The sequence below is a fragment of the Macaca mulatta genome, chromosome 4 (assembly GCF_049350105.2).
Source record: "Macaca mulatta isolate MMU2019108-1 chromosome 4, T2T-MMU8v2.0, whole genome shotgun sequence".
Lineage (NCBI taxonomy): Eukaryota > Metazoa > Chordata > Mammalia > Primates > Cercopithecidae > Macaca > Macaca mulatta.
The window spans coordinates 84,496,550-84,568,638 of NC_133409.1; the positions used below are offsets into that span (position 1 = coordinate 84,496,550).

Below are 72,089 nucleotides of genomic sequence, written 5' to 3' on the forward strand. Positions count from 1 at the left end.
GATTTAACATAGAAGAAACTAAAATAAAACCTTGTGATACAATCAGCAAATCACTTGCTTTGCATTTATTAGCTGCTTTTCTATAATACAATTTACTATCATTTTCTATGTTCTCTAATTCCACTTTCCTAAACTTGATTTCCTAATGAGTATTAATATAAAATCACTGTGAAGTGGCATATTATTCATAGGAAACATAGTTGCCAGATAAACAATGTATCAAAATTCAAGTTTGATTTTTAAAAATTTCATGTTTTTATTTATTGCTCCTGAGAAATGCTTGTGTGCCTCTGAAACCCTAGGAAAATGTAGGGGCCTGTGCTTTTCTTAATCAACAAATATTTATGTGGTAAATAGAATGCCTTTGGCCAAGAACTCACATGTCGACTTGCATCCTGATGAAAATTTAAATAGCTGATTAAACTCCTCAAACACAGGATTTATAATGAATGCCACTATCATTTTGCAAAGTAATTTAATGCATATTTAGTGCAATTATTATCTGCTCTCTTTTCATAAGGAGACCCAGCTGTGATTTTGCAAGTTCAAGAAAGAGAGCAATTGGTATAAGGGCAGCAGTTTGTTGAGATCTGTGTGAAGAAGGTCTTCTGAGCCTCACTTCACTAGAGATATATAATCGTAGATTTGGAAAAACTTCATGGTGTTGCTACTATATATTTTGTGCATGGTGAGTAAAGTAGATAAACAAATGTAATAGCCAACACTCAAGAACTGAAAAAAAATATTTAGAAGTTACTGTCGATAATTAGATAAACACATATAAATGAGCACACTCATATGGTATATTACTTATTATGTAATGGAAGGCCAAGTAAGCTAAATACATAGGGAGATAACAGAGTATTGCCTTATAAGGTGCGCACGCACACACACACACACACACACACACAGAGAAAGAACAAATACAGACTGAAGTCAATCTTTCTCCACTATGTGAATAAACCATAAACACTTAAAATCGATCTTAATTAAGCCAATAAAAATTCTTCCAATTTCCAAAGATCTCAATTTCCTCAGAAATTGTTCCTGGACTCTCCCAAGTTGAGAACTATTTTTTAAAATTATTATTATGAACTCTCAATTCATATTCTTCTAAAGTAGTGGAATGTTCTTTGTAGAGAGCCTTTCAAATCAATTTTTGCGGGGGAACTATAGAAAACATGGTGCTTCATAGATAGGGAAAAGGAAGACAGTGAGAAACCAAGGAAATGATGAGAAATGTATCTTCAGATGAGAATTAAAATGAACCCAGCCAATGTACTCTTAAAATTTATTTCCAAGTTAAGTTTGTAGCATGTACCACTAGCATATTCTCATTTTATAGCCTTTTATGAGGGGAAAATAGGCTTATTCAGTGTATCATATTTTGCATATTTTCTTTCTGCTACTTTTAATAAAAATGTTATTAAATATTTCCAGTGCATTTTGGCTTAATTTACTAACAGTGCTCATCAGTATGTGCATGTCAAAGCAGCCTTCTTCCCATAGGCTCCTGAAATCTTATCAGCACAATTTCCCCTCCCAAAAAGCATAATTTAAAAAACCTTGGTATCTGAACCCTATGTAAATTGACATGTTTAGACTATTAACTAAAAATATGTCAATTCTTGCCTCTCTTTAAATGAAATTCAGGATTATCTATAGACATTGAAAATAATTGGAAAAAATAGTCTAAAAATAGTATTCTTTAACAGATAAGACACATGAGTATTTTCTATAAAGGGAATGTAATAAAGGTGCCATGTGCTATCTTTAGCATTCAAGGGCATTAATCACACCCCCTTCCCTTCAACCTGGTGCCCTCTGGAGGGAAGACACAGCTGAGAGGGAAGAGAGTCTCCCACCTTTTTTAAAATGGGGAAATAGACAGAAAAAAGCACTGACAGATTTTTGTTTTTTAAGGTTGGTTACATTAGTATAAAAAAATGCACCAGGGCCTTTGGAGTCTCCACAAGAGTTAAACAAGAGTTGATTGCAACCCTCTCGACCTAGTGCTTAAAACCAAAAGGTAACCAGGGGGAGCCGAGAAAAAGATGTTAGTCCCGAGCATCAGTTATCATGACTTCTAACTAAATTTTCTGGGGTACCCAATTTCATGTAAATATAGACGTTGCAGTCTGTATTTTATAACCACTGTTGACTTCTTCAGTGGATGTTTATTTAGTTGCTTTATGCATTTCGGCAGGAGCTGAAAAAGAAGGAAAGCAGTCTTTCCGAAATCCTCAGAAGAATCCAAGCTCTAATAAAAAAGAGTGGTGACGCAGTGGGGAAAATAGAGGAGGGACAGATTTCTGTGTCTTTCCTCACAGAAAGATCAGCTAATCAGATGGAATTTAGATAGTGTTGATCAAATTACACTAGCTCCAGCTTTAGAGATCTTTTTTCCTCAGCACTGAAAGGAAACGAGAGAGGGTAAATCCTCTTAAAAGCACTGAGGGTAAGAAATGGATGTAGTTCTGTTTGTTTGTTTGTTTGTTTGTTTTCAAATTCATTTGAATTGTGTTTTCACAGAAAAATTCAATATCCATTCTTAAAATGTATGTGTCATGGAAGTGCGAGATACATTCATGTTCGAAACCAAAATAACATTACTTGGGAGTCAGTATTTGTGATCTACTTTACAAGCTTCATTGTTTCATTTCACCAGCCGACTCCAGCATACAGTTTAACAAATATCGCTTAAAGCTCTGTCGTACAATTAACCTCTCTAGCTATGACTGTAGGGGACGCATTTAAAAAATTGTGACCTGTGAGATGACTGCCTACCCTAAAAAAACTTACAGATTAGTTGAGGTGTTTAAACTTAGAGTTAGTCTGCTGATTGTAAGGATTGTCCCCTGCTCTGGGTGGACAGGAAGTAGAGCTTAGTCAAAGGGATTTTGTATGAAGAGTGCAATTCAGTGGCAGGCTGGATCAGTTCAATTGACTTTTCTAGTTCTGAATACATGTTAATAAAAAGGGTTTTTATAGTCAGTGAAAAATAGAGTGGCAGATTGTTCCGTGCTCTCTTGAACTATGGACTTAGCCAGTGAACTCTCTATGGTCTATCCTACATAGAGTGAGTTCTATAACCTATGTTGTTTCTCTGCTGTTATCCTGTTCCTGTCTTTTCTTTTTCTGGCGAGCAATTTTTTGATTTAATAAGGTTATTAAAAGGTGGACAAGTAATACTGCTAAAGCTGCTGTTCAGACACAAGAGAGGATTGATAGTATACCTTAAGATGCAAATTTTAGAGCAGTTTGAGGCACCATCAAGATCATGGTCAAAGAAACATATAGTGAAGATCAACAGCCATGAAGGTATTGGAGGAAGTCTAACATTACTAATGGCCTCGTATAATTATTGTAATTGGGAGTAACCACCCACAAATGTATGGCTAATAGCTAGAAGAAAAAATTGTTGGAAGTGCATCACAATGTCAGGGATTTAAGGAGAAGAAAGGGTGATTACTAACTCTTTGTATCTGGAAGAGTTACAAGTACTAACTTGTATCTGGAAGCAAGACTCAACAGGGCTACACAATAATAATCCTGTACAGAAATGATCTCATTTGAATTACCACTTCCAGGAACACATCCCCAGTGTAACCAGAGCCTGCACACAGTCTTTTCTAGGAGAACAGAGGAAGCTTTCTGATTTGGTTTACCTAACAGTAAAAGGGTTTTGAGCCATGCACCTTCCATACATGTGTATTTACTTCTTCATAACACACTATTAAAGTATTCAGAATTTTAAGTATTTGTTACATTACAGAGCACATTTAAAAGCATTACATAAGGACTAAATTCACCATAATTTTAAACATTCTTTTTAAATTAATAGGACAAACTCTTTTGAGTCCTTCCACAATATCGTTTATAGTAAATGTGGTAGATAATGTCTTATTTTGTGAGATTTTGGCTTAAATTTTGTGATTCAGATATTTGAAGGTCTGATTTTAAGTCCAGTTTATTTCAATATTTGATGTTACTTGCTCTCATAGTTGAAAGGCTAGCTTGGCCGGGCGTGGTGGCTCATGCCTGTAATCCTGGCACTTTGGGAGGCCAAGGCGGGTGGATCATGAGGTCAGGAGTTCCACACCAGCCTGGCCAACATGGTGAAACCCCGTCTGTACTAAAACTACAAAAATTAGCCGGGCGTGGTGGTGGGCACCTGTAATCCCAATTACTTGGGAGGCTGAGGCAGGCGAATTGCTTGAAACCAGAAGGCAGAGGTTGCAGTGAGCCGAGATCGCACCACTGCACTCCAGCCTGGGCGACAAGAGCGAAACTCCATCTCAAAACAAACAACAACAACCAAAAAAGAAAGGCTAGCTCAAAAACATACATAGTTTCAAACAGAAGTATATACTAGCTATGTTTACTAAATTATGAAACTCATTTTTCAATCTCATCTACCAATTACACAAAAATTTCTGCTGAAATTCAGATAGCGAATTTTCATCTTCTCTACTATTAATCAGTTGCCCTTTACAAAAAAATTGGAATGTGATAATTTTCTGATTTTTTTTTTAACTAATGGGTTCAAACTCACTGAACAAAATCATTTGGAAGATTTTTAAACAGGTGAAAAAAATTTAGTTTTTCAGTTTTGTAAGTACATACAGTTTTGTAGGTACAAGAGATTTTATATGTGACAAATTATTTTCAGCAATAAATTACAAAGCAATAAACTTTCAGCAATAAAATTACAAAGCAATGGAAACTTCTAAATATCCATTTCTGAAATGCTCTCTGAATAGAGAGATTTTTTTAAAAGTGCCTTTTACTTTCTCACTTATTTTTTAAATGTCACTCTTTTCTTTGAGACACTTAATGTGTGTGCATATATATATATAAATATATTTATATACTTATAAATTTATATAATTTATTTATAAATATATGTATGTATATTTCAGATAGCATAGTGCTGGAAGTCATTTCCTTCACAAAAATTTAGCAAACTTAAAATATGTATCTTTTACTTTTTTTTTTTTTTTAATTTATTTATTATTATTATACTTTAAGTTGTAGGGTACATGTGCATAACGTGCAGGTTTGTTACATATGTATACTTGTGCCATGTTGCTGTGCTGCACCCATCAACTCGTCATTTACATCAGGTATAACTCCCAATGCAATCCCTCCCCCCTCCCCCCTCCCCATGATAGGCCCCGGTGTGTGATGTTCCCCTTCCTGAGTCTGAGTGATCTCATTGTTCAGTTCCCACCTATGAGTGAGAACATGCGGTGTTTGGTTTTCTGTTCTTGTGGTAGTTTGCTAAGAATGATGGATTCCAGCTGCATCCAAGTCCCTACAAAGGACTCAAACTCATCCTTTTTTATGGCTGCATAGTATTCCATGGTGTATATGTGCCACATTTTCTTAATCCAATCTGTCACTGATGGACATTTGGGTTGATTCCAAGTCTTTGCTATTGTGAATAGTGCTGCAATAAACATACGTGTGCATGTGTCTTTATAGCAGCATGATTTATAATCCTTTGGGTATATACCCAGTAATGGGATGGCTGGGTCATATGGTACATCTAGTTCTAGATCCTTGAGGAATCGCCATACTGTTTTCCATAATGGTTGAACTAGTTTACAATCCCACCAACAGTGTAAAAGTGTTCCTATTTCTCCACATCCTCTCCAGCACCTGTTGTTTCCTGACTTTTTAATGATTGCCATTCTAACTGGTGTGAGATGGTATCTCATTGTGGTTTTGATTTGCATTTCTCTGATGGCCAGTGATGATGAGCATTTTTTCATGTGTCTGTTGGCTGTATGAATGTCTTCTTTTGAGAAATGTCTGTTCATATCCTTTGCCCACTTTTTGATGGGGTTGTTTGTTTTTTTCTTGTAAATTTGTTTGAGTTCTTTGTAGGTTCTGGATATTAGCCCTTTGTCAGATGGATAGATTGCAAAAATTTTCTCCCATTCTGTAGGTTGCCTGTTCACTCTGATGGTAGTTTCTTTTGCTGTGCAGAAGCTCTTTAATTTAATGAGATCCCATTTGTCAATTTTGGCTTTTGCTGCCGTTGCTTTTGGTGTTTTAGACATGAAGTCTTTGCCCATGCCTATGTCCTGAATGGTACTACCTAGGTTTTCCTCTAGGATTTTTATGGTATTAGGTCTAACATTTAAGTCTCTAATCCATCTTGAATTAATTTTCGTATAAGGAGTAAGGAAAGGATCCAGTTTCAGCTTTCTACTTATGGCTAGCCAATTTTCCCAGCACCATTTATTAAATAGGGAATCCTTTCCCCATTTCTTGTTTCTCTCAGGTTTGTCAAAGATCAAATGGCTGTAGATGTGTGGTATTATTTCTGAGGACTCTGTTCTGTTCCATTGGTCTATATCTCTGTTTTGGTACCAGTACCATGCTGTTTTGGTTACTGTAGCCTTGTAGTATAGTTTGAAGTCAGGTAGCGTGATGCCTCCAGCTTTGTTCTTTTGACTTAGGATTGTCTTGGAGATGCGGGCTCTTTTTTGGTTCCATATGAACTTTAAAGCAGTTTTTTCCAATTCTGTGAAGAAACTCATTGGTAGCTTGATGGGGATGGCATTGAATCTATAAATTACCTGGGGCAGTATGGCCATTTTCACAATATTGATTCTTCCTATCCATGAGCATGGTATGTTCTTCCATTTGTTTGTGTCCTCTTTGATTTCACTGAGCAGTGGTTTGTAGTTCTCCTTGAAGAGGTCCTTTACATCCCTTGTAAGTTGGATTCCTAGGTATTTTATTCTCTTTGAAGCAATTGTGAATGGAAGTTCATTCCTGATTTGGCTCTCTGTTTGTCTGTTACTGGTGTATAAGAATGCTTGTGATTTTTGCACATTAATTTTGTATCCTGAGACTTTGCTGAAGTTGCTTATCAGCTTAAGGAGATTTTGGGCTGAGACAATGGGGTTTTCTAAATATACAATCATGTCATCTGCAAACAGGGACAATTTGACTTCTTCTTTTCCTAACTGAATACCCTTGATTTCTTTCTCTTGCCTGATTGCCCTAGCCAGAACTTCCACCACTATGTTGAATAGGAGTGGTGAGAGAGGGCATCCCTGTCTTGTGCCAGTTTTCAAAGGGAATTTTTCCAGTTTTTGCCCATTCAGTATGATATTGGCTGTGGGTTTGTCATAAATAGCTCTTATTATTTTGAGGTACGTTCCATCAATACCGAATTTATTGAGCGTTTTTAGCATGAAGGGCTGTTGAATTTTGTCAAAAGCCTTTTCTGCATCAATTGAGATAATCATGTGGTTCTTGTCTTTGGTTCTGTTTATATGCTGGATTATGTTTATTGATTTGCGAATGTTGAACCAGCCTTGCATCCCAGGGATGAAGCCCACTTGATCATGGTGGATAAGCTTTTTGATGTGTTGCTGAATCCGGTTTGCCAGTATTTTATTGAGGATTTTTGCATCGATGTTCATCAGGGATATTGGTCTAAAATTCTCTTTTTTTGTTGTGTCTCTGCCAGGCTTTGGTATCAGGATGATGTTGGCCTCATAAAATGAGTTAGGGAGGATTCCCTCTTTTTCTATTGATTGGAATAGTTTCAGAAGGAATGGTACCAACTCCTCTTTGTACCTCTGGTAGAATTCAGCTGTGAATCCATCTGGTCCTGGACTTTTTTTTGGTTGGTAGGCTATTAATTGTTGCCTCAATTTCAGAGCCTGTTATTGGTCTATTCAGGGATTCAACTTCTTCCTGGTTTAGTCTTGGAAGAGTGTAAGTGTCCAGGAAATTATCCATTTCTTCTAGATTTTCCAGTTTATTTGCGTAGAGGTGTTTATAGTATTCTCTGATGGTAGTTTGTATTTCTGTGGGGTCGGTGGTGATATCCCCTTGATCATTTTTAATTGCGTCGATTTGATTCTTCTCTCTTTTCTTCTTTATTAGTCTTGCTAGTGGTCTGTCAATTTTGTTGATCTTTTCAAAAAACCAACTCCTGGATTCATTGATTTTTTGGAGGGTTTTTTGTGTTTCTATCTCCTTCAGTTCTGCTCTGATCTTAGTTATTTCTTGCCTTCTGCTAGCTTTCGAATGTGTTTGCTCTTGCTTCTCTAGTTCTTTTAATTGCGATGTTACAGTGTCAATTTTACATCTTTCCTGCTTTCTCTTGTGGGCATTTAGTGCTATAAATTTCCCTCTACACACTGCTTTAAATGTGTCCCAGAGATTCTGGTATGTTGTATCTTTGTTCTCATTGGTTTCAAAGAACATCTTTATTTCTGCCTTCATTTCGTTATGGACCCAGTAGTCATTCAGGAGCAGGTTGTTCAGTTTCCATGTAGTTGAGCGGTTTTGATTGAGTTTCTTAGTCCTGAGTTCTAGTTTGATTGCACTGTGGTCTGAGAGACAGTTTGTTATAATTTCTGTTCTTGTACATTTGCTGAGGAGTGCTTTACTTCCAATTACGTGGTCAATTTTGGAGTAAGTATGATGTGGTGCTGAGAAGAATGTATATTCTGTTGATTTGGGGTGGAGAGTTCTATAGATGTCTATTAGGTCTGCTTGCTGCAGAGATGAGTTCAATTCCTGGATATCCTTGTTAACTTTCTGTCTCGTTGATCTGTCTAATGTTGACAGTGGAGTGTTGAAGTTTCCCATTATTATTGTATGGGAGTCTAAGTCTCTTTGTAAGTCTCTAAGGACTTTCTTTATGAATCTGGGTGCTCCTGTATTGGGTGCATATATATTTAGGATAGTTAGCTCTTCCTGTTGAATTGATCCCTTAACCATTATGTAATGGCCTTCTTTGTCTCTTTTGATCTTTGATGGTTTAAAGTCTGTTTTATCAGAGACTAGTATTGCAACCCCTGCTTTTTTTTGTTCTCCATTTGCTTGGTAAATCTTCCTCCATCCCTTTATTTTGAGCCTATGTATGTCTCTGCGTGTGAGATGGGTCTCCTGAATACAGCAGACTGATGGGTCTTGACTCTTTATCCAGTTTGCCAGTCTGTGTCTTTTAATTGGAGCATTTAGTCCATTTACATTTAAGGTTAATATTGTTATGTGTGAACTTGATCCTGCCATTATGATATTAACTGGTTATTTTGCTCATTAGTTGATGCAGTTTCTTCCTAGCCTCAATGGTCTTTACATTTTGGCATGTTTTTGCAATGGCTGGTACCGGTTGTTCCTTTCCATGTTGAGTGCTTCCTTCAGGATCTCTTGTAAGGCAGGCCTAGTGGTGACAAAATCTCTAAGCATTTGCTTATCTGTAAAGGATTTTATTTCTCCTTCACTTATGAAACTTAGTTTGGCTGGATATGAAATTCTGGGTTTAAAATTCTTTTCTTTAAGAATGTTGAATATTGGCCCCCACTCTCTTCTGGCTTGGAGAGTTTCTGCTGAGAGATCTGCTGTTAGTCTGATGGGCTTCCCTTTGTGGGTAACCCGACCTTTCTCTCTGGCTGCCCTTAAGATTTTTTCCTTCATTTCAACTTTGGTGAATCTGGCAATTATGTGTCTTGGAGTTGCTCTTCTCGAGGAGTATCTTTGTGGCGTTCTCTGTATTTCCTGGATTTGAATGTTGGCCTGCCCTACTAGGTTGGGGAAGTTCTCCTGGATGATATCCTGAAGAGTGTTTTCCAACTTGGTTCCATTTTCCCCCTCACTTTCAGGCACCCCAATCAGACGTAGATTTGGTCTTTTTACATAATCCCATACTTCTTGCAGGCTTTGTTCGTTTCTTTTTCTTCTTTTTTCTTTTGGTTTCTCTTCTCGCTTCATTTCATTCATTTGATCCTCAATCGCTGATACTCTTTCTTCCAGTTGATCGAGTCGGTTACTGAAGCTTGTGCATTTGTCACGTATTTCTCGTGTCATGGTTTTCATCTCTTTCATTTCGTTTAGGACCTTCTCTGCATTAATTACTCTAGCCATCAATTCTTCCACTTTTTTTTCAAGATTTTTAGTTTCTTTGCGCTGGGTACGTAATTCCTCCTTTAGCTCTGAGAAATTTGATGGACTGAAGCCTTCTTCTCTCATCTCGTCAAAGTCATTCTCCGTCCAGCTTTGATCCGTTGCTGGCGATGAGCTGCGCTCCTTTGCCGGGGGAGATGCGCTCTTATTTTTTGAATTTCCAGCTTTTCTGCCCTGCTTTTTCCCCATCTTTGTGGTTTTATCTGCCTCTGGTCTTTGATGATGGTGATGTACTGATGGGGTTTTGGTGTAGGTGTCCTTCCTGTTTGATAGTTTTCCTTCTAACAGTCAGGACCCTCAGCTGTAGGTCTGTTGGAGATTGCTTGAGGTCCACTCCAGACCCTGTTTGCCTGGGTATCAGCAGCAGAGGCTGCAGAAGATAGAATATTTCTGAACAGCGAGTGTACCTGTCTGATTCTTGCTTTGGAAGCTTCCTCTCAGGGGTGTACTCCTCCCTGTGAGGTGTGGGGTGTCAGACTGCCCCTAGTGGGGGATGTCTCCCAGTTAGGCTACTCAGGGGTCAGGGACCCGCTTGAGCAGGGAGTCTGTCCCTTCTCAGATCTCAACCTCCGTGTTGGGAGATCCACTGCTCTCTTCAAAGCTGTCAGACAGAGTCATTTGCGTCTGTGCAGAGGTGTCTGTGTGTCTTAGTTTACTGTGCCCTGTCCCCAGAGGTGGAGTCTACAGAGACAGGCAGGTTTCCTTGAGCTGCTGTGAGCTCCACCCAGTTCGAGCTTCCCAGCAGCTTTGTTTACCTACTTAAGCCTCAGCAATGGCGGGCGCCCCTCCCCCAGCCTCGCCGCTGCCTTGCCGGTAGATCACAGACTGCTGCGCTAGCAACGAGGGAGGCTCCGTGGGTGTGGGACCCTCCCGGCCAGGTGTGGGATATGATCTCCTGGTGTGCCTGTTTCCTAAAGCGCAGTATTGGGGTGGGAGTTACCCGATTTTCCAGGTGTTGTGTGTCTCAGTTCCCCTGGCTAGGAAAAGGGACTCCCTTCCCCCTTGAGCTTCCCAGGTGAGGCAATGCCTAGCCCTGCTTCAGCTCTCGCTGGTCGGGCTGCAGCAGCTGACCAGCTCCGATCGTCCGGCACTCCCCAGTGAGATGAACCCAGTACCTCAGTTGAAAATGCAGAAATCACCGGTCTTCTGTGTCGCTGGCGATGGGAGTTGGAGACTGGAGCTGCTCCTATTCGGCCATCTTCGAGACCTGATTAAACTGTCTTTTTATAAAATAGAAATATTTAACTTTCAAATTTTAACAACTATTTTTAATATTTTGTCAAAAGATAAATGGGAAACCTCTGTGTGAAATTTCAATGTTACTTCACTTCTCATTACAAAGTATTTAAAAAAGAAAAATTTCTTGGTCTTCCATTTATAAAAATAATTACCTTGGTGGCAATCAATGGCATGTAAACTATACCTTTGTTACAAGACACTAAAATCAAATAAGTAAGACCGGCATTGTCAACACCTCCACTTTGAGAAACTTCCATTTTTCCTTCAGGATGTCTCAAGGGCCTGGCTTGCTGTCTAAGATGCCAGTGAGTGCAGGAACCAGTGTTAATCCATATATTGATTAAGAGAAAAGCTTAATATTTTATATAAAAAGTAATATAAAAAGATGCTCTAGTTATTTTTTCTTTGCTCTGGTCAATGCCCTTGCACACCCCAGGGAGCATAGCACTATGAAGACTACTGCAGAGCGTGTGGTAGCTCTTATCTGGGTTTTCACACATAACTATTTTCATTTATTCATTTATTTATTTATAAATAATTTAATATTTATATTATGGCAACATATTAATAATTAATTTTTATTAATTAGTAATTAATTTTAATTAATAATTAATATAATATATTAATATAAATAATTTAATAATAAAATATAAATAAATAAATTATTTATATTTTAGAAACAGGGTCTCATTCTTGCCCAAGCTGGAGTGCAGTGGTGCGATCACAGCTTACTGCAGACTTGAACTCCTGGGCTCAAACACCTCCCTCTTCAGCCCCCTGAGTAGCTGTGACTCTAGGTATACCACCATGCCCACCTAAGTTTTTATTTTTTATAGAGATAAGGTCTTGCTATGTTGCCTAGGCTGGTCTCAATTCCTGGGCTCAAGTGATCCTCCCACTTCAGCCTTCCAAAGCACTGGGATTACAAGTGTGAGCCACCACAACCAGCCTACATAACAATTTAGAAGACATGAACAGAAGAACTTCAGAAGAGTAAGTGAAAATTTGGGATTTGAACTATAATTCAAATTTGAGTTATACAGGTGCTATAAACTCTAGAACCCACGCCTTTAACTGTCACACACACACAGCCTTTGCAGTGGGAGGTGGAAATGACTAGCCTGCTCCATTCACCAAGATGCATTTATGACAAGAGACAAAGACAGAATACATCTTGTGAGAAACTAGAAGTCAAAGAGAAAAATGGACAGCTTTTTTTTCTGCCCATGGGCCGTAGAAACCTTACCATTTGTATAAAAACCAAGGGGTGCTCCCAACTTTGACAAGAATAATATGTTCTTTTTTCCTGGGTAAAAGGACTAAAAGTGGGTTTGTCGGAGGGACCCAAATCATTCTCACTGGCACTCCCAAATTGAAAGAATAAAGCAGGAAAACCTTCCCTAAGGTCTGAGTTCCCCCACTACCTCTCAGAAGTTAAGATAACTCATTCAACACTTTTTAGCCTTTGTGTCCCACGTAAAACAGACTGGAATACCTGTGCCAGGCTTAAATGAATGTGTTTCATAAAATGTAAAATATTATAAATGTGAGGATGGATCAGGTAGATCCTTGTTGCCCTCAGTAGTTCAAGAAACTGACAAATATCCAGTGCTCAGGGCTACCTGGTGAGTGAAAGGAGGAAGAGAATACATTCAAATTATGACAATTTCAAAGAAATTGGCTTTCAATTCACAGCTTGGGTGGATGCAGCTCTTCCACCCACAGCCAGCTGTGCACAGAGAAAACCTAGTCCCTGTATTGGGTAGCACCTGGTCTGCCTAGAAAGTTTGAGGAACAGTTCTATTTCTGGCCATCTCAAAGTACCCAAGCACTCCTCCACAACACGCAATTGAATCAGTACTCTCCTTGGACTGCCAGTCTTCTGTTTATCCCTACTATGTATTATAAAGCCTTTATAGACAGAATTCTCATTAACACCCCTTTTTGTCTTCCCAAAAGAGTTAACCAAAACATGACTCCCCTTCCTTAAGCTGTGGAAACTGCATTCAGGGAGAAAAACAAAAAGATACCCTTGTCTAAAAATGCTGTGTTTTTTGTTCTAAAAACCATGGAACTTCACTCTTACAGAATTGCTTATGAAAGCTTCTTTCAGTACAGTATTAGGGTGTAAGTGATAAATGAAATGAACAGCATAATTCATAACAAGATAGTTCATAGATCTTTTGCCTTTGCTAGAAGTCAGAACTCTGTCATACTTCCCTTCAATAAAAGTTCTCAAATAACCATTCTTATTATAAGCTTGATAGTCTGTATGTTATATATTTGAAAGTCATATATTATGTAATAGATCTGAAAATAAACTTCAGATACATTTGTGAATCGATTTTCTTACTTCTAAGGCTACTACTTCATTTTTTCCTTCTCTTTACCCATCATACTTCTATAATGAGAAGTAGGTCTCCTTTTATCAGCATCTTGTAGCCTGGCTTCTTCTCTCATCACTAGACTGAAGCTTCTTCCTTGGAGATCATAAGCTGAGACATCATCCATCTTAACGTCATAAAACATTTGACGTTAACATTCTGTCCTAGAAATTGTCTCCTCTGCTGATTCTAGGCATAATGTCTTACTGCTTTCTGAGTGCATTATACAGTTTCGTATCTCTGGTCCCTGGTTTTGTATCTGGTAATGACTTATCTGAAGGCAAATGGGATGCCACTAAATCCCACACACAAATGTGACACAAATGAGAAGGCCTCTCCACCTCTGAGAAACCTTCCTGAATACCCAGTGATATTAAATCTATCCTTTGACACCTCCTCACTACACACACAATGTGGAGTCAGCCTCTTCTGCTGGAGCATTTTAGGTGATTGTATCTCATGTTATTTGTCTACATGTATATTTAGCAAAAGAGGTTTTAAGTCTACTGAATTATAATGCATAGAAGATGCTCAATATGTATTCAATGAAAGAATGAAAGATTTAAAGAATGACTGGAAATCTTGTACAGAATTGGTATAGGAGAATGGGGAAGAGAAATCACTTTTTAAAAAAATCTTATAAAATTTTAAACTAAAGGGCAGGGAATATTAGAACAAACACCAGTGTATGACACTATCCAGAAATAACAAAAAATAACAAACGTTGACATTTTATTTGCCACAATTTTTGTTTGTTGTTTTCTGAGACAGAGCCTTGTCTGTCACCCAGGCTGGAGCCCAGTGGCACCATCTCGACTCACTGTGACCTCTGCCCCCCGGGTTCAAGCTATTCTCCTGTCTCAGTCATCTCAGTAGCTGGGATTACAGGTGTGATGACACCCGGCTAATTTTTGTGTGCTTTTAGTAGAGACAGTGTTTCTCGATGTTAGCCAGGCTGGTCTAGAACTCCTGAGCTCAATAAATCTGCCTGCCTTGGCCTGCCAAAGTGCTGGGTTTACATACCTGAGCCTCTGCACCCGGCACCACAAAATATGTTTAATTTTAATTTAACAAAACATTTCTGAAACAGTTGAAGATCCCTTAGTATTCAATCTATAGTTGCATTTTCTTCCCTTTCATGGTAGAATTGTTCTATATCTTATCCTTCTGAATTTCTTATTTTAAATACTTTTTACATATTCCATAATGCAAAAACACCAGTATTATTTTGTGCATTTTAAACATTTCAATACGTTATATCACTATGTACCTTGTTTTTACCACTCAATATAATGCTTTTGAGATCAGTCCATGTGGTATGTAATGATCTAGTCCATTCACCTTAACTGCTATGCATGTCATTTTGTAAATATACCACAATTTGTTTAACCATTTTCTTCTTGATAGATAGTAAAACTTTCCCCAGCTTTTTGCTCTTGCTAATAGTACTACATTGAGTATACTTGTATCTGTGTCCTTTGCGCATATGCAAGTGTTTCTCTAGAGTATATGCATAGAAGCAGAATTGTTGGTTTATGAGTATTTGCATTTTCAACTTTAATAGATATTGCCAAGTTGATACCAGAAATTGTGATTTAGAGTAGAGACATCTTAAGAAAATGTGAATGTAATAGACAAAACAAGAACTTATTTCTGTCATCACTGATAGTCAGAGCTAACTAAATTACCAGGCAGTTGAGAAATACATAAATATTAGGAATTGGCAATTCACTTATTGTTTACCAATAATCAAGTAAACCTAATTTAAAACGATACTGGTGTTAAGCTCCTGTGAATTTTTTTCTAGTATACAAAGTTGACTCCTCGTCAGCAGATATTAGTCTTGAGGAAAATCTCAAGTAAGCTAAAGTTTCTTTTTTTTCATTGTATTGACTACTATTTTGTTGATATCTCCATTCTTCTTTTGTCTTCTTCCGTCTCCTTCTTCCAAATCCCCAGGGATATGCAAGATTTCCAGGACATACGTAGCACCAGGGGTTTCCAGAGCTCTCTACAGTCACTGCTGCAGGTGTATCACTGAAATTCCACTGTCCCAGCACACATGGCCCATTGTGATCTGGCAGCTTTGCTGCTCATTTGTCATAGGAGAGCATGGAAATATTTGTTGAATCACTGAGGCCCTGTGACAAGGGCCCAGATGATTCCGAATCACTATGCAGGCTTCTTAGGTATTATTCCCTCTGTGCTCCACTGTAGGGGAGTGAAGATTTACTAATCTTGGGAATTTCATATTTTTTTCTCTTCCCTACTTTCTTGGAATCCAATCCTCTAATTCCCTCATACTCATTATCTCTCTCTCCCTCCACCCTTTTCCTTTATCTTCAAAAACCTTCCACTCCTTTCCTTTCCATTACAAAAACACTTAAGGAAATATTCATGGTTTATGAGAGCAAATAATTTTTGTCTTATCCTCTGTGGTATTCTATCAGTTTGAAACAAAGTCCAAGATATTTCAGGGACAACTGCCACTTTTCGTTGATTAACAAAAATGGCAATTAGGGACACCAATTAGCCAGAGTGTCAGTTTAATTAGATGAAATAATTATTTTCTGCAGGGCTTGGAAAAAACATGAATAACCACTTCTTAAACTACTGAACAGTTTGAGGAGGACCAATTTGGAATTACCGGTTCCTATTTCTTCCCATTTTTTTTTTCCAAATATATTGGACACAGAGTGAGCACCAGTACCAGAAAGTTAGCAGAAAACACCAGTTAGCAATGCCCCACCAACTGTAGAGAAATGAAAATCATCAGAGGAGGTTCAAAGGTTTTGATAGTTTTTTTGAAAAACGGTTCCTAAATTACTAAACTGCTCAATGATCTAATCCTCTTTTATAAATATACAACTGGGAAAGGCCAAGAAAATCAAAAGACAACTGGATTCCAAGCCCAATTGACTGCCAGGCTTTCATGTTTTCCTAGAACTCAGTGTAGACACGGTGAGCAAACCTTCAGGGCTTGATACATGGTCCAGTGTGAGCCTTGTCTTGCCTCTGCTGACCATATTACACAATTTCTTATTCACCCAAGTGCTGGCTTTGTGGCTGTAGAGACTGAACTATATCAAAGGAAAATAAATAAAGGTCATCTGTGAGCTCATCTGACTGAAAGGGAAAGCCTGTATCCTACTCACAAGTTTGGGTCTCTGGGTTAAAAATAGTAGCACTGACAAAGAAAATGCAAATGGATGACCATAATCTACTCATTAACCTGAATACTGGAATAAAATATTATATGGCAAGTGAGAATGGTGGGTGGCCATAAAAGATTCCCTGTTTTATCACACAATAAGTCTCAGCAACAAAGATTCAAATGTCCTTTCCTGTTGCTTTATTTATAGGTCATTAAACTATTCCCCTGAAGGAGTTCAGCAGGATTTGGGGTAAAATACATCCCTGAAGGAATTATGACACAGAGTTAGCCTCAGTTCTCTTGCCAAGGAAGAGCTTTGGGTAACACACACACAGGACACAAGTCAATATCTCCTCTACAGGTGAGGGAATCCAGGGGAAAATCCAATGGATTGGTACGTAACTAAAGGAAGAGTCATGGGTTTTATTCGCTGAGCTACTTCTCAGCATATGGTCTCTAATCAAGAGTGAAGAGCTGTTTGCAGCAAAATTACTACAACTAGCTGGAGAGAAGAAATCAAGGACTAGCTCTTTATTATTTGCAAGGCAATCTCTCAAATAGAGAGCCATAGCTGAATTCTGTTAAATATAATGAAGAAATGTATGTGTGAATAAAGGAGACGAAGAATCCAGTAGGTAATGCTTTTTAGTACACTATAAAGTTAAATCTTAATTGCTTTGGAGATAGAAAAAGGAGTCAAGACAACACTGAAATTGGTGTTCAGTATCCCACTTAATAATTGACTACTGCAAAGGAAAAGTTAGGAGAGTCACTACTGCTTTTCATTCTACCAGGCTGGCATAAGCAACACTGTGAGGCCAGAGTCAAGGTGAGAAGACCTCAAAGAAAGAAAACCCAGAGAACTGGAAAACTCCTGGAAAATTGATAATAGCTGACCAAGGTAAGTCAGCCTCCTATCCATTGGTAGAAAATCATAGGATTATTTCATAGGGAAGAAGATGAGTTAGACTGGGATATAAGAAAATAACCTATGCTCACTGGAGAATACGGAGGAAAAATTTCCCCTCATACTCAAATGTCTAGAAAGAGCATGAAATGGTACCTAAGCAGAGGTTGGAAACCAGTGATCATAATAGATTGGGGAGTAAGGAAGGAAAATCAAGCACTGAGGCACAGGGGGTGATAAGAATGTGTTTGTACATGAACATAGGTCTTAACAACTGTGCAAAACTGTTTAAACTGAAGGAATTACAGAGATGACCTGGAGACCAATAATAGCATAATAGTTCAATATCTAATTCTATAGAGAGAAAAGACTTTCATCAGAGGAACAAACTTAGAAAAATAAGTGATAGCAAGTATCAGATGAAAAAGATATTGGAAATTTAAAAATAGCAGCATTTTTAAATAATTGATGAGCAAAAGAAAAAAATAAATTGTACTGAAAATTAGAAAATACTTGGAAAAGAATACTAATAAGCTTACAATATAACAAAACTTATGATATACTGGTTAAGTGTTACTTAGTGTGTTACCTACAACCTTAACTGCTTAGAGAAAAAAGTTAGAATAAAAATCATGAGTTAAGGGTTATACTTATGAAATTAGAAAATAGCAATAGATTAAATTCAAAGTAGAAAGTAGAAAGAATGAAATAAGTATACTACTAAACATTATTAGGTGTAATATTAAATATTATTAAATAGAAAGCAAAGATAAGATATAATCAATTAATTTAAATTACGGGTCTTTGAAAAGTCTAAGAGAGTAGACATGTGTGACAAGAATTATCAAGAAAAATCATGTTTGCAATGATAAAATAATCATAACTACAGATAAAGCAGAAATTTTAAACACGATAAAAGAATATTACTAATGACCTTATACTAACAAGTGTAAAATTTTAAACAAAACGTTTCTAGAAAAATAACTTACTAAAGGTGAATCAAAATGAAAGAGAAAACATGAAAGAAGCTACAGTAATAACAATTACATCAGTCATTAAAAATTTGTAAACTTCAGCTCTGAGAGAAACAGAGACCAGATTTACCCTATTTCTGAAAACGACAACAACAACAAAAAAACAAGACAGAGTTATTGAACAATAACATGCAAGACATTGTCCTGAGCTCTATGATTGGCCTAGTTGACTGCCAAGATAAAGTTTCCAGGTCACACTGCAGAGAGGGAAAACTCAGTCATAGCAAAGCAGTCTCCCTGAGTCAGGAAGATAAAGCTTGGAGTCCTTGGATACCAAGGTGTCTAGAGTTTGAAGTGAGGAGTAAGATAGAGGAGAGACCTATACAGAAACTCCAGAGACCTTCAGAGATTCCTCCTTGAATATTTAGTTTATGATCAGTGCATGCATGAAAGTAAGCAAACTATCCAAATCAAGGTAGAAAACCACATAAACAAATTACAAAGAATAGTGCTTTAGACTCATGCAGAGCAGAGAATAATGGACTGTTTCCAGGTGCCAAAGTGGAAAATCTTATAATTCACAGGGCATCAATTAAAGAAAGGTCTTGCCCCAGTAGCAGGGTTAAATTAATCATAGACTAACTACTGCTGCTCTGGTCCTGCCTAACATATCTTAAGAGCATAACCTAAGAGGATTAAGCTATTCCAAAGTAATTTATCTGCTTCCCAGAACAAATCTCAAAGTCTGGCACCCAAACATAAATTATCAAGGATGCAAAGAAGTTGAAAAATACAGCCAATAATGAGAAGAAAAATAAAAACTGACAGAGAAATGACACAGATTATAAAACTAGTAGATAAGGACATTAAAAGTTATATGTAACTGAATTCACACATTCAAGAAGCTAGGGCAAAGGTTGAATATGCATGGATAATGTAAAAAGACCCAAGCCAAATTCCTAAAGATAAATCATACAATGTTCAAGATAAAAATACACTTGGTCAGATTAAAGGCAGATTGCATGCTATAAAATGGAAGATTAATTAATTCTAAGACATAGCAATAGAGGCAGGGCACAGTGGCTCATACCTATAATCCCAGTGCTTTGGGAGGCTGAGACAAGAGAAACACTTGAAGTCAGGAGTTTGAGACCAGCCTGGGCAACAGAGTGAGACTCTGTCTTTAAAATAAAACTTTTAAAAACCAAATACAGAGACATAGCAATGGAAACTATCCAAAATAAAATACACAGAACGCCCACCCTCCCAAATCGACAAGATTTAGGCTGTGGAACAACCTAAAACAGTCCAATGTACCTGTAGTTAGAATGTCCAAGAGGGTGAGGCCAGAAACAGTATTTTAAGAAATAATGGCTGAGGGAGGAGATGGAGCAAGATGGCAGAATAGAAAGATCCACCAATTGTTCCCACTCCCCAACTGCAAGGACACCAAGTTAACAACTATTTACACAGAAAAAAAAAACCATCAGAAGAATCAAAATTCCAGCGAGTACTCTTATTACCTGGTTTTAACTTCATATTGCTGAAAGAGGCATTGAAGAGAGAAAAAACAGTCCGGAGTGGTAGATGCCACTCCTCCTCAAATCCCAGTTGGTAACATCGTACAGTGTCTCTGAGCACTGGGGGAAGAAAGAACACAGCACTTGTGAGGCATTGAACTCAGTGCTGTCTTGTTGGAGCAAAAAGGAAAATCAGACCAAACTCAACTGACACCTGCCTGTTGAGGGAACATTTAAATCAGCCCTAGCCAGAGGGGAATCGTGGACCCTAGCACTCTGAACTTGAGAGCCTGCAAGCCTTGCCGCCAAGAGCTACAGTGGCTCTGTGTCTCCAAGTAAACTTGAAAGGCAGTCTAGGCTGTAAGGATTGCAATTCTTATGTCCTAGTGCTGAACTAGGCCCAGAGACGATGGACTGGGGAGGCACACAACAGACTAAGACACCAGCTGGGGCAGCCAAAGAAGTGCTAGCATCCCCACTCCCCTAATCCCAGGCTGCACAGCTCACAGCTCCAAAAGAGACCACTTTCTTCCACTTGAAAAGAGGAAGATGAAGAGTGTGGAGGACTTTGTCTTGCATCTATGATAACAGCTTAGCCACAGCAGGATAGTGCACCGGTCACAGTCATGAGGCCCATTATCAGGTCCTGGCTCCCGGATGACATTTCTGGACATACCCCGGGCCAGAGAGAACCGCTGCCTTGAAGGGAAGGACTCAGTCCTGGCAGCATGTATTACTTGCTACATGAAGAGCCCTTGGGCTCTGAATAACCAGCAGCAATACCCAGGTACTACATCTAGGGCCTTGGGTGAACCTCTGAGACTTGTTGGCTTCAGGTGAGACTCAGCACATTCAGCTATGGTGGCTGCTGGGCAAAACTTCCTCTTGAGAAAAGCAGAGAGAAAAGTAAAAGGAACTTTGTCTTGTACCTCAGGTACCAGCATGGCCACAGGGAGGCGGGGCACCGAGAGGGTTCTTGGAGTTCCCAATTCTAGGATTTGCCTCTTGGATGGTGTGTCTGGACCTGCTGTGGACCACAGGGGAGCCCACCACCCTGAAGGGTGAGTCCCAGGCCAGGCAGCACTCACGACAAGCTGACTTAAGAGATGTTGGGCCTTAAGGGAACATTGGAGGCAGTCTGGTAGTACTCCTCATGGCCTGGAGTGGTAGGGGCTCTTCTGCCTTTAGAAAGGTTAAGGAAGAGTGGGAATGACTGCATCTTGTGGTTTGAGTGCCAGCTGAGCCTCAATACAATAGAACATCAAGCCAACTTCTAAGGGTCTTGACTCTAGTCCCTGACTCCAGGACTACACTTCTAGACCCACAAGGGGTCTGGGGAACCTCAGTGCCCTGAAGGGAAGGACACAGGCCTGACTGGCTTTGCCACTTGCTGATTGTAGATCCTGAGGGTCATGAATCAACATAAGTAGTAGCCAGGAAGTGGTTACAGCAGGCTTTGGGTGAGACCCAGCACTGTGCTGGCTTCAAGTCTGACTCAGCACAGTCACAGTGGTAGTGGCCGAGGGGTGTTTGTGTTATCCATCTCCAGGTTTAGGTGGCTCAGAACACAGAGAGAGACCATGTATGTTTGGGGAAAAGTAAGGGAAGAGAACAAAATCTCTGCCTGGTAATTCAGAGAATTCTCTAAAGTCTAGTTCAAGACAATGAGGCAGTGCCTCTATGAGTCTACGAGAACCACGGTGTTCCTGGGCTTGGGGCTTAGCGGACAACACCCAAGTATTTTCATATATCTGGAAAGCTTTTTCAAGAACTACGGGTACAAATAAGTTCAGACAGTGAACATTACAATAAATACCTAACTCTTCAATACCCAGACACTAAAAAAAAAAAAAAAAAAAATCTACTAGCATCAACATCATACAGGAAAACATGACCTCACCAAATGAACTAAATAGGCACCAGGGACCAATTCTAAAGAGACAGATATATGTGAGATTTCAGGTAGAGAATTCAAAAGAGCTGTGTTGAGGAAACGCAAAAAAATTCACAGAGAAGAAATTCAGAATTCTATCAGATAAATTTAGCAAATAGATTGAAACAATTGAAAATAGTGAAGATGAAATTCTCGAGCTGAAAAATGCAACTGGCATACTGAAGAATGCATCATAGTCCTTTAATAGCAGAACAGATCAAGCAGAAGAAAGAATTAGTGAGCTTGAAGGCAGGCTATTTGAAAATACACAGTCAGAAGAGACAAAAGAAACAAGAATTAAAAACAATGAAGCTTGCCTACAGGATCTAGAAAACGGGCTCAAGAGGCAAATCCAAAGTTTTTTTTAACACCCCACTTTCAGCGTTGGACAGATCTTCCAGACAGAAAGTAAACAAGGAAGGATCAGACTTGATCTGCACTATGGACCAAATGGATCTAATAGATATTTACAGTACATTTCATCAAAGGGCTGCAGTGTACACATTCTTTTCCTCCGCACATGGATTATTCTTAAGGATAGATTATAGGTTAGATGTCAAAACAAGTCTTAAAGCATTCAAAAAATTGAAATAATATCAAATATCTTCTCTGGTCACAATTAAATAAAACTAGAAATTAATAACAACAGGAATTTTGGAAACTATACAAAAACATGGAAATTCAGCAATATGCTCCTGAATGACCAGTGGGTCAATGAAGAAACTAAGAAGAAAATTTAAAAATTTCTTGAAACAAATCATAATGGAAACATAACATGCCAAAACCTATGGGATACAGCAAAAGCAGTACTAAGAGGGAAGTTTATAGCTATAAGTGCCTATATCAAAAAAGAGGAAAAACATCAAATAAACAACTTAATGATGTATCTTAAAGAACCAAAAAAGCAACAGCAAACAAACCCCAAATTAGTAGAAAAGAAGTAACAAAGATCCGAGCATAAATAAACAAAATTAAAATGAAGAAAACAATATAAAAGATTAATGAGACCAAAAGTTGGTTTTTGAATAGTTAACTAAAATTGACAACTTTTAGTTATACTAAAAAACAAAGATAGAAGAAATTAAAAAATCAGAAATGAAAAGGGAGATATTACAACTGATACTGCAGAAATTCAAAGGATCACTAGTGGCTACTATGAGCAACTACATGCCAATAAATTGGAAAATCTAGAAGAAATGAACAAATTCCTAGTTACATACAACTTACCAAAATTGAACCAGGAAGAAATCCAAAATCTGAACAGACCAATAACAAGTAATGAGATTAAAGCTATAATAAAGTCTCAGAGTAAAGAAAAGGCCGAGATCTGATGGCTTCACTGCCGAATTCTACCAAACATTTGAAGAAAAACTGATATCAATCCTACTCAAACTACTTTGAAAAACAGAAGAGGGAATACTTCCAAACTCATTCACAAAGCCAGTGTTACCCTGATATCATAAACAGATAATGACATATCAAAAAAAAAAAGAAAAGAAAAAAGAAAAGAAAATAAAACTATAGTCTAATATCTCTGATGCATATTGATGTAAAAATCCTCAACAAGGTACTAGCAAACTGAATTCAACAATACATTAGAATGATCATTTATTGCGACCAAGTGGGATATATCCCTGGGATGCAAGAATGATTAAACATGTACAGATCAATCAATGTGATACCTTATATCAACAGAATGAAAGATAAAAAACCATATGATTATTTCAATTGATGCTGAAAAAAAATTTGATAAAATTCAATACCCCATCATGGTAAAAACCCTAAAAAAAACTGAGGATAGAAGCAACATACTTCAACATAATAAAAGTCATATACAACAGACCCACAGCTAGTACACCAAATGGGGAAAAACTGAAAGTCTTTCCTCTAAGATCTAGAACGTGACAAGAATGCCCACTGTCACCACTCTTATTCAACATGGCACTAGAAGTCTTTGCTAGAGCAATCAGACAAGATGAAGATATAAAGGTAATCCAGGTTGGAAAGGATAATTTGCAAATTATCCTTGCTTGCAAGTGATATGATCTTATATTTGGAAAAACCTAAAGACTTCACCAAAAAACCATTAAAACTGAAAAATAAATTCAGTAAAGTTGCAGGATACAAAACCAACAAATAAAAATCAGCAGCATTTCTATATGTCAACAGTGAACAATATGAAAAAGAAATTTAAAAGTACCCTCATTCACAATAGCCACAAATAAAATTAAATACCCAGGAATTAACTAAATAATTGAAAAAATCTCTGTATCAAAAATTATAAAACATTGATGAAAGAAATTGAAGAGAACACCAAAAAATGGAAAAGTATCCTATGTTCATGGATTGGAAGAATCAATATTGTTAAAATGTCCATACTGCCCAAAGCAATCTACAGATTCAATGAAATCCCTATCAAAATAACAATGACATTATTTATATGAATAGGAAAAGAAAATCCTAAAGTTTATATGAAACCACAAAAGCCTCAGAATAGCCAAGACTATCCTAAGCAGAAAGAACAAAACTGGAGGAATCACATTACCTACTTCAAATTGTACTACAGAGCTATAGTAATCAAAACAGCATGGTACTGGCATAGAAACAGATACATCAGCCAATGGAACAGACAGAGAACCTAGAAACAAATCCACACACCTACAGTGAAATGGTTTTCAACAAAGAAGCCAAGAACATACACTGGGGAATAGGCAGTTTTTTCGATAAATAGTTCTGGGAAAACTGGATATCCATGGGCAGAAGAATGAAACCAGACCCCTATCTCTCACCATATACAAGAATCAAATAAAAATGTATTAAAGACTTAAATCTAAGACCTCAGACTATGAAACTACTACTAGAAAACATTGGGGAAAATCTCTAGGACATTGGTCTGGGCAAAAATTTCTTGAGTAATACCCCATAAGCACAGGCAACCAAAGGAAAAATGGACAAATGGGATTATATCAAGTTAAAAAAACTGCACAGCAAAGGACACACTCAACAAAGTGAAGAGACAACCTACAGAATGGTAGAAAAAACATTTGCAAACTACTCATCTGACAACAAATTAACAACCAGTATATATAGGAGCTCAAACAACTCTATAGGAAAAAAATCTTATAATCTGATTAAAAAGAATAGGCAAAAGATTTGAATGGACATTTCTCAGAAGAAGACTTACCAATGGTAAACAGGCATATGAAAAAGATGCTCAACATCATTGATCATCAGAGAAATGCAAATCAAAACTACAATGAGATACCATGTCACCGCAGTTAAAATGAAATGTATTTTATTCAAAAGACAAGCAATAACAAATGCTGGTGAGGATGTCAAGACAAAGGAGACCTTGTGCACTGTTCATGAGAATGTAAATTAGTACAGCCACTATGGAGAACAGTTTGGAGGTTCCTGAAGAAACTGAAAATAGAGTTACCATATGATCCAGCAATCCAACAGCTGGGTATATACCCAAAGAAAGGAAATCAGTATATTGAAGAGATATCTGTACTCCTATGTGTTACAGCATTGTTTACAACAGCTAAGATTTGTAAGCAACCTAAGAGTCCACCAACAAATGAATGGATAAAGAAAATATGGTACATATACACAATGAAATACTATTCAGCCATAAAAATGAATGAGGTCCAGTCATTTGCAACAATATGTATGGAACTGGAGATCACTATGTTAAGTGAAAGAAGCCAGGCACAGAAAGAAAAACATTGCATGTTCTCACTTATTTGTGAGATCTAAAAATCAAAACAATTAAACTTACTGACATAGAGAGTAGAAGGATGGTTACCAGAGTCTGGGGAAGGTAATGGGGAATTTGGGGGATGTGGGGATGGTTAATGTGTCCAAAAAAAGCTAGAAAGGATGAATATTTAATAGTACAGTAGGGTAACTAAAGCCAATAATAACCTAATTGTACATTTTTAAATAAAGAGTTTTGCTTGCGGGGATAGATATCCCATTCTCCATGATGACCTTATCTCACATTGCATGTCTGTCTCAAACATCTGATGTATCCCATAAATATATTCCCATAAAAATTAAAAATAAAATAATGATTGAAATTTTTCCAAATTTGATCAAACTAATCATAAAATCTGGCAGGAAGGAAATCAATTAGGTACAGAGAAACAAATATTAAAAGATATTATTAGATTTTTTATTAGAAATCATAAAAGCTAGAATAAAATAGAACATCTTTAAAGCAGCTAAAGAAAAAAACTGTCAAACTAGAATTTTTTACCCAGCAAAAATATCTTTCAAATATATGTTACAGACATACAAAAGCTGAAATAATTCATCACCAGCAGACCTGCACTATAAAATATGTTTCTAAATAAAAGTTCTTCAAGCAGAAGAAAAATGATAACAAAGGAAACTTGGATCCTCATGAAGGAATAAAAAGCACCATAAATGCTAACTACATGAGTAAATAAAAATATTTTGCTATTACTTAATTTTCTTTAAAAGGTAATTGACTATTTAAACAAAAAAGTTTTATGGGGTTTATAACATTTTTAAATCTAAATGTATATAAAGTGTGAGAGCAACAGCAATATTTTCAAGAAAGGGAGAAATGGAAGTATACTGTTACAAGGTTATTATATCATAGATGAAGTAGTAAAATATTATTAGTAGAGATGATATTCTATTGCTCTTTCATGCTTCCATATTTATCGGCTTTGCCAAGAATGCAAAGTTCTAATCACTTTCTTCCCAGGTTATGATGGTGTTTGCAGCAAGCAATATTGAGGAATGAGGTAAAGTCTTCCTCTGGGAGGAAGGGTTGTCTTGTTTATTGCTTGCTATAAAATATTGTGTTCCCCAAGTTAAATATTTTTCTCCTATAATGCGAACCACTGACTGTGCATGCATTCATGTCACCCCACTGACCCCTGTGAGACTTGGGAGGTAAAAGGAACCAACACAAACATGTTGATGCTCATGCTGCCTGCTGTGCCATAAGTAATAGTCCATCACCTCCGACCTCAGAGTCTCATACCTCCTTTCAGTATCTATGAAACAATAACAGGATAATTTATTTATTAGCTTTTAAGTAGGATAAAATAACATTTAAGACCTGACAAATAACACTTGGAATTGACTGTGATAAGTTAAAGATGTGTACTACAAACCTTTAAAGCAATCAGTAAAACACTTACAGCTAATAAACCAAGAAAGGAAATAAAAGAAATCACAAAAGGCAATTGATCTAACGGAATGCAGAGAAGAAGGAAAAGAAGAGCCAAGGATGATGAGACAGGAATAAATATAAGATGATAAATTTAAATCTAACCATATAAATATTGTTTTTAAATGTAAATAATCTAACTACATCAATTTAAGGTTGGAACTGCTCAAACTGAGTAAAATAAGACCCAGCCACATGCGGTCCATGAGAAACAAATTTCATGTGTAAAGAAACAAATAAACTAAAAGTAAAAGGGTGGAGAAAGATATGCAACAAAAACACTAATCAAAAGACATTTTCAGTGGTTACATGTCAGACTAAGTAGATTTGCAGTGGTTACCTATCAGGCTAAGTAGATTTAAGACCAAAGAATACTATCAAAGATAGAGGATTATTTTATAATAATAAATGGTTAAATTCATCATGAAAAGATTACAATTCCAAACATTTATTAATCAAACAACAGACCTTTAATATACATGAAGCAAGAACTGATAGAAAAAAGAAGAAATAGAAAACTCTGCAATTATGCATGGATATTTTTAGCACCTCTACTTCAATAATTGATTTTAAAAGCAGATGAAAATCAGTAAGAATACACAACTCTTGAAGAGTGCTATCAACTAACAACATCTAATTGACATTTATGGAACACTCCACTTAATAGAAGATTAAACATATTTTCAAGTGCACACAGAATGTTTACCAAGAAAGACATTCTGGACCATGAAAAAAGTCTCAATGAGTTTAAAAAGAGTCAAGTTTACAAAGTGGGTTCTCTGACCACAATGAAATTTAACTAGAAATCAATAATAGAAGCATATCTGGATAATCCCCAAATGCTCAGAAATGAAATTACACTTTTCTAAATAACTCAGAGGTGAAAGAATAAATCAGAAGAGAAATTAGAATGTATTTGAACTGAATAAAAATGAAAAATAAAATAAAAATTTGAGGGATGCAGCTGGAGTAGAATTTAGAGAGGTCTATATTAGAAAGGAAGATGAATCTCAAATACTGATTTTAGCTTCTCCTTTAGAAAAGAGAAAAAGAAAAACAAATTAAATGAAAAGTAAAGAGAAGGAAATAATAATAAAAATCACAGCTGAAACTGACTAGATAGAAACATAACAACACAGAAAATCAGCAAAACCAAAAACTGCTGTTTGAAATAATTACTAAAATTGATATGCTCTAGCCAGGTTAATTGGGAATCATGAAAGAGAAAACACAAAGTATAAGTATCAGGAATGAGACAAGTCACATCACTATAGTTTCAACAAATATTAAAAGTATAATAAAAATATAATAAACAACTTTATGTCACTACATCTGACAACTTCAATGAAATGGATAAATTTCTCTGAGGACAAAAACTTAAAAATCTTATTTGGTAATTCATATGTCCTTTTATGACATATATTTCAAGTCCTTGCTCATTTATTGTGTGTTGTTTCTCATTTTATTATGGGTTATAGGGGCTCTTTATAAATTTTGCAAGCAAATTAGTAAAATCAGAAATAAAAGGGAATTAATATGAATATTGGAGATATAAAAATAATTATAAGAAAGAACAATGAACAATTATATCTCAAAATTTAAATGAAATGGGCAAATTTGGGACCAGATGTGGTAGCTCATGGCTATAATCCCAGCACTTTGGAAGGCTGAGTTGAGAGGATTGCTTGAGGCCAGGAGTTTGAGACCAGCCTGGGCAACATAGCAAGACTACATCTCTGCAATTAAAAAAAAAAAAAAAATCCATTGAAAAACACAAACTACCAAAACTGACTCAAGAAAATAGAAAATCTGAATAGGCTTGTAACAAAGAGTTGGAATGATGATCAAGATGGCCTTAACATTACCCTCAGCTTCACTAAACTTTAAATAAACTTCTTTCTCACTATATGCCCCTGAGGTTCCTTTTCTTAGAAATTTTATTCAGAAAACTTGTAATTATAAATTCTTTATCTGCTTCTTTGAAGATGTAATTTTTTTCCAACCTCTTGCCAATTATATATTTCAGGAATATCTTTCTCAAGGAACTGGGACCCATCTCTCTGAAATGTCATCGTCCAATAAAAAAGTGTTGCTATCTCCCAGTTTCTGAGGGAGGGCAGAAGTAGGATACCTTGCTCCACATTGTGAAGCTACTTTCTGTTATAAAGATAGGAGAAGGTTTACTTTTTCTCTGGGAAAAACCAATTAGCAAACACTAATGGCCTATAATCCCCCTGGCCTTCTCCAGCACTGAAAACATTTCCAGACCTTTCTCTTGAAGGAACCAGGTATCCAGATGTGTTCTGTGCCCTCTGCCCTATGCTGGCACTAGTATCAGAATAAAAACAACTGCTGTCTGTCTGCTCATCTTGTCCGGCACATTTTTTTTCTTTAATAGTTAGCAATAACAATGAAAAAATTTCCACAAAGAAAAGCACAGGACCAGATAGCTTCAATAACAAATTTTATCAAACGTTTAAATAAAAATTAATACCAATCCTTCAAAAACTGTATTAGATAAATACATGAAGAGCCCTTTTATAGGAATATTATGAGGACAGTATGACCCTAATTCCAAGGCAAATGATATTACAAGAAAAGATAACTACAGATTAAAATGCCTTAGAACTATAGATACAATAGGGGCCACCCAAGATGGCTGAATAGGAGCAGCTCCAGCCTCCAGCCTCCAGCTCCCAGCATGAGCGACACAGAAGACGGGTGATTTTTGCATTTTCAACTGAGGTACCAGGATCATCTCACTGGGGCATGTCAGATAGTCGGTGCTAGTCAGTGGGTGCAGCCCAACCAGCAAGAGCTGAAGCAGGGTGAGGCATCACCTCACCTGGGAAGTGCAAGTGGGAAGGGAATTCCTTTTTCTAGCCAAGGGAACCTGAGACACACAACACCTGGAATATTGGGTAACTCCCACCCTAACATTGCACTTTACCAAGGGTCTTAGCAAACTGCACACCAGGAGATTATATCCCACACCTGGCCCAGAGGGTCCCACGCCCACGGAGCCTCCCTCATTGCTAGCACAGCAGTCTGATATCTAACTGTAAGGTGGCAGCAAGGCTGGGATAGGGTGCCCACCATTGCTGAGGCTTAAGTAGGTAAACAAAGCCGCCTGGAAGCTCAAACTGGGTGGAGCCCACTGCAGCTCAAGGAGGCCTGCCTGCCTCTGTAGACTGCACCTCTGGAGACAGGGCATAGCTAAACAAAAAGCAGCAGAAACCTCTGCAGATGTAAATGTCTCTGTCTGACAGCTTTGAAGAGAGCAGTGGTTCTCCCAGCACAGAGTTTGAGATATGAGAACAGACAGATTGCCTGCTCAAGTGGGTCCCTGACCCCTGAGTAACCTAACTGGGAGATATCCCCCAATAGGTGCAGACTGACAACTCACACCTCAAACGGCTGGGTACACCTCTGAGACAAAGCTTCCAGAGCAAGAAACAGACAGCAACACTTGCTGTTCAGCAATATTCTATCTTCTGTAGCCTCCGCTGCTGATACCCAGGCAAACAGAGTCTGGAGTGGACCTCAGGCAAACTCCAACAAACAAACAACAACAACAAACAAACAGCTGAGGGTCCTGACTGTTAGAAGGAAAACTAACAAACAGGAAGGACACACACCAAAACCCCATCAGTACATCACCATCATCAAAGACCAAAGGCAGATAAAACCAGAAAGATGAAGAAAAAGCAGTGCAGAAAAGCTGGAAATTCAAAAAATCAGAGCACATCTTCTCCTCCAAAGGAACACAGCTCATCACCAACAACAGAACAAAGCTGGATGGAGAATGACTTTGACAAGCTGAGAGAAGAAGGCTTCAGTCGATCAAACTTCTCAGAGCTAAAGGAGGAACTACGTACCCAGTGCAAAAAAACTAAAAAGCTTGAAAAAAGAATGGAAGAATGGATAACTAAAATAACCAATGCAGAGAAGTCCACAAACGAACTGATAGAGATGAAAACCATGACAAAAGAACTATGTGACAAATGCACAAGCTTCAGTAACCAACTCGATCAACTGGAAGAAAGAGTATCAGTGATTGAAAATCAAATGAATGAAATGAAGTGAGAAGTTTAGAGAAAAAAGAGTGAAAAGAAATGAACAAAGCCTCCAAGAAATATGGGATTATGTAAAAAGACCAAATCTACGTCTGATTGGTGTGCCTGAAAGTGACGGGGAGAATGGAACCAAGTTGGAAAACACTCTGCAGGGTATTATCCAGGAGAACTTCCCCAACCTAGCAAGGCAGGTCAACATTCAGATCCAGGAAATACAGAGAATGCCACAAAGATACTCCTCGAGAAGAGCAACTCCAAGACACGTAACTCTCAGATTCACCAAAGTTGAAATGAAGGAAAAAATGTTAAGGGCAGCAAGGGAAAGGTCGAGTTACGCATAAAGGGAAGCCCAGCAGACTAACAGCAGATCTCTCAGCAGAAACTCCACAAGCCAGAAGAGAGTGGGGGCCAATATTCAACATTCTTAAAGAAACGAATTTTCAATCCAGAATTTCATATCCAGCCAAACTAAGTTTCATAAGTGAAGGAGAAATACAATTCTTTACAGACAAGCAAATGCTTAGAGATTTTGTCACCACCAGGCCTGCCCTACAAGAGATCCTGAAGGGAGCACTAAACATGGAAAGGAATGACTGGTACCAGCCATTACAAAAACATGCCAAAATGTAAAGACCATCAATGCTAGGAAGACACTGCATCAACAAACGAGCAAAATAACCAGCTAATATCATAATGACAGGATCAAGTTCACACATGACAATATTAACTTTAAATGTAAATGGACTAAATGGTCCAATTAAAAGACACAGACTGGCAAATTGGACAAAGAGTCAGGACCCATCAGTTTACTGTATTCAGGAGACCCATCTCACATGCAGAGACATAGGCTCAAAATAAAGGGATGGAGGAAGATCTAACAAGCACATGGAAAACAAAAAAAGGCAGGGGTTGCAATACTAGTTTCTCATAAAACAGACTTTAAACCAACAAAGATCAAAAGAGACAAAGAAGGCCATTACATAATGGTAAAGGTATCAATTCCATAAGAAGTGCTAACTATCTAAACATATATGCACCCAATACAGGAGCACCCAGATTCATAAAACAAGTCCTTAGGAGACTTACAAAGAGACTTAGACTCCCATACAATAATGATGGGAGATTTTAATACCCCACTGTCAATATTAGACAGATCAATGAGACAGAAAGTTAACAAGGATATCCAGGAATTGAACTCAGCTCTGCACCAAGCGGACCTAATAGACATCTACAGAACTCTCCACCCCAAATCAACAGAATATACATACTTCTCAGCAGCCCATCACACTTATTCCAAAATTGACCACATAGTTGGAAGTAAAGCACTCCTCAGCAAATGTAAAAGAACAGAAATTATAACAAACTGTCTCCAGACCACAGTGCAATCAAACTAGAACTCAGGACTAAGAAACTCAGTCAAAACCGCTCAACTACATGGAAACTGAACAACCTGCTCCTGAATGATTACTGGGTACATAATAAAATGAAGGCAGAAATAAAGATGTTCTTTGAAACCAATGAGAACAAAGATACAACCTACCAGAATCTGGGACACATTTAAAGCAGTGTGTAGAAGGAAATTTATAGCACTAAATGCCCACAAGAGAAAGCAGGAAAGATCTAAATTAGACACCCTAACATCACAATTAAAAGAACTAGAGAAGCAAGAGCAAACACATTCAAAAGCTAGCAGAAGGCAAGAAACAAATAAGGTCAGAGCAGAACTGAAGGAGAGAGAGACCAAAAAAAAAAAAAAAAAACCTTCAAAAACTCAATGAATCCGAGAGCTGGTTTTTTGAAAAGATCATCAAAATTGATAGACCACTAGCAAAACTAATAAAGAAGAAAAGAGAGAAGAATCAAATAGATGAAACAAAAAATGACACAGGGGATATTACCACCGAAAACACAGAAATACAAACTACCATCGGAGAATACTATAAACACCTCTATGCAAATAAACGAGAAAACCTAGAAGAAATGGATAAATTCCTGGACACATACACTCTCCCAAGACTAAACCAGAAAGAAGTTGTATCCCTGAATAGACCAATAACAGGCTCTGAAATTGAGGCAATAATTACAGCCTACCAACCAAAAAAAGTCCAGGAACAGACGGATTCACAGTCAAATTCTACCAGAGTTACAAGGAAGAGCTGGTACCATTCCTTCTGAAACTATTCCAATCAATAGAAAAAGAGGGAATCCGCCCTAACTCATTTCAAGAGGCCAACATCATCCTGATACCAAAGCCTGGCAGAGACACAACAAAAAAAGAGAATTTTAGACCAATATCCCTGATAAACATCATTGCAAAAATCCTCAATAAAATACTGGCAAACCGAATCCAGCAGCACATTAAAAAGCTTATCCACCATGATCAAGTGGGCTTCATCCCTGGGATATAAGGCTGGTTCAACATACACAAATCAATAAATATAATCCAGCATATAAACAGAACCAAAGACAAAAACCACACGATTATCTTAATAGATGCAGAAAAGTCCTTTGACAAAATTGAACAGCCCTTCATGCTAAAAACTCTCAATAAATTCGGTATTGATGGAACATATCTCAAAATAATAAGAGCTATTTATGACAAACCCACAGCCAATATCATACTGAATGGGCAAAAACTGGAAGCATTCCCTTTGAAAACTGGCACAAGACAGGGATGCCCTCTTTCACCACTCCTATTCAACATAGTGTTGGAAGTTCTGGCTAGGGCAATCAGGCAAGAGAAAGAAATAAGGGTATTCAATTAGGAAAAGAAGAAGTCAAATTGTCCCTGTTTGCAGATGACATGATTGTATATTTAGAAAACCCCATTGTCTCAGCCCAAAATCTCCTTAAGCTGATAAGAAACTTCAGCAAAGTCTCAGCATACAAAATCAATGTGCAAAAATCACAAGCATTCTTATACACCAATAACAGATAGAGAGCCAAATCATGCATGAACTCCCTTTCACAATTGCTTCAAAGAGAATAAAATACCTGGGAATTCAACTTACAAGGGATATGAAGGATCTCTTCAAGGAGAACTACAAACCACTGCTCAGTGAAATAAAAGAGAACATAAACAAATGGAAGAACATACCATGCTCATGGATAGGAAGAATCAATATTGTGAAAATGGCCATACTGCCCAAGGTAATTTATAGATTCAATGCCATCCCCATTAAGCTACCAATGACTTTCTAAACAGAATTGAAAAATACTGCTTTAAATTTCATATGGAACCAAAAAAGACCCTGCATTGCCAAGACCATTGTAAGCCAAAAGAACAAAGCTAGAGGCATCACGCTACCTGACTTCAAATTATACTACTAGGCTACAGTAACCAAAACACCATGGTACTGCTACCAAAACAGAGATATAGACCAATGGAACAGAACAGAGCCCTCAGAAATAATACCACACATCTACAGCCATCTGATCTTTGACAAACCTGAGAAAAACAAGAAATGGGGAAAGGATTCCCTATTTAATAAATGGTGCTGGGAAAATTGGCTAGCCATAAGTAGAAAGCTGAAACTGCATCCTTTTCTTACTCCTTATATGAAAATTAATTCAAGATGGATTAGAGACTTAAATGTTAGACCTAAAACCATAAAAACCCTAGAAGAAAACCTAGGTAATACCATTCAGGACATAGGCATGGGCAAGGACTTCATGTCTAAAATACCAAAAGCAACAGCAACAAAAGCCAAAATTGACAAATGGGATCTAATTAAACTAAAGAGCTTCTGCACAGCAGAAGAAACTACCATCAGAGTGAACAGGCAACCTACAGAATGGGAGAGAACTTTTGCAATCTACTGATTTGACAAAGGGCTAATATCCAGAACCTACAAAGAACTCAAACACATGTACAAGAAAAAAACAAACAACCCCATCAAAAAGTGGGCAAAGGATATGAACAGACACTTCTCAAAAGAAGACATTTATACAGCCAACAGACACATGAAAAAATGCTCATCATCACTGGCCATCAGAGAAATGCAAATCAAAACCACAATGAGATACCATCTCACACCAGTTAGAATGGCAATCATTAAAAAGTCAGGAAACAACAGGTGCTGGAGAGGATGTGGAGAAATAGGAACACTTTTACACTGTTGGTGGGATTGTAAACTGATTCAACCATTGTGGTAAACAGTGTGGTGATTCCTCAAGGATCTCAAACTAGAAATACCATTTGACCCAGCTATCCCATTACTGAGTATATACCCAAAGGATTATAAACCATGCTGCTATAAAGACACATGCACATGTATGTTTATTGCAGCACTATTCACAATAGCAAAGACTTGGAATCGACCCATATGTCCATCAGTGACAGACTGGATTAAGAAAATGTGGCACATATACACCATGGAATACTATGCAGCCATCAAAAAGGATGAGTTTGTGTCCTTCGTAGGGACATGGATGCAGCTGGAAACCATCATTCTTAGCAATCTATCACAAGAACAGAAAACCAAACACCGCATGTTCTCACTCATAGGTGGGAATTGAACAATGAGATCACTTGGACACAGGAAGGGGAACATCACACACCGGGGCCTATTGTGGGGTGGGGGGAGTGGGGAGGCATAGCATTAGGAGATATACCTAATGTAAATGACCAGTTAATGGGTGCAGCACACCAACATGGCACATGTATACATATGTAACAAACCTGCATGTTGTGCGCATGTACCTTAGAACTTAAAGTATTAAAAAAAAAAAAAAGTATCGCAAGAGAAAGCTTTCACTGTGTAGTAACTTCTTATAATCAGTTATTTTTCCACTTGATTCAAGAAGGAATATTTTGCTTAATTTTTTGTTTATTCATTTACATATAAAGTTGTAGCCTGTATAGACTGTAAACCACTAACCCCTTTTACACTGTTCAATGTCATATATTTTGCTGTCTAGTTTTATATAGCTTAAAAATAAACTTTGTGTAATTGTAAAACAATAAAATAAATTATTGAATCATCTGATGATGATTTAATAATTTGGTAAATATAACATGGTATATCTGGGGCACGCATATCTGTGAGAGGTAGAGAGAGATGCTCTTATTTTTCTCTAGCTTATGCTTTCAGATGGATTATTTTATTCTGTTGTATATCAATAGTCTATGAAATAATTGGCAATTAATGGCTCTACTTACAAAAAAAAAGTAATGTAGATGCAGAAATGCTCAACAAAATACTGGCAAACCAAATCCAGCAACAAATAAAAATATGACACATTATGACCTAGTTCGAATTATCCCAGGAATACAAAGTTAGCTCAACATATGAAAATCACTCTATGTAGTATACCATGTTAATGGAATAAAAGAGAAAAATTACATGATTATTTCAATAGACACAGAAAAAACATTTGACATAATCTGACAACCTTTCATGACAAGGACATGCAACAAAATAAGAATAGAAGGGAGCTCCCTCAACCTGTTAAAGAGTATTTATTTAAAAAATAAATACCCACAACTATCTTAATAGTGAAAAACTGAAATCTTTCCCTCTAAGTTCAAGGACAAGACAAGGATGCCCATTCTTACCACTTCTATTCAACATTGTACTGAAAGTTCTAGTCAGGGAAATTTTGTAAGAAAAAGAAATAAAAGGCATCCATATTGGAAAAAATGTGAAATTATTTTTATTTGAATATGACATGATATTACATATACAAAACCTATAAAAATACATATATATACACACACACGAACTAATAAGTCCAGCAAATTTGCAGGATTCAAAAATCAGTATACAAAAGGCAATTGAATTTCTATACTCTAGCAATAAACAATTTGAAAATGAAATTAATAAAATAATTATACCGTCAACCAAAAAAAAATAAGCTTTATACACTGACAACTATAAAATATTATTCAAACAAATTTTAAAGGATCTAAATAAATGGAAAGCATTTTGTGTTTATTGATTGAAAGACTGAATATTGTCAAGAAAGCAATATCGCCCAGATTGAGCTACAGATTCAATGCAGTCTTTATCAAAATTCTAACTGCATTTTTTGGTAAATAGAGAAGTTAATCTTAAAATTCACATGAAAATGCAAGGGGCCGCAAACAGCAAAAACAATATTAGAAAAGAAGAATGAAGTTGGGAGACTCACATTTCACAATTTGAAAAGCTACTACAAAACTACAATAATAAAGAGATGTGGTACTGGCAGAAGAACTGACTTATAGACCAAAGGAATACTATTGAAAGTCCAGAAATAAGGCCATACAATAAGATCAACTGATTTTGGATAAGGGTGCCATTGCCATTCAACAGAGAAAGAGTAGTCTTTCAGCAAATGGTGCCGGGACAACTAAATATCCACATGCAAAAGAATAAATTAGGCCCCTCACACCATACATAAAAATTAACTCAAAATAGAATAAAGACCTAAATATAAAAGCCCCATGTATAAAACTCTCAGAAAAAGTAGATGTATATCTTCATAAGTTTGAATTAGCAAGATTTCCTGTGCCTATCAAACCGTGATAGACCTATCAACATTCATTTCCAATCCTACTTCATTCAATGTATTCAGACTTCGGAAAATATTTCTACCTATGCCTATAACACTGGTCCTATTCTCCTGGGAACAGATTCATTTCTGCTGCTATTTCCTGCCCTCCGACTTTACTGTGCATTATTTTCTAGTGATTGCTAATAAATAATTTCATCGGCTCCAATCCATGCATGTCCCTGTCCCTGAACTCTCAACCTCATAGTACACTATAAAATGCATATTCTAGTCCCATCCTGGCATGACTCTGTTCCAGCCCTTAATTATCATGAAATATTTCTGACCACAAGTGTTTATTCCTTGCATAAAATATGTCGGGCTTCAGTTAAGATTTAGAAGTAAAATGTAAAATAAGCCCAAAAGATATCCTATTTTTCCAAACTATTGTGATTTAAGAAAAAAAAAGCAAATTCATTTTTCAGGTGTCTGATTTGGAGATTGTACAAGTAAATAAAAATTGTACTAAATATTAGTAGAAGAAAGAGCTAAATAATGGAGAAAATACATATTCACATTTTATTTACATTTTCCTATTTACACATGAACTCTTATTTTTACCTGATTCATCATATTTCCTAAATTGCAAATGTACAGTTCTCATCTTCTTCAATTTATATTGCAGACTGAATAAACTGTACTGAATATTTAGAAACGCAAACATCTTCTGTTGAATGATAAACTAGTCATGAGAGGAAGAATAGGCATTCTCATTCTCAGGAATAACCATATATATTTAGAATGCAAAGATTTCTTTTATTTAAGTCTGAGACCAGAGAACCTATTGTAGATATTCAATACTGATTTAGAGTCCAGCTAGGCTGATACGACCAAACAATAAATTGAAATTATTTTTCCTGAAGAAAAATTCATTAGCTGGAATAAGGAGGACGTATTTTCACCTTTTTTGTTTGAATTTAGTTCTAAAAGCTATGTTGAGATTAAAAGCTTGAAATTTATTTTAAGTGAGGTTACTTGGAGAGATTATTTAGTGATTGGTGTTCATGAATGTCATTCTCAGTAAGAGTCATAATTATCAAGTGATGCCATACAGTAATTAATGCTCTTGTACATTCTCTGGAACAGCCTGAGGTAGGAAGGCACAGACCCTTATCCCCACATTTAGATGAATGGCACCTATCAACATCCACTTACAAAATTTATGTCTCTCTCCCTGCAAAATTTGACCCAATGCTCTTTGGGTACCTGCCTGCTGTTAGGACAATGGCTGCAAGTTTCTGTTCATGCTCTGCCTAGAGAAGAGAAAATTGTAATCCTTACTCTTCCCTAGGCCAGGCACCCTCATTTTTCTTTCCTGGGTCAAAAAGTAGCAGAAGCAGCAATTAGTTATAATTTTATTTATATGACTGCAGTCTCTGTGAAGGAATCTCCTCAGGTAAAAGAAAAATATACAGCTTTAGTTTCATCTTTGAAAATAAGAACTTAGTCTTTGACAGCTAAAACACCTAGTCATTCATGTTTAGCATGAAGAAAATTTTGGGTTTATTAGACACAAACTAACAGATTACATGACTTACTAAGGTCAGTACAGAAATGGGAAATCTTATAAATTTGAAACTTATACTTTCCTTATGACTTTATGTCATAAGGTTATAAAATATGTAAAATATTATTAATTCATACAAAGAAAGCAATGGTATGAGAATCAGACCTAGTAGAAATAAGAGGAAAAAGCCCAAATATAAGGGATTACAGAGACCATATATAAGGACACAAAACAAGTCTTAGTACATTTAAAATATTGAAATTACACAGTGTCTTTTCAGAGATCAATGGAATGAAGTTAGAAATCAATAACAGAAGGAAAAACAGAAAAACCCACACAAAAATATGAATTTAAACAACACACTCTTAAACAAATAATGGGTCAAAGAATAAACTCCCCCCCCCAAAATTAGACAATACATAAAGGCAAACAAAAACAAAGCACAACATACTAAAGCTTATGGGACTCAGCAAAAGGAGTGGAGTTTATAGCTGCAAATACCTACATTAAAAAAAGAAGAAAGACACCAAGTCTACACCGAAGTTTATATTTTAAAACTGTAGCAAAAGATGAGCAAGTCAAACCCAACGTTAGCAGAAGGAAGAAAACAATAAAGAATAGAGCAAAGATAAAAAAAGAAAAGAGAATAGAGAAATATTAGTATAACTAAAAGTTGGCTCTTTGAACATATAAACAGAATTAACAAACCTTAAGTTAGACTGACAAGGAACAGAAGAGAGAATATGCAAAAACTAAAATTAAGAAGGAAAGTGGAAACATTACTACCAACCTTACAGAGATAAAAATAATTATGAATACTATGAAAAATGTGTATTAACAAATTAGATAACCTAAAAAAAGACACATTCTGTGAAACATACAAATTACCTAAACTAACTCAAGGTGAAATGAAAACATCTCAATAGATTTATAGTAAGTAAGAGACTGAATAAGCGAACACACACTTTCCATCGGAGAAAAGTTCTGGATTAGATGGCTTCATCAGTGAATTATACTGAACATTTAAAGAAGAATTAATATAAATCTTACTCAATCTCTTCTAAAAAGCTGAAGAAAAAAAAAAAAAACCTCCTAATTCATTCTATGAGGCTAGCATTACTCCAATACCAAAACCAGATAAAGATGTTACAAGAAAGAAAATAGCAGATTAACATTTCTTATAAGTATACATGTAAATCTTTTAAACAAAATATTAGTCAGTCGAATCCACCAGCATATTAAAGGAATTATTAACAAAGACCAAGTGGGATTTATCTCAAAAATGCAAGAGTGGTTCAAAATAAGAGAGTAAAGCAATATAATAATATCACATTAAGAGAATGAAGAAAAAAATCACATGATCATCTCATTTGATGCAGAAAGGCATTTGACAAAATTCAACACCATTTTATGATTAAAAACTCTTAGACAACTAGAAATTTAGGAGAAATTCCTCTAAATAATAAAGGGCATTTTTAAATTTTCCTCCAGCTTTATTTAGGTAACATCAATAAATAAAAATGGTATATATTTTTAGTGTACAATGTGATGATTTGATAGACATATATAATGTAAAATGATTACATCAAGCCAATTAACATATGAACACCTTATGTTTGTATCAGTTTGCCTGTGGTGAGAACATTTAAACAATCAAATCTTAGCAGTATTTAAATATACAAAGCATTGTTATTAACTATAACTACCATACTGTATATAGATCTCCAAACTTATTCATTCTAACTGAAACTCTGCAATCTTTGAACATCTCCCTATCCTCCTCCAGTCCCAGCCTCTATTCTTTGCTTCTGTGAGTTCAAATTTTATAAATGGTATTTATGAAAAACCCACAATTAACATCATATTCAGTGATGAAAGACTGAAAGATTGAAAGCATTCTTCCAAAATCAGAAACATGACAAGAATATTTCAACACTGCTGTTCAACATTGTACGGTAAGTTTTAAACAGAACTATTAGAAATAGAAATAAAGAGAAAAGAAATAGAAAGCACCCAAACTGGAAAGGAAAAAAGAAAACTATATTTGTAAATGATCTAATCCCAAACATTCAAAACTTCAAATAATCCACAATAAAGCTACTAGAGTAATAAAGTTATGTATTTTGTACAATTAAGTTATAAAAATTATTTAAAGTTGCAGGATATAAGATCAACACACAAAAATCAGTTGTTTTTAATATACACTATCTACAAACAACCCCCAAAAGAAATTGTGAATAAATACCTGGTACAATGTGACTAAAATAATTAAATACATAGAAATAAATTTAATCAAGAAAGTAAAAGCCTTGTACACTCAAAATTTTAAAACACTGCCAAAAGTAATTAAAGACTTTGAAAAGTGGACAGACATCTTGTACTCATGGAAGAAAATTTGACGTTGTTAAGATGTCAATACTACCCAGAGCAATTTTTTTTAAAATTTATTTATTATTATTATTATACTTTAAGTTCTGGGGTACATGTGCATAATGTGCAGGTTTGTTACATATGTATACTTGTGCCATGTTGGTGTGCTGCACCCATCAACTCCTCAGCACCCATCAACTCATCATTTTACCCAGAGCAATTTATAGATTTAACAGAATGCCAATCAAAATTGCCACAGATTTTTCATGCAAAAATGGAAATGCTAATCTTTAAACTGATGTAAAATCTCAAGGGTTCCTGAAAAACCAAAACAATATTGAAAAAGAAGAATAAATGCAAGGAACTCACACTTCCTGACTTTGAAACTTACTAAAACGCTACAATAATCAAGAGAAACTGATATCGGTTTAAGAACAGATATACATACTAATAGAATTAAAGAGAAAGGTCAGAAATAAACTCTCGTATATACAGTCAATTGACTTTTATTTTAAATTCAAGGGTACATGTGCAGGTTTGTTACATAGGTAAATGTGTTTTATGGGAGTTTGTTGTACACATTCTTTCATTACTCATATTAAACCTGGTACCCATTAGTTACTTTTCCCGATCCTCTCCTTCTTCCCACCCTCCACCCTGCAATAGGCCTGAGTGTGTGTTGTTCCCCTCTATGTGTCCATGTGTTCTCATCATTTAGCTCCCACTTATAACTGAGAATGTGCAGTATTTGATTTTCCGTTCCTGCATTAGTTTCCTAAGGAAAATGGCCTCCAGCTCCATCCATATCCCTATGAAGGACATAATCTCTTTTATTACTATTATTTTTTTATGATTGCCTAGTATGTACTCCATGGTGTATATGAATCACATTTTCCTTATGCAGTCTATCATTGATGGGCATTTATGTTAATTCCATGTCTTTGCTATTGTCAATAGTGCTGCAATGGACATAAGTGTGCATACATCTTTGTAATAGAATGAATTATATTCCTTTGGGTATATATGCAGTAATGGGATTGCAGGATCAAATGGTATTTCTGCCTCTAGGTCTTTGAGGAATCCTCACGCTGTCTTCCACAATGGATGAAATAATTTACATTCCCACCAACTGTGTATAAGTGTTCCTTGTTCTCTACAACCTTGCCAGCATCTTTTGTTTTTTTGACTTTTTAATAATAGCCATTCTGACTGGAGCAAGATGGTATCTCATTGTGGTTTTGATTTGCATTTCTCTAATGACAGGGATGTTAAGCTTTTTTTTAAATGTTTGTTGGCCGTACAAATGTCCTCTTCTGAGAGGTGTCTGTTCATGTCCTTTTGTCACCTTTTAATGGTTTTTTTTTCTCATAAATTTAAGTTTTCTTATAGATACTGGATATTAGACCTTTATCAGATGCTTAGTTTGGAAAAATGTTCTATTTTGTAGGTTGTCTGTTTATTCTGTTGATAGTTTAGTTTGTTTTGTAGAAGGTCTTTAGTTTAATTAGATCCCATTTGTCAATTTTTACTTTTGTTCCAATTGCTTTTGGTGTCTTCATCATGAAATCTTTGCCTGTGCCTGTGCCCTGAATGATATGGCCTAAGTGATTTTCCAGAGTTTTTATAGTTTTTAGTTTTACATTTAAGTCCTTAATTTATCTTGAGCTAATTTTTGTACATAATGTAAGGAAAAGGTCCAGTTTCAATCTTCTGCATATGGTTAGCTAGTTATCTCAGCACCATCAACACACATAGGCTCAAAATAAAGGGATGGAGAAAATTCTAGCAAGCAAATGGAAAACAGAAAAAAGCAGAGGTCACAATCCCAGTTTCTGACAAAACAGACTTCAAACAAACAAAGACCAAAAAATACAAGAAGGGCATTACATAATGGTAAAGCGTTCAATTCAACAAGAAAATCTAAATATCCTAAATATATATGAACCCAATACAGGAGCACACAGACTCATAAGCAAGTTCTTAGAGACCTGCAAAGAAACATAGAATCCTGCACAGTAATGGGAGGAAACTTTAACACCCCACTGACAATACTAGACAGATCATCGAGACAGAAAATTACCAAAGATATTCAGGACTGGAACTCAGCCCTAGATCAAATGGACCTGACAGAGATCTACAGATCCTTTCACCCAAAACCAACAGACTATACATTTTTCTCATCAACACATAGCACATACTCTAAAATCAATCACATAATCAGAAGTAAAACACTCCCTAGCAAATAGAAAAAAACTGAAATCATAACAGTCACTTGATCCAGAGTACAATCAAATTAGGACTCAAGACTAAGAAATTTACTAAAATCCACACAACTACATAGAAATTGAACAACCTGCACCTGAATGACTTTTGAATAAATAATGAAATTAAGACAGAAATCATCTACATTTTTACAGTCAATTGATTTTTGACAAATGTACCAAGAATACACAATGAGGAAGGGATAATATCTTCAAAAAACTGTGTTGGGATAACTGGATATACACGTACAGACAGATAAAAGTGAACCCTATCTCGTATCTCATGTCACAAAAAATCAACTCGGTTGGGTGCGATGGCTCATGCCTGCAATTCTAGTACTTTGGGAGGCCAAGGCGGACGGATTTCCTGAGCTCAGGAGTTCAAGACTAGCCTGGGAAACATGGTGAAACCCCATCTCTACTAAAATACAAAAGAAATTAGCCGACTGTGGAGTTGCGCGCCTGTAGTCCCAGCTACTCCGGAGGCTGAGGCAGGAGAATTGCTTGAAGCCGGGAGGCAGAGGTTGCAGTGAGACGAGATTGTGCCCCTGCACTCCAGTCTGGGTGACAGAGCAAGACTCCATCTCTAAACGAAAAAAAAAAAAAAAAAAAAAAAAAACTCAAAATAGATTAAAGACTTAAACATAAGATCGGAAACTATAAAACTAATAGAAGAAAACATAGGGGAAAAGGTTCTTGACATTGCTCTGGGCGATGATTTTTTTAAATATAACCTTGATAGAACAGACAACAAAAGCAAAAACAGACAAATGGCATTGCATCAAAACTAAAATATTTTTGCACAGCACAGCTAATTTAAAAAAGCAACAAAGTTAAGAGAAAACCTACAGTTTTCTCCTATGGAAGAATATATTTGCAAACCATCCGATAAAGGATTAATATCTAAAACATATAAGGAACCCAAACAACTAAATAGCAAAAAAACACAATACCCATTTGAAAAATGAACTAAAAAATACTAAACATCACCAACCAGCAGGGAAATGCAAATCAAAACCACTATGAGATATTATCTTATACCTATTTAAACGGCTACTATCAAAAAGACAAATGTGTTGCTGAGGATGTTAAGAAAAGGGATCCTTTGTGCACCATTGGTGGAAATGTAAATTGGTATAACTATTATGGAAAATAGTGCGAAGTTTTCCTAAAAAATTAAAAATAGAGCTACCATATAAAAAAGCAATTTCACTCTTTTTGGATATATATATATATCCCTAAGAATTCAAAGCAGAGACTTCATCAAAGTTTTTATATGTTCATAATGGCACAGTTCACAAAAGCAAAAAGGTAAAAACAACAGAAATATCCATCAACAGATGAATGGATAAAGAAAATGTGGTATATATGTATACAATAAAATATTTAGCCATGAAAAGTAATAAAATGTTTGATATGTGTTACAACATGGATGGACCTTGAAAACACTATGCTGGGTGAAATAAGCCAAACACAATAGGACAAACAGCATATGTAAAAATATACAGAAGTACAAATATGAGGTTCTTCGAAAAGGCAAATGTGTAGACAGAGGAAGTAGAACAGAAGTTACCAGGGGATGGGGAGATGGGGAGAGAAATGCTATGGTTTAATGGGTACAGAGCTTTTGTTCAGGTTGATGAAAACATGTTGGGTATCAATAGTGGTGATAGCTATACTACAATGTGAATGCATTTGGTGCCATTAAAACATACACTTAAGAATGGTTAAAATGATAAATAGTGTGTATATTTGATAAATATTGAGGCTAAACCAAAGACTTTACAAAAAGGAAAATTATAGACAATATCTATTATGAACCAAGTTGTGAAAACCTTCAATAAAATATTAGTAAATTTAATACAACGAAGTATAAAGGAATTTTATATCATGAACAATTCCAGATGTATGCTAAGTGTGCATGGCTGGTTCAACATTTGAAAATTAATTAATGTAATCCACCACATCAACAGGGTAAAGAAGAAAAATTGCATGATTATATCAATTGATATAGTAAAAGCATTTGACAAAATCTAATACCCACACATGATAAAAATTTTCAGCAAATGAGGAATTGAGGAAAATTTCCTCCACTTAATAAAAGATATCTACAAAACAACCTAATAAAAACATCATAACTGTGAGAAACTAGATGCTTTGTTTTCCAAGATTGGGAAAAAGTGAACATGTTCCCTTTTACTTCTCCTATTTGATATTATACTGGACATAGTAGATAGTGCTTTAAGATAAGAGGAATAAATAAAACATAGAAATTGGGAAGATATAAACAAAACTACGTTTTTCATAGACTACATGACTGTTTATGTATTAATAGAAAATCCCGAATAATCAACAAAAAATCCCAGAATTAATAAATAATTTTAGCAAGAGCACAGGATATAAGGCAAATATCCAAAGTTAATGATTTTTCTTTACATAACAATGAATTAGAGTTTGAAATTTTCTAAAAAATCATTTATATTAGCATCAAAAGTTAAATACTTAAATATTAACAAAATATGTTTATAATCTATATGCAGAAAACTACAAAACTCTGACAAATGAAATCAGAGAAAATCTAAATAAATAAAGATATATTCTGGTTTACGAATTAAATTATTCAGTATTGTTAAGATGTTCATTCTTTCCAACTTAATTTACAATCTAAGTCAAAATCTAGTCAACATACAAGCAAGATAGTTCACGGACATTGCTAAAGTGATTATAAAGTTCATATGAAAAGGCAAAAAAAAAAAAGTGCATAATGGCCAACACAATACTGAAGAAGAATAAAGCCACACCTTCTTCAAAGTTTACTATACTGCTACAATGATCAAGAAAATATAGCACTGGCAAAAGAAAAGACACGTAGAACAATGGGACAGAATAAAGGGTTCAGAAACAAATCCACACAAATATAGTAAACTAATCTTTAACAAAAGGAGCAAAGGAAACTCAATGGAGAAAGAGCTGTCTTTTCAACAAATGATGCTGAAACAATTAGACATTCATCCAAAAAGAATATAGACACAGACTTTATTATACTTTTCACATAAATTAACTCAATGTAAACTTAAAACTATAAAACTTCTACAGAAAACAAGGGAGAAATCTAGGTGGCCTTGAGCTTGATAAGTTTCTAGATACAACAACAAAAGTAAAATGCATGAAAGAAAAAAATTGATAAGTTGGAATTTACTAGAATTAAGAACTTCAGCTCTGTAAAAGACACTTTTCAGAGAATGAAAAGACAAGATACAGATTAAGCAAAAATATATGTAAACATATTCTATTCAAAATATACAAAACACAAAACTCTACAATAAGAAAACAAACAACAAACAAAAATGGGACAAATATACAAAAAAACACCTCACAAAATAAGATATCTAGATGAAAAAATAAGTATATAAAAAGTTGCTCAACATCATTTGTCATTAAAAAAAATGCAAATTAAAACAATGAGATACCACTATACATCTCTCAGAATAGCTGAAATCCAAAAAACTGACAATACTAAACCCTAGCAAAGACATGGAGCAGCGGGCTCTTTTTTGGTTCCATATGAACTTTAAAGCAGTTTTTTCCAATTCTATGAAGAAACTCATTGGTAGCTTGATGGGGATGGCGTTGAATCTATAAATTACCTTGGGCAGTATGGCCATTTTCACGATATTGATTCTTCCTATCCATGAGCATGGTATGTTCTTCCATTTGTTTGTGTCCTCTTTGATTTCACTGAGCAGTGGTTTGTAGTTCTCCTTGAAGAGGTCCTTTACATCCCTTGTCAGTTGGATTCCTAGGTATTTGATTCTCTTTGAAGCAATTGTGAATGGAAGTTCATTCCTGATTTGGCTCTCTGTTTGTCTGTTACTGGTGTATAAGAATGCTTGTGATTTTTGCACATTAATTTTGTATCCTGAGACTTTGCTGAAGTTGCTTATCAGCTTAAGGAGATTTTGGGCTGAGACAATGGGGTTTTCTAAATACACAATCATGTCATCTGCAAACAGGGACAATTTGACTTCTTCTTTTCCTAACTGAATACCCTTGATTTCTTTCTCTTGCCTAATTGCCCTAGCCAGAACTTCCAACACTATGTTGAATAGGAGTGGTGAGAGAGGGCATCCCTGTCTTGTGCCAGTTTTCAAAGGGAATTTTTCCAGTTTTTGCCTATTCAGTATGATATTGGCTGTGGGTTTGTCATAAATAGCTCTTATTATTTTGAGGTATGTTCCATCAATACCGAATTTATTGAGCGTTTTTAGCATGAAGGGCTGTTGAATTTTGTCAAAAGCCTTTTCTGCATCTATTGAGATAATCAGGTGGTTCTTGTCTTTGGTTCTGTTTATATGCTGGATTATGTTTATTGATTTGCGAATGTTGAACCAGCCTTGCATCCCAGGGATGAAGCCCACTTGATCATGGTGGATAAGCTTTTTGATGTGTTGCTGAATCCGGTTCGCCAGTATTTTATTGAGGATTTTTGCATCGATGTTCATCAGGGATATTGGTCTAAAATTCTCTTTTTTTGTTGTGTCTCTGCCAGGCTTTGGTATCTCCAAGACAATCCTAAGTCAAAAGAACAAAGCTGGAGGCATCACGCTACCTGACTTCAAACTATACCACAAGGCTACAGTAACCAAAACAGCATGGTACTGGTACCAAAACAGAGATATAGACCAATGGAACAGAACAGAGTCCTCAGAAATAATACCACACATCTACAGCCATCTGATCTTTGACAAACCTGAGAGAAACAAGAAATGGGGAAAGGATTCCCTATTTAATAAATGGTGCTGGGAAAATTGGCTAGCCATAAGTAGAAAGCTGAAACTGGATCCTTTCCTTACTCCTTATATGAAAATTAATTCAAGATGGATTAGAGACTTAAATGTTAGACCTAATACCATAAAAATCCTAGAGGAAAACCTAGGTAGTACCATTCAGGACATAGACATGGGCAAAGACTTCATGTCTAAAACACCAAAAGCAACGGCAGCAAAAGCCAAAATTGACAAATGGGATCTCATTAAACTAAAGAGCTTCTGCACAGCAAAAGAAACTACCATCAGAGTGAACAGGCAACCTACAGAATGGGAGAAAATTTTTGCAATCTACTCATCTGACAAAGGACTAATATCCAGAACCTACAAAGAACTCAAACAAATTTACAAGAAAAAAACAAACAACCCCATCAAAAAAGTGGGCAAAGGATATGAACAGACATTTCTCAAAAGAAGACATTCATACAGCCAACAGACACATGAAAAAATGCTCATCATCACTGGCCATCAGAGAAATGCAAATCAAAACCACAATGAGATACCATCTCACACCAGTTAGAATGGCGATCATTAAAAAGTCAGGAAACAACAGGTGCTGGAGAGGATGTGGAGAAATAGGAACGCTTTTACACTGTTGGTGGGATTGTAAACTAGTTCAACCATTATGGAAAACAGTATGGCGATTCCTCAACGATCTAGAACTAGATGTACCATATGACCCAGCCATCCCATTACTGGGTATATACCCAAAGGATTATAAATTATGCTGCTATAAAGACACATGCACACGTATGTTTATTGCAGCACTATTCACAATAGCAAAGACTTGGAATCAACCCAAATGTCCATCAGTGACAGACTGGATTAAGAAAATGTGGCACATATACACCATGGAATACTATGCAGCCATCAAAAAGGATGAGTTTGTGTCCTTTGTAGGGACATGGATAGAGCTGGAAACCATCATTCTTAGCAAACTATCACAAGAACAGAAAACCAAACACCGCATGTTCTCACTCATAGGTGGGAACTGAACAATGAGATCACTTGGACTCAGGAAGGGGAACATCACACACTGGGGCCTATCATGGGGAGGGGGGAGGGGGGAGGGATTGCATTGGGAGTTATACCTGATGTAAATGACGAGTTGATGGGTGCAGCACAGCAACATGGCACAAGTATACATATGTAACAAACCTGCACGTTATGCACATGTACCCTACAACTTAAAGTATAATAATAATAATAATAAAAAAAAAAGACATGGAGCAACAGAAACTTTCATTTATTGCTTGTGGGAATGCAAACTGATACAAACACTTTAGAAGACAGTTTAGCTATTTCTTACAAAGTTAAACATAGTCTTATACAATCCAACAATCATGCTCATCGTTATTTACACAATTGAGTTGAAAGATTATGTCCACAAAACATTTGTGCATGAACACTTAAAGCATCTCTATTCATAATTACTAAAAACTAGAAGCAACAAAGATGCTCTTAAATAGGTGAAAAAACTGTGATACCATCATACAATGGAATACTATTCAGCAATAAAAAGAAACAAACTATCAAATCATGAAATGATATGGAGAAACCTTGAGTGCACACTGCTAAGTGAAAGAAGTCAATATGAAAAGGCTATATATTGTATGATTCCAATTATATGACATTCTGGAAAATGAAAAATTAATAGAGACAGTAAAAAGATCAGTGGTTACTATGGGTGTAGAAAAAAGGTAGAAGAAATAAGTGAAGCATACTGGTGAAATGATTCTGTATGATACTGTAATGATAGATATATGGCGTTATGCGTGTATATATAGAACTTTATCACAGAAAGAATGAAGCTTAGTATATGCAAATTTTTAAAAACTTATATTTTTCTCAAACATAGATTCTAGGTTATTGACAAGAATTTTATAAGTTTCATGCTTTCAGAGGCTTACTAATTATTCTCAGTGATATGCAAATTAAACATGATTGAGGAGTATTCCTTATAAGAACACAAATTCGGGGGCAGTGGTAGGCAGAATGGTTCATCAAAGATATCCCCATCTAATCCCTGGAACACAGGAATATGTTACATTGCATGGCAAAAGGGATTTAGATATAAGTAGGTCACAGGCTGTAATATGGGGAAATTATCCTGGATTATCTGAGTGAATTCAATCTAATATCATGGAAGGGCCAAGGTGCCAAGGAGTGTAGGCAGCCTTAAGGAGGAAAGGGAGGCTCTCCACTGACATTCAGTAAGGAAAGAGGGACCTCAGTCTTAGAATTGCACAGACCTGAATTCTGGCAATAACCTGAATTAGCAAGAAAGCAGGTTCTCCCCTACAGCCTCCAGATAAGAGTGCAGGGCCGCCAACGCCTTGATTTCAGCTTCAAGACACCCACTGTAGAGGACCAAGCTGACTCCAGCCAGACTTCTGACTTATAGAACTGTGGGATAATAAATTTGTGTTCTTTTAAACCATTCATTTTGTGGTAATTTGTTACAAGAGACAATTGCAATTTTGCCCGACTCAAAAATAGCTTTAAATTTAAAAATGTTTAGAAACAGTGAGTTTAGCCCTTATGTAATGTATAAGTGAGCACCATGAAAAAGATACCAGCAGATAAAGTATTACATAAATATTTCTAAACCCTGTGCTACCTCTGCTATTCTGCTCTAGGGTTTATTTATTCATTCAATTCACTCATTCACTTAGATATTTTGAAATGGAAGTACTGAAAAGGCTTGAAAGAGAAAAACATAAACAAAAAACCAGCAACATGAATGTAAATGAAATAAGAAATAATCGGTCTTGATGGATTAAAGAAAAACAAGTGCATAGAGAAGGAACCACGAGAAAAAAAAAAAACAAAACAAACAAAAAAAAAACAAAAAAAAAGCAGAAATTCATGAAATTACACATACAAAATTAGCAACCAGTAACCTTACAGAGGCTTAATAAAAACAGTGGTAGGGACCTGGGTTCTGGTTTCCGCTCTGCCTCTGACTGAGACAGAACTTTAAACACATCAATTAATTTAACTGGCCACTTTGTGAGCTAATGAAAATTTTCTAGGACCTTTTGGATTTCAAATTTGGAAAAATAATAATAAGAGGAGGAATGGCTCTGGGAAAATGTTCTAATATTCATGGAGTCCTCGTCTCTGACATTATTGCTGTGGACTCTATCTCAGAACTCCAAATGGTGCCATGACTCTTGTGGGACAGGAGAGCACTTTGAAAAGGCGAGTATCAAGAGAAAATGAGGCTGACATGAAAACAGAAAGTGACTGTTTAAGATAAAGTTCTTTTAAGGGACTAAAGTGATACAAATGGGTACTAACAACTAGACAATCATGAATATGATCTTTTTTGCTAAAAGAATAGCTCTCTGAAGACTTAAGGACTTGGCTGACTATTGAAGGTTGAGTGTAAATGGGAAGTTTCACCAGTTTGTTCCTCTGCACTGAAATCTCATTCAATTACACTTTTAATTTAACTGTTATTGAGATAGTTTTATGCTAGCAAGTAGATAATTTAGTGGGGGTAATAAGCAGGATTTATTTGGGCCATTAACTATTCCCTAAATGTTTCCATCTGAATGTTGCATCTTATTGAAACTGAAACTAAGTTTGTGTAAAAATTCCCCTAAGAGTAAATTGTAGGATTATCTGTTTTTCTTCTGTTCTAAGAAAATTTGGTTAAGGTAGCATTAGCAATGATAAGGAAACAATAAAGTCATTTTTTTCCTAATTACTATAATTACAAGCTTTAAATGAGAAACATGAGTGATTAAGACTTCATACTGAAAACAGGGTTCTGTAAGTTGCTGTCTGAGGACTTGTAAACTCTTAAGAGGGAAGGACTCCTCTCAGCTGGGGACTGAGTTTTCTGCAACCATCTTAAAGAGACGATAAGATTTTCACAGAATTTATTATGCTCATGTAAAATGTTAATAATTGTAAATTATGTGCAAAATGTAAAATTAAGAATGTATGGCTTTCTTAACATAGTTAAGATTTTTGAGAAAGGTTGAAGAAGAAATTAAGAAAAAGAAAGGTTGGATCAAGGAAACTTAATAGGGAATGGAGTGGGTAAGAGAGAACAACCTGAAGACATTTTACAGAATTTCCAATAACTCGGATTTCTCTGACTTGGTAATTTCCAAGACACACTTTGATTTGTATTTGAATTATGACAACTAGGGTCAGAAGAGTCAGTTCACATGGGAAAAATAAATCTTTCAAATGCTAAATCTCATGAAAAAGCAGGATGATGGAATAAATAACAAATATCCTAAGACTCATTACAAAATTTTCAAGAATACATAGGTCAAGTCTATGTCATAAAAACATTTTTAAAAGATTCTTTTTCACCTTAAAATTATTTTTTTAAGTCAAGACAGAATGAAATCAGTTACGGTGCCTCAACTTTCAAGGAGCTGCTAGTTCTCTGCTGCCTGCAGCTGCAGAGACAATCTTTCATTTTTCACTTTGCAAGGCTATTACCTAAGGAATTGTACTCCTCTCCTCAGAGAAAGCCCATAGATTGGACACTGGATTTAGGAGTTGTAGTAAAGGAATAATCATCCCTATTTTATATAAATTGGTTTTATATTTCTTAAAGTACTATATCTAATAATATTAGCATGTGAGTCAGAAATATTAACACAGAATGCATATATCACTGAAGTGTCTACAAAAATTTTCTTGTGTTATATTTATATATTATTTCATCTTCACAATAAACTTGTGAGATAATTACAATGCTCACTTAACTTGTAGCCCATTAGTTGGCATTTCAGTAGCAGGAAGACCAAATTATTGAGAGCCTGATCAAGTATCTGGAAAGAATTAAAAAATTAATCAGCTCAAATCAAGGTCTGGAAAGGCCATATATTAAAATTTGTTCTACTATTAAGAGAGTCATTCATTTTACTCTGTACCTAACCCTATGCTCACTTGAGGAATAACTCTAAAAAAATGAATCATGACTGAGTAGAAAATGAACTAGAAGAGGTATGGGGGAAAGGAGCAACGTGCTATTGATGGATACATTGAGAGCCAGTGGTCTGATATTTGAAACACTAACACATTTTTATTTTCAAGCAGACTTAGAAGCTCAAAATGGGAGCATTTATTCGTGGTACAAATGCTTCTGAGTTATTTTATCAATAAAATAACTTATCAAAAAGTAAAATTTTAATTGTGGTTATTCACATTTATCAACTAGTGTACTGTTCATAGTACTTTATAAATATGTTGGCATTTATATTCACCACAACACTATAATGTGGAAACTGTTAGTATCTCTATTTTACAGATAAAGGAACTGAGACATGGAGAATTTAAGAACTTTGTTCAAGGTCTCACAGCTAAGCAAAGACTTCTACCCAGGCAGTGTAACTCCAGAGCATGGATTTTTAATTATTGTACTTCAATTCATATGACCACTCTGCATAATCAAGGAACAAATGTATTACATACATTGAACTTGCTTTTTGAAGGCAGAGAAATAGACATATTTAAGAAACATTTTCTTCAAAAATATTTTATATGTTTTAGTTTGTTTTTAAGTTTATACATTTGTTATGTGGGGAAAAAAAAAACACTTTAAGAGATATCCCACTCCTTAGTAATATTAGTTTAAAAGTTTTGCAGTATTCAAAAGTTCTGGCTACCTAACTGTCCCTCTGAAAAGCTAAAGAGCTAGAAGAACCAAAATGAGAAACTGTTAATATCTCTGATCACTTTAGTAACAGGAGAAAGGGAGAAAATAATAGTCAGTTCAGACTAATACGTATTGTCTTCTGCATGCCAGGGCTGTCCATACTAGTGGCAGGCAGGAGGCTTGCACACTCCTCCACAGGGATCCTGGAGGTGTGTGTGTTCTGCTAAGAATGCCGCGGCTGACAACAGACACATGAAAAAATGCTCATCATCACTGGCCATCAGAGAAATGCAAATCAAAACCACAATGAGATACCATCTCACACCAGTTAGAATGGAGATCATTAAAAAATCAGGAAACAACAGGTGCTGGAGAGGATGTGGAGGAATAGGAACACTTTTACACTGTTGGGGGGACTGTAAACTAGTTCAACCATTGTGGAAAACAGTGTGGCCATTCCTCAAGGATCTAGAACTAGAAATACCATTTGACCCAGCCATCCCATTACTGGGGATATACCCAAAGGATTATAAGTCATGCTGCTATAAAGACACATGCACATGTATGTTTAATGCGGCACTAGTCACAATAGCAAAGGCTTGGAATCAACCCAAATGTCCATCAGTGACAGACTGGATTAAGAAAATGTGGTACATATATACCATGGAATACTATGCAGCCATCAAAAAGGATGAGTTTGTGTCCTTTGTAGGGACATGGATGCAGCTGGAAGCCATCATTCTCAGCAAACTATTGCAAGAACAGAAAACCAAACACCATATGTTCTCACTCATAGGTGGGAATTGAACAATGAGATCACCTGGACACAGGAAGGGGAGCATCACACACTGGGTCCTATTGTGGGGAGGGGGCGGGGGGAGGGATAGCATTAGGAGATATACCTAATGTAAATGACGAGTTAATGGGTGCAGCACACCAACATGGCACATGTATACATATGTAACAAACCTGCATGCTGTGCATATGTACCCTAGAACATAAAGTATAATAAAAAAATTAAAATAAATAAATAAATAAATTTTTAAAAAAAGAATGGGGCAGCTGAACTTTCGATGTAAATGGCTACACGAAGGTAACTACTCAACCCAGCTGTCCTGGACAGCCCTTTTGTAGGCCAGTTAGGTCAGTATGCCCCCTTTCATTCTCAAAATATACTGATATGGACTAAAGCTTGGTGTGGCTAGAAAGGTTGGCTCCTAGGTACCAAGTTTCCAGTCCAGCAAAATATCTTCAGCAGCAGATACAGAACAATGAGCTCAGACGAGGAGCATTTCAGTAGCAGGAAGACCAGAAGTCTTCAGTGTTTGAAAGTCCCCTACACCACCAAGCTGGAGAGCTCAAAAACATGTGAAATTTATGGCAGTCTAGTAGAATAGGATTTGGGGAATCAGTTTAATGCAAAAGGTAATACTAATATAATGTGACATTTCTACACACCATACTTCTCAACAGGGCTGAATCCATGGGCATTGTAACCTATGTGGCTGCACAATGCCATAGTCAGAAAGGCCTTGTGATTGATTTAATGCTCTGTTGTTGACATATTGAAATTCATAATAGTTTTTGAACAAGATGCCCTGGATTTTCACTTTGTACTAGGCCTTGCAAATTATATAGCCACTCCTGTTTGCAAGTATGCAGAGTGAAACCTACATGTACTACATAGAGTTTCAAACATTTCTGACATCTCCACACTACCGGACTTAAAGCTTACCTATTATAGTCAATAAGTTTTAGGTCTGAATTAAAACCTTACAACAAATACTTAATTAAATGTTTTCTTTTGTTTCACAATTTAAAATCTTATCAGATTAAATTTTAGAACACAAAACCTTCCAGGCAAAGTGGGATAAAAAAATCCTTGTAGAATTGTATATTTTAAAGCCAAGTAATAATGGAATCCCTGTGGACTAAACAATATCACTTAGCAGCCTGCAAAACGTGAAAAACTAAAAGCTTTTAATTAGACTTTTACTCAATAGGGGAGAAAAAAATAATTTGAAAGACTCATGGCTAAAGCTGAATTGTTAGTTTTAACTTTGAACACAATGAAGAAACAATTTGACTAAATTAGTTTAGCTGTGTATTCATTAGCCTTTAATAGAAATGTGAATGCAAACTGACTCCAGGTTATTGTATTTAGATCCAGCTTTTTAATTAGTGATTGGCAAAATGTTTATCTAGTTTGTTGTGGGAATGTTGAATCATTTATACAACAGGACTGTTGTAAACCTTTATGCAATCTTAATTGGATCTTTTAGGAAAACAAGATTTCATGTATATAAAATCCAAACTATAGTAATAAAGTTAGCTAATTTATATCAAACTTGGCACTTAAAAAGAAAAAGTTGTGTTATGTGGCTCAGTGAGGTGAAGAAATAGTTTATGTCTATGTAGTTAACTACAATGGTCAGTTGAACTTGGGGTAAACCTTGCTTATCATTGGTTTTGAAGTTGTACCTGATTTCCAGGTGGTAAGTGGCGTACTAATCCTGTAATACTGGACACATTAATTAGCCTCTTTGAACCTAATTTCCTGCTTTGAGTTATTGTGAGTGGTCAAGATAATATATGAAAGGCCTTGTCCCTGTCATGGGCACTCAACATGTGGTAGCTATAATCATCATCATCATTGTCATCAATCAGGTGTTCTTTTAATGTACTGAAATTAAATATATTTTAACTATATTCTACCTATACTTTATAGATAAAATGAATCACATGTTGTAAAAATCAAAATCCTACAAAATTTAATATACAAAGGGCCATACAGAGAAAAGTACTTTCCCATTCACCATGAATAATGTGGCATATTGTATGCATTATTCAATAGGTTATGTCATAATTATACAATACAATAGCAGCTTATCTTAGAGATTATTCTACATCAATACATATAATATGTGCTCATCCTTTTAGTGGTCACATGGATATTTCATAATTAAAATAAGTAGTGCATTATTGTGGGAAAAATAGGTTATTTCTACCCTTTTGCAGTTGTAAATATATTGAAGTAAATACCTTTACTCATAGATTATTTTGTACCTGTGTAAGGATAGCTATAAAACAATGTTCTTATCCCCTTTATCATTTTTAATTGCGTCGATTTGATTCTTCTCTCTTTTCTTCTTTATTAGTCTTGCTAGTGGTCTGTCAATTTTGTTCATCTTTTCAAAAAACCAACTCCTGGATTCATTGAATTTTTGGAGAGTTTTTTGTGTCTCTATCTCCTTCAGTTCTGCTCTGATCTTAGTTATTTCTAGCCTTGTGCTAGCTTTCGAATGTGTTTGCTCTTGCTTCTCTAGTTCTTTTAATTGCGATGTTAGAGGGTCAATTTTAGATCTTTCCTGCTCTCTCTTGTGGGCATTTAGTGCTATAAATTTCCCTCTACACACTGCTTTAAATGTGTCCCAGAGATTCTGGTATGTTGTATCTTTGTTCTCATTGGTTTCAAAGAACATCTCTATTTCTGCCTTCATTTCGTTATGTACCCAGTAGTCATTCAGGAGCAGGTTGTTCAGTTTCCATGTAGTTGAGCGGTTTTGATTGAGTTTCTTAGTCCTGAGTTCTAGTTTGATTGCACTGTGGTCTGAGAGACAGTTTGTTATAATTTCTGTTCTTGTACATTTGCTGAGGAGTGCTTTACTTCCAATTACGTGGTCGATTTTGGAGTAAGTACGATGTGGTGCTGAGAAGAATGTATATTCTGTTGATTTGGGGTGGAGAGTTCTATAGATGTCTATTAGGTCTGCTTGCTGCAGAGATGAGTTCAATTCCTGGATATCCTTGTTAACTTTCTGTCTCGTTGATCTGTCCACCACCGACCCCACAGAAATACAAACTACCATCAGAGAATACTATAAACACCTCTACGCAAATAAACTGGAAAATCTAGAAGAAATGGATAATTTCCTGGACACTTTCACTCTTCCAAGACTAAACCAGGAAGAAGTTGAATCCCTGAATAGACCAATAGCAGGCTCTGAAATTGAGGCAATAATTAATAGCCTACCAACCAAAAAAAGTCCAGGACCAGATGGATTCACAGCTGAATTCTACCAGAGGTACAAGGAGGAGTTGGTACCATTCCTTCCGAAACTATTCCAATCAATAGAAAAAGAGGGAATCCTCCCTAACTCATTTTATGAGGCCAACATCATCCTGATACCAAAGCCTGGCAGAGACACAACAAAAAAAGAGAATTTTAGACCAATATCCCTGATGAACATCGATGCAAAAATCCTCAATAAAATACTGGCAAACCAGATTCAGCAACACATCAAAAAGCTTATCCACCATGATCAAGTGGGCTTCATCCCTGGGATGCAAGGCTGGTTCAACATTCGCAAATCAATAAACATAATCCAGCATATAAACAGAACTAAAGACAAGAACCACCTGATTATCTCAATAGATGCAGAAAAGGCTTTTGACAAAATTCAACAGCCCTTCATGCTAAAAACGCTCAATAAATTCGGTATTGATGGAACGTACCTCAAAATAATAAGAGCTATTTATGACAAACCCACAGCCAATATCATACTGAATAGGCAAAAAATGGAAAAATTCCCTTTGAAAACTGGCACAAGACAGGGATGCCCTCTCTCACCACTCCTATTCAACATAGTGTTGGAAGTTCTGGCTAGGGCAATTAGGCAAGAGAAAGAAATCAAGGGTATTCAGTTAGGAAAAGAAGATGTCAAACTGTCCCTGTTTGCAGATGACATGATTGTATATTTAGAAAACCCCATTGTCTCAGCCCAAAATCTCCTTAAGCTGATAAGCAACTTCAGCAAAGTCTCAGGATACAAAATTAATGTGCAAAAATCACAAGCATTCTTATACACCAGTAACAGACAAACAGAGAGCCAAATCAGGAATGAACTTCCATTCACAATTGCTTCAAAGAGAATCAAATACCTAGGAATCCAACTGACAAGGGATGTAAAGGACCTCTTCAAGGAGAACTACAAACCACTGCTCAGTGAAATCAAAGAGGACACAAACAAATGGAAGAACATACCATGCTCATGGATAGGAAGAATCAATATCGTGAAAATGGCCATACTGCCCAAGGTAATTTATAGATTCAACGCCATCCCCATCAAGCTACCAATGAGTTTCTTCACAGAATTGGAAAAAACTGCTTTAAAGTTCATATGGAACCAAAAAAGAGCCCGCATCTCCAAGACAATCCTAAGTCAAAAGAACAAAGCTGGAGGCATCACGCTACCTGACTTCAAACTATACTACAAGGCTACAGTAACCAAAACAGCATGGTACTGGTACCAAAACAGAGATATAGACCAATGGAACAGAACAGAGTCCTCAGAAATAATACCACACATCTACAGCCATCTGATCTTTGACAAACCTGAGAGAAACAAGAAATGGGGAAAGGATTCCCTATTTAATAAATGGTGCTGGGAAAATTGGCTAGCCATAAGTAGAAAGCTGAAACTGGATCCTTTCCTTACTCCTTATATGAAAATTAATTCAAGATGGATTAGAGACTTAAATGTTAGACCTAATACCATAAAAATCCTAAAGGAAAACCTAGGTAGTACCATTCAGGACATAGGCATGGGCAAAGACTTCATGTCTAAAACACCAAAAGCAACGGCAGCAAAAGCCAAAATTGACAAATGGGATCTCATTAAACTAAAGAGCTTCTGCACAGCAAAAGAAACTACCATCAGAGTGAACAGGCAACCTACAGAATGGGAGAAAATTTTTGCAATCTACTCATCTGACAAAGGGCTAATATCCAGAACCTACAAAGAACTCAAACAAATTTATAAGAAAAAAACAAACAACCCCATCAAAAAGTGGGCAAAGGATATGAACAGACATTTCTCAAAAGAAGACATTCATACAGCCAACAGACACATGAAAAAATGCTCATCATCACTGGCCATCAGAGAAATGCAAATCAAAACCACAATGAGATACCATCTCACACCAGTTAGAATGGCGATCATTAAAAAGTCAGGAAACAACAGGTGCTGGAGAGGATGTGGAGAAATAGGAACACTTTTACACTGTTGGTGGGATTGTAAACTAGTTCAACCATTATGGAAAACAGTATGGCGATTCCTCAAGGATCTAGAACTAGATATACCATATGACCCAGCCATCCCATTACTGGGTATATACCCAAAGGATTATAAATTATGCTGCTATAAAGACACATGCACTCGTATGTTTATTGCAGCACTATTCACAATAGCAAAGACTTGGAATCAACCCAAATGTCCATCAGTGACAGATTGGATTAAGAAAATGTGGCACATATACACCATGGAATACTATGCAGCCATCAAAAAGGATGAGTTTGTGTCCTTTGTAGGGACATGGATGCAGCTGGAAACCATCATTCTTAGCAATCTATCACAAGAACAGAAAACCAAACACCGCATGTTCTCACTCATAGGTGGGAACTGAACAATGAGATCATTTGGACTCAGGAAGGGGAACATCACACACAGGGGCCTGTCATGGGGAGGGGGGAGGGGGGAGGGATTGCATTGGGAGTTATACCTGATGTAAATGATGAGTTGATGGGTGCAGCACAGCAACATGGCACAAGTATACATATGTAACAAACCTGCACGTTATGCACATGTACCCTACAACTTAAAGTATAATAATAATAAATAAATTAAAAAAACAAAAAAAAAACAAAAAAAAACAATGTTCTTAAATAACTTTTCTCTTTCTGCCATGGTAAATGATTTGTTTAGTATTTCCATCTTTCCAAAGTTGTTTTCAGTAATTTATAATCATAAATATTTATAATTCTATTCAAAATCATATTAATATTTTTCTATTTATATTTCCATATCTAATCTCTTATTCGTTATAGTCTCTTCTGACTTTTTAGTTTCTTCCAAATGCATGGTTACTTGCCTATTTTTATTTATTGATTAGGTTGGCTAATATGTGATCTCTTATTGTCTTGTTAACATTATTGAGATTGTCTTTGTTACTACAACAGCTTTGGGATTTATTTCATTATGGAACTTTTATGATTTTGCTTATCTCTCTCTCTCTCTCTCTTTTTTTTTTTTTTTTTTTTTTTTTAGAGACACAAGATCTTGCTCTGTCACTACTTACACTGTAGTGAGTAATGCAATCCATGGCTCAATGCAGCCTCAAACTCCTGGGGGTAAGGGATCCTCCTGCATCAACCTTCCCAAGTAGCTAGGTCTACAGGCATGCACCACCACACCTAGCTAATTGCTAAGTTTTTTGTAAAGATGGGGCCTCACTATGTTGCCCAGGCTGGTCTCCAACTCCTGGCCTCAAGTGCTCCTCCTGCCTCAGCCTTCAAATCACTGGGATTACAGGCATGAACCATCATGTCCAACCTTGTTTCCTAATTTTTAGTCTTCTGACTCTTTTTGTCCTTTTCTTTCTTCTGCTACAATGTAACTATGCTTTTGTTTTTATAACTTCGTGAGTTGAATGCTTAATTTAGTTATATTCTTATTTTTTTATTTAGATGAATTTTTAAGTTTATGTATTTATATTCTTTAAAACCAGAATATTTTTACCCTTATTTTATTTTTACAAGTTTTTAGTATATGTATTTATACTTTTATAAGTATATGTATTATGCTTTTTTAATATGAGTTTTTAAGTATGTGTATTACACTATTTTTAAGTTTATGTATTATACATTTTAAGTACATATATTTTTTATGTATATGTATTATGTTTCTTAAAGTATAAGTATTATGCTTTTTTAAGTATGTTTTTATATATGTATTATACTTTTATGTTTTTAAGAATATGTCTTCATACTTTTAAAATTAATTATTTATTTATATGCATTTTTAAGTATATGTATTTATGCTTTTTAAAATTAGAACTATGTTTATGCCAGTAAACTTCATAACAGATAATACATAGACCACTTAAAAGACAAAAAAAATTAAAACAGATTTAAAAAAAATAGAATACCTGAGTAACTTATATGAAAGTTTTTCAGTTGATTGTTACAACAAAGGAAGTATTTTCTCTGAGTACTATTTTAGTTGGATACAATTGGTTCTGCTAGGTACTATTATAATTATTATTATTTTCTAGATATTTCAAAATTTTAATTGTGGATTCCTATAATCATAAGAGTGTTTCAAGACAATTTTTAATTTTTAGGAGCTACGATTTTATTTTCTACTTTTATTTTCCTCTGAGCAGAGAATTTTGCCTTTACTGCTTCTATTTTGTTAATTCATTTCATTTTGGTTGTGCCTAATATAGTCATTATTAATGTACTATACATTTATGTACTATGTACATAATGTACTTTTTGAGAAGAAATATACTCTGTTTTTTTGAGTATAGTTTTATATTTATCTATACTTAATTAGATCTAACTTATTATTGTTTTATTTTTCTGTGTATTCACTTATTTTTCATCCCTTTAAATTCATATTGTCTGAGAGAAGTATATTAAAATCTCTTGCTACCAAATTCTGTCTGTATCATATCACATGTTCTATGTTTTGCATCTATGTTATTTGGCACATTATACATGATTGTTAAATACTCATTGTGAATTATCATAATAAAGATTTTTTTGTGTCATTTAGGCCTTTTGTTCTATATTAAACCTTATCTGATACTAAAACAGTAAGCTAGACTTTTTTGGTTGTTTGAATTGTCTGGAACACCTTCACATATATTTTTATTTTTAACTTTTCTTAGTCATTTTGTTATAGTTGCATTTATGTATTCAGTAAAATTAAAAAGTGAATAAAAGGAAAAATCAATAAAACCAAAAGCTGTAGTTCTATAAAAACACAACGAAATGGATAAACTCTAGGCTTACTGAGAGACATCCAGAGAAAGAGATACAAGAAGAAAGAGAAAGGGAGATACATAGAATATAATTATCATTATCAGGTATGAAAGAGAGCATTTCTACAAGTTCAAAAGGTATTAAAAGCATAATAAAAATACAAGAACTACATTTATGCCAATAAATTTAGTAACAGATCAAATAGGTAAAAATCATATATAAACAGATTTAAGAAAAAAAATTAGAAAACCTGAGGAACTCTGTATCTATTAAAGTTTTTCAGTTAACAGTTACAACAAAATCCAAGGCCCAAATGACTTCAATAGTGAATTCTATCAATCATTAAATGAGGAAATAATACCAAAATGACAAAAACTTTTTGAGAAAGTAAAGCATGTGAGACTACTTCCCAACTTATTTTATAATGTTAGCATTTCTCTGATACCAAAATAAGACACAGATACTACAATAATCTTTTATAAATGCAGCTATGAAAAATTTTGCCTTAGCAAAACATTATCAAATCAAATCCAACAATATCTGAAGGTACGATTACACAATGACCAAGTATATTTTTCCCCTGGGAATATAAGAGTGATTCAAGATATAATTATACACACACACACACACACACACACACACACACACACACTCTAACACACACACACAGAAAAAGAGGAAAACCACATGCTTACCTCAATAGATGTGGAAGAACACTTAACAAAATTTGACATTCACTTATAAAATTCTCAGAAAATTAGTGATAGAAACGAACTTCCTCAATTTAATAAATAATGTCTATAAAATACTTACAACTAACATCATGCTCAATTATTAAAGAGTGAACGCTTTTTTCCTAAGACTGGAAACAAAAAGAGGTTGTTTGCTAACACTACTTGTATTACATATTGCAATGAAACAAGTAGCAAGTTCAGTAAGTCAAAAAAAAAAAAAAAAGAAATAAAAGAAAAAAAGCAACGAAGGTATGAAGACAGGACAAAAAGATATTTTTAAAACTGTCTTTATTCTAAGACTACATAATGTGCACTTTGAAACTCTTAAGAAATCTACAAAAAGCCACCATGAGTGGTGGCTCACGCGTGTAATCCCAGCACTTTGGGAGGCCTAGACAGGCAGATAAGCTGAAGTCAGGAGTTCAAGACCAGCCTGGCCAACATGGTGAAACCCCATCTCTACTAAAAATACAAAAATTAGCCACACATGGTGGTGATAGCCTGTAATTCCAGCTATTCGGGAGGCTGAGGCAGGAGAATCACTTAAACCTGGCAGGTGGAGGTTTCAGTGAGGCAAGATCATGCCATTGCACTCCAGCATGGACAACAAAAGGAAAACTTCATCTCAAAAAAAAAAAAAAAAAAAGTAAAGAAAAGAAATCTACAAAAAGCTATTATAATTCATACGTAAATTAGCAAAGTAATGAGTAAATCACAGGATACAAGGAAACTATTTTAAAAATCAATTGCATTTGCATATACCACAAATTTAAAAATTAGAACTTAAAATTTTACTGTTTACTTCCAAATTTATTCTAACATGAAATAACTAGGGCTGAATGTAATAAAATGCATGCCAGACCTGTAGACTATAAACTACAAAATAGTCTTGAGAAAAATTAAAAATCTAATTTGATAGAAAGTTATGCCATAATCATGAGTCAGAAGATGCAACATTGTTAAGATGTAACAATGAAACAATGTTAACATTGTTAAGGACATGATTTCATAATAAAAAGTCACGGCAATTTAGCAGAGGCATGAATAATTTTAGCAAATATTTTAATGTAAAACTGAATAACCATATAGAAAAAATACAAATCTGAACCTTTACTCCATAACATACATGAAAATTAAATAAATGTAACTAAAATATCTCCAAATTAGTCTACGTATTCAACATAATTTCAATCAAAACCCCAGGAAACTTGTAGAAATTAATGCACTGACCCTAAAATTTAAATTGAAATGAAAGAACCTATAGAACCCAAACAGAGGAGAGTGCTATTCAAAGTTTGAATCAATCATGCCAAGAGAAGAAAATGATCGGATTATAAACTTCCTAAGGAAACACATTTCAAAAGAAACCCCAAACATCATGAATCACTAGCTGCTTTGTTTTTTTATTCATGAACTTAATCTACCTTCTCTTTCATCAAGTAAATAAAAATGTGTAATTCTGATTAAAAATATAAAAGCTAGCTCTGGTGACCAGGCAAAGTGGCTCATGCCTGTAACCCCAAAACTGTGGAAGACAGAGGTGGGAGAAGTGCTCAAGCCCAGGAATTCAAGACCAGCCTGGACAACACAGGGAGACCCCATCTCTACCAAAAAGAAATACAGAAAGCTAGCTAGGTATAGTGGTATGTGCCTATAGCCCCAGCTACTCAACAGGCTGAGGTGGAAGGATTGCTTGAGGTTGGGAAGTCAAGGCTACAGTGAGCCGTGATCATGCCACTACACTCCAACCTGGGCAACAAAGCAAGACAGCGTCTCCAAAAATAAAAATTAATAAATAAACAAACCATGTTAACTCTGGTAACCAAGAAGAGAAGGAACTGAAGAACAGCAGGTCTATATGCAAAAGATGTTTTATAGCATGAGATTTAAGTTGAAGATTTACCATAAAACTAGAAATATCAAGTGTAATATTGTCATAAGAATAAATATATAGAATAATGAAACAGAATAGAGAATTCAGAAATTGATTTACTAACATGATACCAAATAATTTTCTTCTTTTTTACTTTTATTTTGGATTCAGCAGATACATGTGCAAGTTTCCCTCATGAGTAAATTGCATGTTGTTGAGCTTTGGTGTATGGATTATTCGGTCGCTCAAGTAATAAGCACAGTACCCTACAGGTAGTTTTTCAACCCACACTCCCCTCCATCCGTCCTTGCTCTAGAAGTCCCCAGTGTCTATTGCTGCCATCTTTATGTCCATGTACACCCACTGGTTAGCTCCCATTTATAAGTGAAAATATGTGAAATTTGGTTTTATGTCCCTGCACTAATTCACTTAGGATAATAGCCTCCAGCTGTATACATGTTGCTGTAAAGGACATGATTTCATAATAAAAAGGCATGGCAATTTAGTGGAGGCATGAATAATTTTAGCAAATATTTTAACGGAAAACTGAATAACCATATAGAAAAAATACAAATCTGAACCTTTACTCCATAACATACATGAAAATTAAATAAATGTAACTAAAATATCTCTAAATGTAAAAACTAAACTTTAAAAAATTCTAGAAGAAATAGAGAAAATTTTATGATCTCCGAGCAGGCAAATATTTCCTAGATAATAAAAAATGATAAATTGGACTTCACCAAAATCAAAAATATTTTATTTTCAAAAGACACTGTTAAGAAAATATAAAGACCAGCCACAGACACAGACTGCCAGATATTGCATATACAGTAATACATCACTTGATGATGGGGAAACATTCTGGGATATACTCTACTACATTGATCTGGGCAAAGATTTCTTGAGTAAGACCTCAAAAGCACAGGCAACCAAAGCAAAACTGAACAAATAAAAAACTGACTTTTTATGGGGACTTGGATTGCACTCAGATATTACAGACTAGATTCTGAGTAGACACATTATTAGATTTTAGATTTGGATGCTTGAATGCAAAGCATTCAGCTGATTCAAAATGAGGCTCAGGACTTCTCACCAAACATCATTTCGAAATTGGGCAGAAGAGGTCCAAACTTTCAGCATAAGACTCAGGAACTTGCTTGGAGGCATCCTCCCTCAGGGATCTCTAAATGGTGCCTGATTTTTGTATGGAGTTGTAGAAAGAAAACTTACTGTTTGAAGTTGTTTCAGTTCAAAGGATTCTATTTTTCCCATGGAAAAATAGGATTGTACATCACACTTGTATCCTTTGTGTGTATATGTATGTCTATTTCTCTTATGTCTTACTTCATCTTTTTATTATTTTTCATTTTATCCTCTTAGTGTGTACTTTATCTTTATTTACTTTTTAATTAGCAGCACCTGTAGCTGGCATCATTGTTGAATGTAGTTTTCTATACTGTATGGATAACTATGGTGTCCACACATGTAAAAAATACTAAATCTGAGAGTTCTAAGTTATCCTCATAATAAATAATAAATTACCCAGTTGAAAATATAATGTATTAAGCTATTTCATTACAAGTAGATATTAGGGTAAGATAAAGTTATTATTAGGCTTCTACTTCTAAAATACAGAAAGCAGATGCTTTTGTTGCTGGTGGGCTGGTTCAGTTCTTGACTTTACTGCACAAAAGAATGTGAGAGAGAGTCCAAAGTAAAAGTTACTATAAAGCAAAAGTATACTCTGACAGTGGATCAGAGCGAGCTGCTCAAAGGTGAGATAGCACTGACTGATACTGGGGAAATTCCCTTTATGGGAGTATTATATGATTTTTCATGAAAGGGTGGGAAGGAGTGTTGATGTTAAGCATATTACAGATGGTTTTTTAAGCCTGCATGCACAGCAGCTCTACATGCTGGTATATACATCACATGCCTCATTAGCATCTTAAATTTCTACCCAGAGTTTACTATTGTAATGAGCATAGGTCAGCCCAAAGACATTGATCATGGGTTTCTGCACTTGCATGAGTTTGGGGATTTTCTCTTCTGCTCTTCTACCTCATTGCTGCAGGATGTTCTAACCACAAGCCCAGGATGCAGTTTGTGCATCGTTGTGTGTTTTGTTCCTCCATTTATTTGGCAAGTTTTGCCCCTAAAGGGGAGGCTATGACCACCATATCTAATCTACCTCACTTGGACTTTTATCTTGTTATTCTCCTCAGCCCATTTCTTACATTTCATCTGTAACTAAACAGAGTATAGTATTTCAGGTAAGAAAGATCTATGTTCAAATTCTGACTTTGTCACTTACCTTGATCCTTAAGTCACAACTCTCTGATCCTAAATTCCCTTCTCTATTAAAATAAAGAATAGGATAATAGTGGGAATCATAATATTCCCTTTCATGAGTGAGAGAGAAACTATAGAAGTTGGGCATGTCAGTAAGGCTTAATAGAGAAAGTGATATTTAAACTGTTCCTTGATTCACAGGTAGGTCACAAACAGATGAAAGTGTTGCAGTCCAGTTGGCTTTTTCTTGCCCACTACCTAGAAAAACCCAGTACCCTGAAACAGTAGGGAATTGCAGCAGAGAAAGTTTAATAATCACAGAGCAGCTGTGCAATGAGGATGGGAGATAATTCTCAAACCCACCTCCTTAAGATATTGGAAGCAAGGGTTTTGAAGGACAATTTGATGGGCAGCAGACTAGGGAATAGACATTTCTAATTGGCTAGGTCAGGAATGAAACAATATGCTTGTCAAAACTATGTTCAGGCCCTGAGTCACACTGAGTCAGTTCCTGGGTGGGGGCCACAGGACCAGCTGAGTCAGTTTCCAGGTTTGGGTCACTAGTCCAGGTGCCATCACTTGTTCTATCAAAATGCAAGGTCTGAAAAATATTTAAAACACAAGTCTTAGGTTTTACAATAGCAATGTCATCTATAGGGGAATTTGGGGACACGGAGGTTTTACATCTTGTGACCATTGGCTATGTAATCCTGAGCAATACACAGTTATAAAAAGTCCAGTTATAAAACTGTGACTTGTTAGAGTTTAACTCTAATGTATCAGTCTGTTTCACACTGCTATAAAGAACTACCTGAGACTAGATACTTTGTAAAGGAAAGAGGTTTAATTGACTCACAGTTCCACATGGCTGAGGAGGTCTCAGGAAACATACAATCATAGCAGAAGGGGAAGCAAGGCACATCTTACATAGTGGCAGGAGACAGAGAATGAAGGAGGAAGTGCCACACACTTTCAAACAACCAGATATCACGAGAACTCACTCACCATCACAAGAACAGCAAGTTGGAAGTCTGCCTCCATGATTCAATCACCTCCTGCCAGGCCCCTCCCCCAATACATGCAGATTACAATTCGTGATGAGATTTGGGTGGCGACAAAAAGCCAAACCATATCACAAACCTACATCTTAGCAAAAGAAACAATGACTGGTTAGAGTTTAACTATGCCTACATCTTAGCAGAATTCTGGCCCCCCTACCATAATTCTAACCTTTGTGGCTTTTCATTAGTTTTACAAAACTGATTTTAACCCCCAAGAAAGGAGCGGTTTAGTTTTGAGACGTGACTATTATCATTCTTGCTTTAAAGCTAAACAACAAACTAAATACCTCCTATAGTTGGTCTAGCCTACATGTAAATATGAGCAAAGACAGCTTCTGAGGTTAGAAGCAAGATGGAGTCAGCTGTGTTAGATTTCTTTCACTGTTATCATTTTGCAAGGGAAGTATCAGAATGAAGAATGTAGCATTTGAAGAATGTTTTCTACAGCAAATGAACATAGATAAGAAATTACAAGGTATACTTTACAGCTATTCCAGTTTGTACATGGAGTAGGAAATTATGAGAGCTGTGAAAGATGACTATAAAGGCAGATTGGGATTAGCTCATAGAGAGCTTTAAATTCGAAGACACAGAATTTCAAATTCATATGATAGCTAATGGGTAGAAATAAAAATTCTTGACCAAGAAAATGATTGTTCAAAATTATACATAGAGAAGAGTATTCTGGTGATAATGAAAAGTACAAGTGATGCTTGACCAACCAATGACCATAATTCAAGAGAGGGTTAATTAGGAATTCACATAGAATGAGACAGGTCTAAGATACTATCAGTTGTAACATGCATCCCTATTTTATGTACCATCATGAAAAAATGCAAAGCCCTGATAATTAAACTCTGACACAATCCTAATACACCACTGATTTTAAGACATGTGCCAGTTTCAGACATTAACATTTGAACAAATATGCATGTTAGAATTGATGAAATACATTTTAATGGTTTAGTGAAAAGGAAGAAGAAATTAAAAGTCTTGACAGAATTTGATTTTCGAATTGCTGAAGATAGAATGGAAAAGGAAGAAATCAAACATGGACTTGAGATTATTTTAGTTGGATTTCTTGATGCCAGTATAAAAAAAATGGGAAGTCATAATGAGAAAAAATGGTTTAATTGTGATGCCATTGGGATTTCTGGGTGTTGTCAAAGAGTCAGAAATGTGAAATACAGTTTGAAAACATGGTTGTTATTTGAGAGTGACATTTAAAAATCATCTCCTTAGGAGTAATTTTTAAAGCCATGGGAATATGTGAGCTCACTAATTAGCAGAGGATGTAGAAAGAAAATAGAACTAAGGTTAGGAAGCTAAATTTCTGAAGGAGGATAAAGGAACAAACAAACAACAACAACAACAAAAACAAAAACAGAGAAAAAAAGAAGTAGAGAATAGAAAAACAGTCATTCTAAGATAGGGAATTCAAGCTGGGAAAGAAGAGTTTCCAGAAGAATGGGTTGGCCATTAGAGTCAGTGGTTATAGAACCAAGAAGGAAATCAGTTACTGCAGGAAGAAAAAAAAATGGTTCATTTTCAACCAAAGTTAATTAAATGAAGTTAAACTTTTACATGCTGAAAAATAGTCTCAGAGAAACATGCAGAACAGATTTTATGTTCTTTTCTTTTTTGAGATTTTTCCAGTGTTTAACAGGGACACATTTTGTTTAAAAAGCTAGCATATAGGTGTTTAGAATCTGCCCCAAATTTTTAAAAGCTAATGCATGCAATTTACCAGTAATCTTAACTGAATCTGAAACATAGTGTCATAATAACTTCTCTAGTTCCTAGTACTGCAGATGGTCATTAGAATTTTCAAAGAGAAAAAATAAATGTAGCATCCAAAAATATAAAAACAAAGAGCAAAACATTTCTCTAAATGAATAAATAAATATTAATATGCATTATATTACAAGTACTTTCTAACGGAGATTAAGGATATCTGGTATATATTCATCCAGAGCCAAAAGCTCTACCAAGTCACACTTTCTCATAGAAAGCATAATTTCATTGAAAGGAAGCACCTTACCTTATGCCCAGCTCCTCACTCACCCCAATAGCAACCTGCTTATGTCACATGAAGAAATGACTAGCACTTTCTGGGTCTCCATGTATGCATGGGCAGGGACAATGGGACTACTCCCGTGTCAGCTTTTGTCCAGCTTCTGTTGTGTTTCCCAATTAAAAGAATGAACCAGCATTCAAATTCATTTATTGTTATACATTGCAGTTTTTGAGGAAATTGTAAAGTTAAATTCTCCTCTAGAAACATGCCTGGGTAAAGAAAAGGAGATTAGGAAGGAGTGAATCACCTTCTTCAATTGCCCCCACCCTGAACATTCTATACTGGCAAAGTCATAGTAAAATGAGCATTAAGGGGAAGACTTAATGCAGAAAATGTAAGCTCAAAAAGTAGGGACAGAAACTAACATTTGTTGAGCATTTAACTATGAGCCAAATCTTCTGCTCAGTGCTTGAGATACATTATTTTATCTCATTCTGAAAACTACACTGTGCGATGTATATTATCGGTCCCATTTTACAAGTTCTGATACTGAAGACCAAAGAGGTTATTTGTAATCTGTGAAAGAGGTTTAACAATATCTACCTTCTAATACTGTTGTGCAAATTAGAGATTATTCGTTTACTCAAAAATATTTATTGAGTACCTGTTACATTCCAAGAACTGTTCTAGTTACACGAATAATCGAGCACTGTGCATGCAACATACTCGCACTAAAAAGAAGGGCATGGATTTCATCTTATGGAATCACAAGCGAACAGAGAGGCAATCAAAGGATCTGCTCATGACTTCTGAGGAA

The 72,089-nt window shown here is 35.8% G+C and overlaps 1 long non-coding RNA gene across 1 annotated transcript; it reads left to right on the plus strand.

Moving 5' to 3' along the window:
* Positions 1–17,513: 17,513 nt before the first annotated feature.
* Positions 17,514–50,365, plus strand: LOC144340724 (uncharacterized). The gene is made up of 2 exons (XR_013417011.1): positions 17,514–17,620; positions 48,560–50,365. It is a non-coding gene; the product is annotated as an uncharacterized LOC144340724 (long non-coding RNA).
* The last annotated feature ends 21,724 nt before the right edge of the window (positions 50,366–72,089 follow it).